General features: G+C 52.2%; 1 protein-coding gene across 1 annotated transcript; it reads left to right on the top strand.

Annotated features, from left to right (window-relative positions):
- The first annotated feature begins 10857 nt into the window (after positions 1–10857).
- On the top strand, positions 10858–44725 carry NOX5 (NADPH oxidase 5). Its single transcript, XM_075896841.1, has 16 exons — positions 10858–11459; positions 12050–12200; positions 16767–16977; positions 19746–19980; positions 23439–23592; positions 25562–25737; positions 28177–28359; positions 29984–30116; positions 31047–31189; positions 32687–32848; positions 35513–35557; positions 37094–37218; positions 38433–38517; positions 42214–42313; positions 42951–43117; positions 44057–44725. Exons 1-16 carry the CDS (start codon positions 11340–11342, stop codon positions 44186–44188), a joined length of 2322 nt encoding a protein of 773 aa, XP_075752956.1. The 5' UTR covers positions 10858–11339; the 3' UTR covers positions 44189–44725.
- Positions 44726–70656: the final 25931 nt, after the last annotated feature.

Genomic DNA, 70656 nt, shown 5'->3' with positions numbered 1-70656 from the left:
TTCTTATCAAGAGGTGGGCACATGTCACCATTACCAAGAGTGACGGTCTACTGGTTGGGTCTGTTGCTTAACTCCAGAAAGTCAACTCTCGTTCCTACACAAAGGGTCGAATTCACCAGGGTAGTGCTCGATAGCACATGCCAGAACAACATTCCTGCCAGAACAACACTTCACAGTGTTGACCGAGATCCTAAAGTCCTTTTCCTCAACTTTCTAGTCATTACGGCCAGAACATGCCTCAAGCTCCTGGATCACATGGAGACGCGGGCAGTTACTTCGGGCTAGTCAATTTCTAAAATGGCAACCGGCTGGGAACAGGCAAATCAAGCGTGGGATATTTAAATCCCGGGCTTGATTTGCAATTTCGGTCACCCTCATTAGCCTCCCTAGATCGATCTAGGGGGCAAGTGTAGACGTACCCGAAGTGTATTACCTACCGGGAGTACAGAACCAGCTGGGGGATCACCTCAGCCACTCTTTTCTCGCGTACGAGCGGTCAGTTTGGCCAGATGTTCTCCACACCGTTTTCTGGAAGTGGGGGTTTCCCCAGCTCAACCTCTTTGCTACCCAGAACAATCGGAAGTGCCCACAATTCCGTTCTGGGGCCTCAATCCAAAATCCCTAGCAGACGCATTCCTGTTTCCGTGCAGACTGGACTGTTGTACACTTTCCCCACATTTCCACTGGTCCACAAGGTGCTCCTCATGCTCCGAAGCATCAGGGTGAACGTTATCTTAAAGCCCATGCCTGGGCCCATCAGCGCTGGTACCCTGCCCTCCTGGAGCTGTTAGTGCAACCACTTATTCCACTTCCCCTGCTCCCAGACCTCATTATACAAGACCATGGCTGTCTTCCCCACCTGCCCCTATGCTCTCTCCATCTCACATAACCCTTTGTTTAGCTTTCACGGGCATTGTCCCATAGAAAGTGTCCACCAGAATAAAATTAAGTTTCTTTTGTGTGGAATTTTGTGCAATAACAGTCAGATGTGGAATTTGTTACTGAAGAGTCATACAATTGATAGTGTATAGTTTGAGTCCTGAAATAGTAGAATGATTTGACTGTGTGCATTTGGGAAACACAATATTCTTTGTTGTTTATCAAGCTATTTAGATGTGTAATCACAAGCCACTCTAAAAGTAATTATGCAATAACAGGATAATTATTAAAATGTCACCACCACATGTTCTGTAATGATTCAGTTGACATCCTTTTATTTGACAGACACAAACCTTTTAGCTGGCAGAGTTAACTTAAACCTCTAAAAGAGACATCTGTATACTTTATTGTAAAATCATTTACAGCTGAATTATTAGAATAAGATCTGAAAAGTAGGATATACCAGCATTGTCCTATACTTCTACCAGGAAAACAAGAATTCTGAAGAATGAAAGGCATATCAAATATATCATTTAAGGTGAGGGCTTTTATCCTATAGAATGAAGTAATGTTTATGACTCAATCTAAAATAAGTGAATTAACAACTATATTAAAATTGCCAGTGATGATAAAAATCTTGAAAGGAAAAACACAGTCATAAATATTTGTTACCATTGTATAGATTTTTAAAAACCTTTGTTATATTTGTTTTATAGGCACATGCTTACAAGTTGGAGTAAAAAAAACCCATTTTAATAATAATATTTTATGCCTCTGTACATATAAATGATATATAATGTTGATCCTTGTATCTATTTTATCTTTAGTGTAAATACTGTGATTATAAATATCAATTCAATTCAATAAGTATTTACTGAAAAAAATCAGAAAGAAAATAAAATAATGGAAATTCTATAATTTGGTATGCAGAAATTGTTGTCATTCTTTTTATACCATCAGAATCCAGCTTGAGTGATTAATGTTTGAATGGTAGTTTGTAATGTGTAGTTATAAAGTAGCAAAAGTATGCTTAATTTCATTCTCATAAAGAAAATCTTTACAGAATTTAATAAATTAGCATTTATACCTATTTTTAGCATGTAAGAAAGAAGCAAAGTTATAGTCAGCTCATGCAGAATTTATTCTTTAAATTGTACTTATTTTCAGTTCTTTAAAAACAATCCCTATTTTGGTCAGTCACAGTAGTTTTTTTTAAAGGGAGCTTTTAGAAAATACTGTCAAAGAGTATTACTTTAAAAAATGGATTTATGCATACTTTATTTCTTCTCTCTTTTTGTCTTTTTCTTTCATCAGTTTCACAGGTTGGTGTAGGTGAGCTGGTTTTTCTTTCCTTTGCTGTTTTTCTTGTTCTGATTGATTTTGCCGGAGACCCATTACTGAGTAAATACACTGATTTGTAATATTTGCCATAAATTCTCCTTTTTGTAAAAGCCATCAAAGTCCACGTTAATTAAAAATTAAGCCAAATGCATTATTGTACAGTTCACATAGCATGTATAACCCTTAAAAGTCATTTTTGCTGTTTCAAGTGCCTTCAAAGAGAGAGTGATAGAAATGTAGCCGTGTTAGTCTGGTGTAGCTGAAACAAAATACAGGACTATGTAGCACTTTAAAGACTAACAAGATGGTTTATTAGATGATGAGCTTTCGTGGGCCAGACCCACTTCCTCAGATCATGGTTGTGACTATTTTCTTCCACTATTTGATCTGAGGAAGTGAGTCTGGCCCACGAAAGCTCATCACCTAATAAACCATCTTGTTAGTCTTTAAAGTGCTACATAGTCCTGTATTTTGTTTCAGAGAGAGAGGATATTTTTCATCTGTGCAAAATACACAGTGCTTCCCAAATTAGATACCTTTAAATAAGTCTTAGGGACATTTGTAGCAATAAGTTCACAATCTGAAAAGGGAATGTATTCAGTATTACCGACCCCAGGCCTTCAAAAACCATAAGTTAAGTCCCCAGAAGCCATGGGATTGGCTTAAAAATCACAAAACTTTTGCCGCCTTGTTTCTGAGACATTCAGGATTTTTCATAGCTTTCCTCTGCAGTTCAGAGGGCTAACACATTTTTTTTTTTTAAAGAAAGCTGAGAGTCTCATGTAATCACATGTCTCCAGGAGTTGAAGCTTTACGAAAAACACCAAATATCATGAGACTTGTGATGAAATTGCAGGAGTTGCCAACACTGCCAGTAATGCATGCTCGTGCATTCAGCCCACCCAGTCAATAGAAGTTCTTCTGGGCTTGCAGGAGCAGGGCTATAAAGATCAAAATGTATCGGGACAGAGAGGGGTTTTTTTTTTTTTTATTGAAAACCTTGATAACATGTGACAAACTGTCAGCATCAATCTTTCCTCACTCACAGCTATGGGTGGTGGCTGGGCTATCAGAATACTTAAAAGCCAAAATATCATGACCCCTCTTTCTACGGTAGTCAGAAATAACCCGGGTCCGTTCTCTGTTCTCTCCAGCACTATGATATTGCGCCTGCCTTTACTTTCAGCAATTGAAATAGGATTCTGACCCTCCTGCATCCATAATCCTCTTAATGTTTGAGCTGTTGCTCCATTTGATTGGAAGTTTTCCTTTGAACAGGTGACTCAGAAAGGCTGGTGACCATTTCAAAGTTGCTACTTGCTTTTCTCATTGCTGAGATGCAAGAAGACTGCTCAGAAGGTGCCTTTATTGTGTCTCAGCGGTATTATTGAGCTTTACTTTTTAGATTCATTACAGCCTCGTATTGATTGAGTAGTCACGATCCATTCCCTTTTGTGTCACTGTATTTGAGCTTTATCTCCTTTTTTTATACTCAGGTGGCTTGCTGACTCAAAAGTCCTTGTTGGGCGTGGGCTCCATTTGTGAATGTGGAACAACAAACAGTTCAGTAAAGTTCAAACCCATGTCTCTAGAGCAGTGTTTCTTAAACTTTTTAAGACCAAGGAACACCAAACAATAATTTTTTTTAATGAGGAACACCAAGGATTTTTTGTTAAGAAGAAGGGGGAAAAAAGGGGGGGAGGGGTTCGGGGGGAAAGTTGAGCAAAAAAAAAAAAGTCGCCTTCCCCTTTAAGGGTGGCCATTTTGAATTCTGTTGTTCTCCGTGGCACACCTCCGGCTGCCTCACGGCACACTGGTGTGCCACGGAACACAGTTTAAGAAACACTGCTCTAGAGCGAATGCACCTTGGATGTCACAGTCCAGGTACTATGAGTCTTTGGAGTATCATTAGCTGAGCATGTGTCATTTTGGAGTCAGCTGTCTAGGGTGGCTAGTTTGCTAGGTTTGGCTTGATGAAAACCAATGCTACAATTATTTGTGGAATTGGGGTTCGATTGTTAAATCCTGGGCCCTATCTAGAGGCCCAGACTTGGCTTTGATGCATTCCTTATTCAGGCAAAACCACCGATGTCAATGGCAGCTTTGGTTGGATAAAGTCCAAGTCATCCCATGGAGGGGCAGAATTCCTCTTCTGTGCATGGTAGAGAACTGAGCCACCTCGTGGTAGGGGTAGAGGGTGCATGTGCAGGAAGGGGGAGACGATCGGGCAGTGTCCGCACGCAGACATACAGGTGTAACTCGACTCAGGTGAGTGGTCCCAGTGGTTGATAATTGAGCTGCGTAAAGCTGCACACCTGAGAGTGGCTTCAGACTTGTCCCTTTTGTTTATAAACTTCCTGGACTACATTTGCATGCACAAATCCCAGCTTGACAGCAAAAATGCTGAGTGTTGCCGGTATGTTTGGAAGGTGAGAAGGAGCATCGCTGCATGCAGAGAAACAGTAGGGGCTTTGCAAATATTTCGACAAGCAGCTTAACAGAGAAGTGCTGAAATAAAACAGACTTGCAAACAGTCTGTGTGCTAGTCCAAAAGTGGTGATGTAACACAGTATCCCACTTCAGGCATCCTTATACGATTGAATGTTAGATCGTGCCCTTTTTGTAGCAGACTGACAACATTTCATGAGGCAGAGTAGCAAAGTTTGAGGCGTACATATAATAGAAATACTATGAGGCATTAAGGGAGGTTTTTTTGCATCAGGACCCAGGGCATATCTGAACACAAGATTTATATCTCATTCACCCTTATCCAAGTAAATACTTGACACAATCCAGCAAGATGACCTTTTAAAATCATGTTTTAATAAACATGTCTTGATTCTGATTTATGTTTTTAGATCTGTTTTTTAAACTTGTGTTAGAGTATCTGTTGGAATCCCACTAAGGAACACCATGAATTAATGTAAAATACATGCAACTGAAAAGAAATACTAATATATTAGGAAATAATAAAAATAAACCCCTTTAAATTGTACTATTTTGCACTGAACTCAGTTATGGTGTGCCTAAAATAGCAGCGTTTCAGCTCTTGCATGCATTAGAACAGATATAGTTATAGTTAATTAGCCATTTTAAAATAGTACAAATGTGCTTCATGAGGATCATTTTAACTTAAATATTAAACACTGACTCATCAGGCAAATTAGCATTTTGTGTCTCATGGCACTTTCATTTGTGCTATTGAGTTAGGAAGAATGGAGCTTGGAACAGTGACGTTGGGAAAAGGAAGAGACTGGACACAGACGTTTCAGGTAATGTGTCCCCCCTATGGCACAAGCGTTGCAGTGTGAAACCTAGTCAGTCATGCGTTTTGTGATTTTAAAGAGAAGTTCAGCATTTTGATCATTTTAACTAGAATGAAGAAAGCCCAGAGTCTCCACGTGGAACGTACAGTTCCAGCACAGAGAGCTCTGAAAGACTTGCATGATCTCAGCTTGCTTTATAAACTATCCAAAGTAAGTTGAAGACTTTCAGAAAAGTATTGTCTTCACTTGGGGAAAAATGCTGCCCATTCAGATATATCCGCTACAACTATACCCACCCAGCAATTCAGACCTTTATTGTGGACAGTCTCATCTCTCAGAAGGATGAATTAGAGGTAGCTCCGTTGCATTTAATGAGAGTTCTGAGACCTCCTTGTACTGTAGCTGGGTGGCACTGTAGGCAAGCTGTGATCCTTTCCCTCCAACTTTCCCTGTACCTCTCTGTTGCACTTGTTAGATGAGTATGAGCCTGATATGTAAATGATGGGAGAAAGCATGCCCAGAATCCCATCTAATAACTGTGCACTGCAAACCTTGCATACTACAAGATTTTGGGACCCGGGGAACTGCTAACGCTTCAGTTCAGTGGTGCCCTGTTTGCATTCAGCCTGGCGTTTTCCTTTCTTGCACGCACCAGAGTGTGTCAGCTTGCCGTCTTACTGAGTTTTTAATAAGTAAACCAAGGGAGCCTTTCAAATGAGATTTGCTGCCTCGACACCAGTGCCGAAGAGAAACTGTTCCCCTTTGCTGCGTGAGCTGCACGTTACTTTCTAAAGTAACTGGCTTACCACCCATGGATCTGAAGTGCCTATTACAGCCGTTCGGAGTAAAGTGCAAGTAGCTTACTCTCTGGTTTCTGGTTCTGACATTCCCATGGCAACCTCCGCCCAATTTAGTCACAGTTCGCTGCCTCTCAAGTAGGATTTGTTCAGAAATGAATACAGGTTGCAGCCTGAAAAAGACACTTCCCCATGTGCTCCTGATGGCCAGTAAATAAGGCCTGAGACACAGTGTGAATATGAGCTTTTACTGTGTTTGGCAGGGCACAGTTTGCAAGGTTAGACTGTTTAATGGAGCCAGCAATATCAAATAAAGGAAACTAAAAGAACAGCAAACAACTGAGATCAGCTACATTTTAAGTACAATGTGGCAACAGGAAGACTAGGCTACCGCTTAGCATATGAAAGAAGAAGTGGACAGGAGTCAGGAAATGTGTGAAATCGTAAAAGACTGTGTGAAGTGTTGGACTTGATAAGGATTTACCATTACAGATTGATAGGATATAAAAACTATGTAGCTGTGTCAAATATTTGATGCCTGCTTTGCGTGTGTGTCTCACACACACATAAACTGGATATAAAAATACCTGAAATATTATTGGAAGATCCTCTGCAAATGAGTGTGAAATTCTCACAATGATCCCTGTTTTGGCTGACTCCTGCAGTGTCATGTGAGGATGGGCTGAGGGCTCTGGCAGGGTGTTAGCGTCATAGAATATGACACATAGGGGATGACTTACAGCAGCATTTCTCAAACTGTGAGTCCCGACCCCGTGGGGGGTCGCGAGCAACTTAGAGGGAGATTGCAAACAACTTAGAGAGGGGTCGCGAGCAGCTGAGATGCAGGTTGCAGCAATGGAGAGGGGGGGTCACAAGCAACGGAGAGGGGGGTTGCGGTATCATAAGTTTGAGAACCCCAACTTACAGTGTTGAAATGACATGTTGAGTACTCTCTGGTTTTTATGAACCGTTTGTCCCAACTCAGTATGGCCATTCTTAGGTTCTTACTGTAAGATTTACCCCGCATTGCTCGGGTCCTTAACGTGTAAGTCTTATTTTTCTTCATTTAAATCATAGCTCTGGGGTGGGGCTGGGGATGAAGAGTTCCGTATGCAGGCTGCCCTGGGGAGAGAGGACAACCCCAGCCCTCTCTCACTGCAGCAGCTTGGGGTCAGGTGAGAAGTGCCTCTCCATGGCTGCTGCAGCAGGCCCAGCTGGGGAGGGGGTGCATGTCCCCCAGCTGGGGCAGACAGACACACAAACAAACACACTTTCTGAAATATATAGTAAAATAGCTGTCCCTTTCTCCACCTCTTCCCCCTGCTGGTCCAGTGGTGTTCTAGCTATCCTGGTCCCCATCTCTAGCCCCTTGCTGCCCCACTGTGGTCAATCTCCAGTATCACAGTCCCTCCTACCATATTCCCCTTTCCATGTTATGAGAAACAATTGAATTCCAAGCACATCCCATTGTCTTGGCACAACAAAACCCTTACCTTGACCAAATTTGGCAGTCCTAGCTCTTTCCATTTAGGAAGAAACAAGTAGTCCTGTGGCACCCTGGAGGCTAACAAAAATATATAGGATCATGAGCTGTCAGGAATAAGACCCACTTCATCAGATGAGTTGGAATCGAAATAACAGAATCTATCTATCTATCTATCTATCTATCTATCTATCTATCTATCTATCTATCTATCTATCTATCTATCTATCTATCTATCTATCTATCTGCAGAAGAAGTACCTTTCAATTATAGGACCCATGTTAATGAAGCTAATTAAGTGGGCTGGATGTGTCCCATTCATAGCTTTTGATGTGGAAATGCGAATGTCAAAGGCAGGAGAAATTGGCTTTGTAATGCACCAACCAGTTAATGTCTTTATTCAAGCACAGGGTAACAGTGTCAAAATTCGAGCTGAATTCCAGTTCAGCAGTCTCCCTCTGTAACTGGGCAGTGAAATTCCTTTGTAGAAGAACAGCTACTTTTAAATCCATGACTGAGTGGCCAGGAACTCAGGTTTCTGTGTGTTCCCGTTTCTGATGTCTGATTTGTGTCCATTTATCCTTTGTTGCAGACTGTCCAGTTTGGCCAATATACGTGGCAGAGGGGCATTGCTGGCACATGATTGCATAGATCACATTAGAGGATGTGCAGCTGCATGAGCCCCTGATGTTGTGGTTTATGTGGTTAGTTCCTGTGATGGTGTCACTTGTATAGATATGCAGACAGAGTTGGGAACAGAACAGCTGTCATCACCTACAGCCTCTAGCGTAAACCCCTCCAACACATCACTGACAATCAACAACCTATCCTGGAAAACGATCTTTCATCGCACAGGGCTTGGGAGACAGGCTAATCCTCACCTACAGACAGCCCCCAAACCTGAAGCCAAACCTTTCCAGCAACATCTCAGATACACTCACTCAGGAACCTACCCCTATAATGAACCCCGTTGCCAACTCTGTCCACAAAGGATAGAAACCCTCCCTTCAACTTTCCTTACGCTTCTCAGTCCAGAGTGATCAGTGATTGATTTAATGGGTCTTCACTAGACCCACTAAATCAAACCCTGAAGATTGATTGTCACAGCGCCAATCCCCCCGTAAGTATAGACATGCCCTGAGCAGGGTTTTGCCTGCAGTTGCTGCTCTTTACTGCTCTGGTACTGGGCACAGGGACGGAACACAGGGAGATGGTCTCTCTTGTGCTCCCTGTGCTGGCAGCCAAGCAGTGTGGAGGAAAAAACCGGTTGACTCAAATTCAGAAGGTAAAACAGGCAAAGGGGCTGCAGAGCAGAGGGTGTAGTGGACAAGGACTGGGGGGAGAGACTACACCTGGGGCCTTGCATAGAAGGAAAAGAAACTGGGTCTGGACACATAGGAGCCTGGGACTGTACCTCCTCTTTTAACAGAGGCCTGGGGGAACACCTATGACAGCAAAATATCGAAATACAATTCCCAAAGCATTATCAAGCCCAACCGGTTCCCTACGGCTGACCCAGTGCTCACTTACCTGGCTTTATTGGTTTCACCCAGTAACAACTAGATGGGTGAAACCAGGCAATTGTCCTCACACCGAGGAACAATGCAAGAGAGAAACACCCCCGGGCAAACACTTCACAAAACAGTTGCTCTGTACAGGGCTTCTGGGGGATTGGGGAGGAGAAAGGTGGTAAAGGACACGATGCACAGGGGCCCAGCATTTCAAAGGAAGCTGGAGCTCCTGGCCACTGCTGCAGCTGGAGCCCCGGGTCCCTTTGAACTGCTGCGGAACTCCACGTAGCTTTGAGGTCTGGGTGGCGGGTCCCGGCGCCATGGTCCAGACGCACAGAGTCAGGCCCCCCTCCCACCTTGCCCTGGGGCCCATGGTGGCTGTCAGCCCCACTGGCTCCTTATCTGACCTCTCAGGCCTCGTTCTCAAAGGAAAGCTGCACAACACAGTCAAACGATGCTCCTGTGAAGTTACATTCATAACTGTGCTAGACACTGGGGCTGTGTCTACATTGGCACCCTTTTCCGGAAAAGGGATGCTAATGAGACAAGTCGGAATTGCAAATGCCGCGGGGGATTTAAATATCCCCCGCGGCATTTGCATGAACACGGCTGCTGCGTTTTTCCGGCTCGGGGCTTTGCCGGAGAAAAGCGCCAGTCTAGATGAGATCTTTTGGAAAATAAAGCCTTTTCCGGAAGATCCCTTATTCCTCTTAAAATCAGGAATAAGGGATCTTCCGGAAAAGGCTTTATTTTCTGAAAGATCCCATCTAGACTGGCGCTTTTCTCTGGCAAAGCCCCAAGCCGGAAAAAAGCGGCAGCCATGTTCATGTAAATGCCGTGGGGGATATTTAAATCCCCCACGGCATTTGCAATTCTGACTTGTCTCATTAGCATCCCTTTTCCGGAAAAGGGTGCCAATATAGACACAGCCTCAGTGTATGTCTACACTGCAATGCTATTTCGGGATACCGGAGGTATAGCTATCCCGCATCTTTTGAACATGCCTGCTATTTCGAAATATAGTGGACGTGCTATTTCGGCATCCCTGTAAACCTCGTTCCGCGAGAAATATGGGATGTCTTGAAATGGCGCTTTATCTCAAAATTTGCCATGGTGTAGGCATGCCGAATTTTGAAATAGCCTATTTTGAAAAAGAATCGAAATAAGATACACAATTTGCATAGCACAAATTGTGTATCTTATTTTGAGATAAAGGTGCAGTGTAAACGCACCTTCCTGGCCTCAATAGAGACACTGGATTTGTGGCTTATTACATAGTTAGGCCTCAGCTGGAGTACTGTGTCCAGTTCTGGGCGCCACATTTCAAGAAAGATGTGGAGAAATTGGAAAGGGTACAGAGAAGAGCTACAAGAATGATTAAAGGTCTAGAGAACATGACCTATGAAGCCAGGCTTCATGAACTGGGCTTCTTTAGTTTGGAAAAAAGAAGATTAAGGGGGGACATGATAGCGGTTTTCAAATATCTTAAAGGGTATCACAAGGAGGAAGGAGAAAATTTGTTCCTCTTGGTTTCTGAGGACAGGACAAGGAGTAATGGGCTTAAAGTGCAGCAAGGGAGGTTTAGATTGGACATTAGGAAAAAATTCCTAACTGTCAGGGTGGTCAAATATTGGAATAAATTGCCAAGGGAGGTGGTGGAATCTCCCTCTCTGGAGATATTTAAGAATAGGTTAGATAGACATCTGTCAGGGATGGTGTAGATGGAGCTTGGTCCTGCCTTGAGGGCGGGGGGCTGGACTCGATGACCTCTCGAGGTCCCTTCCAGTCCTATGATTCTATGATCCGTAACCCACTCACCCTGCTTTTGTGTCCTATGACCGGAGAGTTGTTAACAGGCCCCTTCACCTTGAATGGTCTCTTACAATGTGTGTTAATTACTTATGCTAATAGATCGCTTCCATTTAGTATTTAGCTGTAACACTTTACGCCCCTTTCATAGGTGTGAGGAAGAACTTGATGCATGTAACTGGAAAGCTCATCTCTTTCCCCAGCAGAATTGGATCCAAACTTAACGGTGCCTTTTTTTGGACTTCCTAGCACCATGAGTATAGACAATGATGCTTCATGGCTGGAGTGGGTAACAAAGCAGTTTGAAAGCATCGCGGGGGACGATAAAGAAATTGACTTGGAAGAATTCAAAACTGCTCTGAAAGTGAAAGAGGCAAGTTCTTTCGAGCTTGGGGGACGTTTGGCTCAGATGGTCTGTTTTGCTGTGTAGATAACTGGACATGAGCTCAAATTGTAGAAGTCATATTAGAGTTTGTCAGTATTTGATGCAAAACAATAGTGGCAGATTAAAATGGAAGCTTCAGGGGATAGCCAAGTTAGTCTGTTACAGGAAAAAATAGATCTGGTAGCACTTTACCGTCTACATGTTTTGTTAGTCTATAAAGTGCTACCAGACCATTTGTTGGGTTTTTTTGGAATAAAATGGGTCCATGATCTGTTGTTGCCCTATTTTAAATAGAAGAGTGAAGCTTAAAAAATGGATAGGCGAGGCTAATGAAGAAGTGTTTTAGAGAGAGCTTTGATTAGTCACTGTATATTGTTAGCAGTGTTGGAAACCATGGGTGAAAGACGAGCTAAATCTTGAAGTTAGTCGGTTGGAGGAGTTTTGGGTAAGATTGCTCATTACCATGATATTCAGCCTTTTTCGGGCCATATTTTTCACTGCTGTTAATAGAAGACTTCTGGATGGCTTTATAAGAAGTACTCATCACGTATTGTTGAAAATATTTGTTTCTTCCATAGTCCTTCTTCGCGGAGAGGTTCTTTGCATTGTTTGATTCCGACGGGAGTGGAACTATAAGTTTAGATGAGTTACTCAAAGCCTTGAACCTTCTCATCCACGGAGACGAAACAGACAAGCTACGATTCCTCTTCCAAGTTTACGACGTAGATGGTAAGATTCTGAAGAACAAACAGTAGTCATTTGGCTACCAGTGTTGCTGTCCTCCATGAGCGTTAGCTACTTCTTAAAGATGGATGGAGGGAGAATGCCATTAGCATGTATTTACACTAATCAGATAGCTCAGCTCAAGCCATTGTCTAACATTCTAGCTTGCCAGCCTTGTCCTCCTCCAGGACAACATAGTCTTCTCCCTTAAAAGACAGCAGCTAAACTCGTTCCTATTGTAAGTTCTACCTGGCTATGGTGTTACCCTCGATGCTGGAGAAGAGCCAAACAACTGGGGCTAGATTCACCAAGGAGACTTAGGGTACGTCTAGACTACAGGGTTTTGTCGACAGAAGTTTTGTTGACAGATACTGTCGACAAAACTTCTGTCGACATAGAGTGTCTAGACTACATCCAGTTCTGTCGACAAAGCAAGGTGCTTTGTCGACAAAACCCTGTAGTCTAGACACAATCCTACATGCAATAACACCTTCTGTCAACAGAACTCTGTCGACAGAAGGCGTTATGCCTCGTAAAATGAGGTTTATCAGCGTCGACAAAACTGCTGAGTTCTGTCGACATTATGTCGACAGAACTCAGCGGTAGTGTAGACGCAGGTATAGTTTTGTCGACAAAAGTCCACTTTTGTCGACAAAACTCTGTAGTCTAGACACACCCTTAGGCACTCATTGCCAGGTCAGGCACCGAAGTCCAAAATTTCTATAATCAGTTACTGCTCTTCTGCCGCCCAACTCCCGAGCAGCTTGCGTTTCCACTGCTCACGTCCCCTAGATGCCTCCCTATCTGTCACGGGACATGTGCACAGCCACCTGTCTGCAAGCAGGTCACAATGCAGCCCCAGGGGATTCTCAAACAAAGGCCTACCTCCCTCTATCCCCCTTGAGGGGCATGATCGGGCTAGTGTGCCCAGAGACCCCTTTAGAGGGCATCTAGTAGATCAGAGCCCACCAGAACACAGCCAGGTTGAGTGGTGGTTCCTCTCCCTTTTTACCCAATAGTCCAGAGGGGCAGCAGCACTCGCCAGGATATGAGAGACTCAGGTTCAAATCCTTAGAGGGAGATCTCAAGGTAGCAGATCCCCCCTCCCAGCTGAGCCACCCATAAGCCAGGTGGCTGACCACGGGCTTATGGGTACCTCCCTCCCAGTCTCTCTTCTTGGGGCTGTTGATAATTAAATATGGAGGGGGCTTGTCTGTGCCACCCTCCGAGGCGTGGCAGGGGCGTGCGTAGCCATCCCCGAGCTAGCTTTGCTGGAGAGCCGGGGAACTGCACAGCAGGGACAGGACTCAGGATACGTAATCAGGCAGCAAGCCCCTGCTCTCAGCATCCCTCTCCTTGTCTTTGGAGCAAGCGACAGCAGAGCTGGCTGAGGAATGTCTCCCCACGTTGCGGTCACACCTCTGACCTTGGCGCACGGCCAGAGATTCGTGAATGGATTCATAGAACTGGAAGAGACCTCAGACGGTCATCAAGTCCAGCCCCCTGCTCTAGGCAGGACAAATCCCAACTAAATCAACCAGGCCAGGGCTTTGTCAAGCTGAGACTTAAACACCTCTAGGGATGGAGACTCCACTACTTCCCTAGGAAACCCATTCCAGTGCTTCACCACCCTCCTAGTGAAATAGTTTTTCCTAATATCCAACCTGGACCTCTCCCACCACAACTTGAGACCATTGCTCCTTGTTCTGCCATCTGTCACTACTGAGAACAGCCTCTCTCCATCCTCTTTGGAACCTCCCTTCAGGGAGTTGAAGGCTGCTATCAAATCCCCCCTCACTCTTCTCTTCTGCAGACTAAACAGACCCAAGTCCCTCAGCTTCTCCTCGTAGGTCATATGCTCCAGCCCCCTAATCATTTTGGTTGCCCTCCGCTGGACCCTCTCCAATGCGTCCACATCCTTTTTGTAGTGGGGGGCCCAGAACTGGACACAATACTCCAGCTGTGTCCTCACCAAAGCTGAATAAAAACAAACAAACAAAAACAAACAAAAAAGAACACACACCAACCCTCACTCACAAACACAAGCTCAGCACACAGCAAGAAAGCCCCAAACACAACACACACTTCCCTCAAGAGTCCTGTATCTGCTTCTCCTTTACCTGGAGAACTCCCTCTTTAAACTCCCTGTCAGCACTCACCTGTTCGGATTAATTGCACCGATTTATTTGAACGATTTATACCCGGTGTTTGTACACACCCAGCAAAGAACAAGCACGGTCAGAGACAAGGGAAAGTACTTTGCGGCCCCCAAAAGCTGCATTTGTCACAAATATTATTCCCGGAGTGGTCTGAGCGAGGGATGGAAAAGGGTAACTGGTTAACCGGGAAGCATTGCAGTTAAACGATTTACCGGGGGGAGGGGGAGAGGTGTGTGGAGCAGCCGGCTGTGGTGTGGCTGGTAGGACCTAATTCAGCAAGCCAGAGCAGCCCCCTGCCTATCCGTGGAGGGCTGGGTTGGAGGAGCCCTCCTGCCTAGTAAGCTGGCCAGACCGTAGCTGGTTAACCGGTTAAACAATTGCAATTAATTCATTTAACTCAGTGGTCACCAACCAGTAGATCTCAGAGCCTCTGACAGGTGATGTTGACAGGTTTGGCCAGGAAGCTCTCAAGCGCTGGCACATCAGTTGATCCTGCACTCACTGTCCTGCTGCTCCTGCCGTCTGCCTTGGAGCTGTCCCCCGGGAGCCTCCTGCTTGCTGTGCAGGGTGTGGGAGGGAAAAGGGGGGCGCTGATGTCAGGGTGTCCCTCCTCCCCCCACTCCTGGACCCCATCTCCGCAGAGAGAAGGGGATGGAAGGAACTTGGCAAATCTCTGTCCCTCTCCCAACTGTGTGTGTCATTCTCTCACACACACACACTGCCCCTCATGCTCCTCTCCTGACCCAACACACACACGGGGGGGGGGGGGGGTGTGCTGTTACTTCTGTTCCTGCTGGCAAAGTGGGGTATCTTGGGCGTTTGACTGGTCGGTGCATTTCGTCATTTTCATTTCTCTCTCCTGCTTAAATGGAATTCTTTGAGCAGTGAGTTCTACAGTGCCACGCCTGCCGTGGCTGGAGTCATTATCCTTATGGGAATTACTGTTCCTGGACGTGGCTGGCACGTCCCTGCAGCCCCTGAGAGAGGCAGAGCAGGGGGTCTCCACATGCTGTCCTGGCTTGCAACCGCTCCTGCAGCTCCCATGGATCAATAGCAGGGAACTGTGGCCAGCAGAAACTGTGGGTTCAGTGCCTGTAAATGAGGGGCAGTGCATGGCATCATGCAGCCATTGCTGTAGATACCAGCTGCTTTCGGGAGTGGGGCAGGGCCAGGGCAGGGGTAAGCTGCTTTAACCCCACTGCTCCCCCACCCGGAAGCTGTCTCAGTTAAACAGTGCCCAGCCAGAGTCTGTGTCCTGCTCTTCTGTCTCCTCCTGCCCTCAACCTCCTGCCCCCCTGATCTCAAACTCCTTCCCAGGACTTGCACTCTGAAACCCCTCCTGGACCCCAATCCTCTGCCCTGGGCTATGCCAAGAGCCCCTCCCACACTCCATACTCCTTGGCCAAGACCAGAACCTGCACCCCAGTCCCTACCCTACCCTGGCGAAAGTGCGTGGTGATGGAGAAGAAGAGGGATGGAGTGAACAAAGTGAGGCCTTAGAGAAGGGGCGGAGCAGGGGCGTGGCATCAGAGAAGAGGTGGAGCAGGGGCGTGGCCTCAGAGAAGGGGCGGAGCAGGGGCGGGGCCTCAGAGAAGAGGCAGGAAGGAAGCAGGGCACATTTACCTAGGTTTGGGGTAGATCTTATATTGCACTTCAATTGAGAAAGCGATGTTGTGGTTAAAAAGGTTGGAGACCCCTGATTTAACTGGTTAACTTTTCCCCTGCATATTTACATCCCTAGATTGATCAAAACCACAGGGGCAGGTTTGAACCTAGGGACCTGACTCCAGACAATATTGACCCCTTCTTGAAATGTGCAAAGGTGTTTAGTTTTGAGGGTCGTGCTTTTTTATTTGGGCAAGTATTGAAATGTTGGTGTGTGAGAAATGTGTTTCTTTATAATCAAGGAAAAGCGAAACCTCGGCCAAATAAACCCCCCAGTTCTGCCTTGGTAGTGTTTTCTTTCTGATCTAATCGAGTTGAAAGGATTGGCCACAAAACTAAGAGCCCAATCACCTTCCAAGCTAATTTGTCTTTATGTTTTGTGGCCCGTTAAGCATTATCTGTGTGGATTTCGTCATGGTGAACACTGACCACTAAGACTGGAATCCGTGCTCTCCAAATAGCTGTTTCCCGCAGATCATTCGCTAGTTCCTCTAAATAGAACCATTTTTTCCTAATCTACCAACAGCTAGCCACTGGGGGGGAGGGGGGGCACAGTGTCCCCGTGAAAATCCTGAGGGGCAGGAAGGAAGCCCGTTTCTACGTCAAAGGGAAAGATAAAACTAAAAGCAGCCAGGGTGTCCCTAAACCGGCTCACTAGCTGTTGTACCACCTCGTATGTCTCGGAAACTCAGGAGCCAAAGGGCTATTACTGTACTCTTGGTCAGATGCAAATTCTTGCTCACCGTAGGCAGTGGCTCCATTGACCCTGATGAACTGCGCACGGTCCTGAAATCGTGTCTGAAGGAGAGTGCAATATCTTTGCCGGAGGAGAAGCTGGACGACCTCACCCTGGCTCTTTTTGAGTCAGCCGACAAAGACAAGAGTGGCTCTATCACCTTTGAGGAGCTCAGGGAGGAATTGGAGCGCTTTCCAGAGGTCATGGAGAACCTAACCATCAGGTACTGGCTTTGACTGGCCCCTCTGGGTTCCCAATCAGAGCTATATATTAGACCAGTATTTTCCCTTCTTAGCACCTTGCTCTTTGCCCGTTTCGCAGGCTCCTGCAGTGTCCTTGTTTAAGTCTCCGAGGGGTCACCGTGTTAGTCTGTAATGAAAAAAACTTTAAAAACAACCATTACGATCCTGTTGCACCTTAGGGTGTGTCTAGACTACATGGCTCCGTCGACAGAGCCATGTAAAGTAGTTTACTCAGCATAGTCAAAGAAGCGGGGATTTAAATAATCCCCGCGTCTAAAATAAAAATGGCTGCCGCGCTGTGCCGACAATCAGCTGATCTGGCACAGCTCCATTATGCCTAGTGAAACTTTGGTTTCACTTTGTCGAGGTTTACTTTGTCGAACGCGCCGCATCTAGACTGCCGCGCTGTGCCGGATCAGCTGATTGTCGGCAGAGCGCGGCAGCCATGCATATACAGTGTGGCTGCTTGAACGTTCTCAAGGCAAGATGCCCTCCATACCATACTCCAGCTGCACCGTCGTGGTGTACGTGAGGGGGCTGCCGGCCACTGTCCTATAGCTGGGAACTGGCAGGGTTCGTGACCCTCCGCATGAGAAACCAGACCCTCGTTTCCTTGCTGGTCGAACAGTCAGAGCAGGGCAGTGAGGATGAAACACGAGGGGCCTATGATCCTGAGCGTCTCCTGGGACGTGCTGGGAACGCGTCCTGCTGAAATCAAGAGCACGAGTGCACCTCAGAAATGCTGCTTGTTGGGGGCTTTGAGAAGCTCTTCTGGGGGAGGAGGCCGGGTGGGAGGCTTGCCTTGCGACCCTTCAGCGTGCAAAAGGGAGCAAAATACTCTTGTTCTCTGGACATTGCACGTCACACCTGACTCTGTACCGAATCGTACCCAATTGTTTAAAAGAAACCAAAGGCAGTATTTCTTCATGCAGTGCACAGTTCATCTGTGGAACTCCTGGCCAGAGGATGTTGTGAAGGACCAGGACTTTAACAAGGTTCCAGAAAGAACTAGATAAATTCATGGAGGTTAGGTCCATCAATCCTTATTAGCCAGGATGGGTAGGAATGGTGTCCCTAGCCTGTTTGTTGGAACCAGGAGACAGGAGAAGAATCACTTGGTGATTCCCTGCTCTGTTCACTCCCTCTGGGGCAGCTGGCAGTGGCAGCCAGGACACAGGGCTAGACGGTCTGACCCAGACTGGCTGTTCTTATGTACAATTAAAGGCCCCTCAAGAGCCAAGGGTCAAGGCGTCATTCAGGTTGATTCTCTGTTTGTCAGTGCAGGTGCCTTCCCAATGTGAGGAGGCCTGTGGGATAAGTATCGCTCTGTTTACCAGAGAGCCATTACCCTGAGTCCACCTAATCAGCATCGATTTGGGGACGCTGCCCCTCCTCCAGTGTGGTGTAATGACCTAGGCATATCGTCCACCCACTTGGCTTTCTCCTAGTAGAGGCTTACGGCGGCCGTGGCACTTTGTGTGCTCCGAGAAGTTGGGGTTTCCACGTGCCTCCTTCCGCCCATTGACTGTTGGCTCCCATTTCCCGCCTTCCTGGCCGTGACCGGAAGCAGAGTTTGTGCTCCACTCACTCCATCCAAACCCTCCTCACCAGCCCGGGTTCAAGAGGGCGCTGCACAAGCAGAGCCGCCCAGAGGATATTCCAGACGGTGCATGGGCGCCCGGGCTAAATGTTCCCAGCGGTTACGCTCCCAGTCCATCCAGAGGGTCGCAGAGGTCTGACGTGCTCAGGATGGTGCAAAGTGGCTGTGGTCTTCTTGCAGCCTGTTGGAAAACCCAGCGCCACCATGTGGGGTCCAGCAGTCATCATCACCACCCTGCAAATCCCCCAGGGGCATGGCCTTCTCGCCAATCTAGCACCTCCCGGATCAGTCTCCAGGAGATGCTGCCCCGAGCATCCGTCCCGTCTCTGTCCAGCCCTGCCAAGCTTCCTGCGCCACCGAAGCTTTTGGCGCTGAGCTTCTGCCGTTTGACCAGTGGCAGGAGCCCACGAGAAGTGAACATGCCACTCCAGTGACCTGCCACCCTCCCCTGTGCCCGTTTCATTTCCAGGCAGGAGAATGTGGTAACTTTGCTTCCACGGATCTTCCGCTGGGCAGCAAGCATGAGGTCACCACGTTCCACCAAGGCCACGGCAGGGCCCCAAACATGGCAGCAGCTGCTGCTACGCAAATGTCCGCATCTTACAAACCTCCTTCAGCACCGTCAGGGACGCCACCCAAGTACTTAACAGTGGCTACCTGCTCGATGGCCCTGCCGGACGGGTTGTTAACCATCTGGTTGAAATCTGGAGCGGGGGCTGTTCGATGGTGTGGCCAGGCACGGAGTTTGAGATGGGAGTCCCCTTTGGAGAGCGGGTGCCGGGCCACCTCCCCCACCGTTCCCAGTGCTTTGCTCGCAGCTGCCAAGTGTTGGTGTTGGTTGCTTGGTCACAGACTCAGGCCCGCCAATGAGGGGAGGGAAAAGGGGGCAGTTGCCCTGGGACCCCGGGCACCTGACCACAACCACTGCTACTGTGGCAGCGACCGGAGCTCCAGCCCCCTTTGGCTCGGAGGATGGGGTGGGTCATGTGCTGTGGTCCGGGTGATGCTGAGGGCTGGCTGTCCCAGCCCCGCCCCTCAGCCTGAGGCCACGCCCCTTTCAGAAGTGCAGAGCAGCCCCCCACACCTTGCCCCGTGGCCCGCGGTGGCTGTCAGCCCCACCGAGCAGACTCTTCCCTTCCTTTCCGGCAGTGCCGCTAACTGGCTAAAGCCCCCGAGGACGGACCCGAGGAGCCGCCCGCCGCGCTACTTCACCCCAGCGTACTGGCACAACAACAGGAGCAAGCTGCTCTGCATTGGGGGCTACGGGTGCCTCAACCTCCTCCTCTTCACCTGGGCTGCCCTGCGGCACGCGCCGCTGGGGGGCTGGGTCATGGTGGCGAAGGGCTGCGGGCAGTGCCTGAACTTCAACTGCACCTTCCTGGGGGTGAGTCCTGCGCCTGGTGGGCACGGCCCAGCCCCCCTCCCGGTGCTGGGGCAGGGCCAAGGAGTGAGGGGCCCAGCGGGCGGAGGGCGGGCCAAAAAAACCGAGACCGTCCCTGTCAGGAGTTGTCCAAGTGGGGCTCAGAAAGCTCCAGTCCTGGGGATTCCAGCGCCAGCTCCGGGCAGTGCTGAGGGCTGCCCTGGGGAGGCCCACGCAGCCCTGCCTCTTCTGCCTGAGGCCCCACCTTGCCTAGGGGCCTGGCGAGTCAGGGGGCCCCACTGGCGTCCATGGAGAACACGTCCTCTTTAGAACGTGTTGGCAGACGGTTCCCAGGTCCCCATGCCCAGCTTGCCCAGCTTTCCCCCGTTGTGCAGGTGCACTCTGCTCTCGATCCATTTCGTTGCTTTCGTCTAGACCAGGGGTTCTCACAGCGTGGTCTGCAACCGTCTTGCAGGGGGGCCGCAGGCTCAGGGCTTGTCCCTCCTGGTAGTGGGGAGCCTACGCTGGCTTCCTGCTGCAAGGTGGGAGGGGGGAGCCTCGCTGGCTGGATCTGGCTCACAGGGCAGGAAACCGCTCTGCCTGCTGCCGTTTTCCCGGCCTCCAGCTGGGGGAACAGCAGTACAGGAAACTGCTCGCCTGGAGGCTTTCCCCGCTGCTCCCATTGGCCAGAACCACAGCCAATGGGAGCAGCGGGAGTGGTGGGAGGCACAGATCCAGGTGAGCAGCCCCCCATCCTCCTCATGCCCAGACCCTGCACCCCATATTCCTCACCTATCTCCCTGCCACTGAGACCCCTCACCCTCCCTCCCTCACAACCCCTCCACCCCACTTCTGCGCCCTTCCTCCCACCCAGATTCCCCCCCATTCCTCTATCCTCCCTCCCACCTAGTCCCCACGCTGTCAGCCTGTTCCTGCAGCCTCCTTCCCACCCTGACCACCCACCGTCAGCCTGCACCCTCCCTCCCACCCAGAGCCCCCAACCCTATCCCTTCCTGCGCCCATTTGGTCATCCTGGGTGGCTGGCTGGTAGTCCGCAGAAAGGTCTGCCTTGCACAGGGTGGGCCATGAGCCAAAAAGTTTTTGAGAAGCAATGCCCCAAACGCTCTCCGATTTTCCACACCCTTCCTTGTGTGTGGTGCCCAGAGATGGGTGCAACTGAGGCCTCGCAAGGGCTGAGTAGAGACGAGAACTGCACGTCTCCTTCCCGTGTCTTACACGCAACGCTCCTCTTAATACATCCCAGAACGATGTATGTTTTGCATCTACATCACAGTGCTGACTCCTCCCCAGTGGGTGATCCACTCCCACCCCCCGCTCTGTCCCAGCATGCTACCACCCGGCACCCCGCCTGTGCTCAGGAGCTCTGCGGGAGAGAGGATTCTTGCGGGGATGCATTTTCTCCTGGGACTTGCAGCCATTTCCCTTGGCTTATGCTCAAAAGGGAAACCGTGGGCAGTCACTAAGACCAGTCCTTCGCCCTTCTCAGGGCTGAATTTCACGTGGCTGATTTCAGACCAACTCCCCGATGTGTCAAGGTCTCTTTGAATTCCAATCTTGTCCTCTAAAGTGCTTGCGACCCCTCCGTCGCTCGACATCACCCCCACATTGTATATGCACGCGCTCCCTTCCCTTAGCCAAGTCCCGAGTGAAACTATTGACTAGTGCCAGACTCAGGACCGAGCCCCCGGGACTGTAGTCTCGCTATGCATACAGCACTGCAGTGGGAAGGCGACAGCCTGTCCACATAGCGCCGGAGTAGCATTTCCAGTTTGGGCAGAGCCGTGCTAGCTATCACGGAGCTGCTGTGCTAAACTTAGAGCCTGCGGTACGTAGTCGGTCAGCTGCATGAGTGTCGGGGTAGGTAGCTGCCCCATGTCCGTGCCTAGAGCTGTCCTGCCATCTCTGCAGCTGTGGCCTTGCCACTATTTTAAGCAGGCTAGCTGGACCCAACCCAGCATGGGTTGTCTGGGGATTGCTCCTCTGTAGACATGACCCTAGTCACCACTGAACTCCCTGGGCCACACGGCTCTGGGGGACGGCTGGAAGTGACCGGGCGCCCCAAGGGTCGATTCTGGGGCTGGTTTGGTTCAACATCTTTATGAATGACCTGGAGGAGAGGATGGGTTGAACCCTCGCAAGTTTACGTATGTCATTAAGCTGGGGGAGAGGTAGATATGCTGGAGGGCAGGGATAGGGTCCAGAGTGACCTAGACAGATTAGAGGATTGGTCCAAAAGAAATCTGATGAAGTTTGATAAGGACAAGTGCAGAGTCCTGCCCGTGAGACGGAAGAATCCCAAGTATTGTTACAGGCTGGAGACCAACTGGCTAAGCAGCCGTTCTGCAGAAAAGGACCTGGGGATGACAGTGGATGAGAAGCTGGATATGAGTCAACAGGGCACCCTTGTAGCCAAGAAGGCTAATGACATACTGGGGTGCATTAGGAGGAGCATTGCCAGCACATCTGGAGAAGTGATAATTCCTCTTTATACAGCACTGGTGAGGCCACATCTGGAATATTGCATCCAATTCTGGGCCCCCCACTATAGAAAGGATGTGGACGCATTGGAGAGGGGCCAGCGGAGGGCGACCAAAATGATTAGGGGCTGGAGCATATGACCAACGAGAGGCTGAGGGATTTGGGCTTAGTTAGTCTACAGAAGAGTGAGGGGGGAGTTGAGAGCAGCCTTCAACTCCCTGAAGGGAGGTTCTAAAAAGGATGGAGAGAGGCTGTTCTCAGTGGTGAGAACGAGGAGCAATGGGCTCAAGTTGCAGGGGGGAGGTCTAGGTTGGAGATTAGGAAAAACTCTTTCCCTACGCGGGCGAGGAAGCACTGGGCTGGGTTCCCTAGGGAAGTGGTGGAATCTCCATCCCTAGAGGTGTTTAAGCCCTGGCTGGGTTGATTGAGTTGGGGTTGGTCCTGCGTTGGGCAGGGGGCTGGACTTGATGCCTCCTGAGGTCCCTGCCAGCCCCGGGTTTCTATGAAATGGAACACACGGTTGTGTTGCTCACTGGGGAACGTTTCGGAAAATCTGCCCATTTAAAGACGTTACAGAAGGGCAAAAGGGAAGAAGGCCATGAGCTCGGCGAGAGCAAGGACCAGGACCGTCCTTGCCCCAGAGCCATGCCCCACAGACACCCCTCTGGGCTCCTTTAGCCTTCACTCAATGGGAAGGGGGGGGGGAGAGCCCAGGTCTGGGCCTCAGGAGACCTCAGTTCAAGTCGTGGCTGTGATTCTGGACCAGTCTCTTTACCTCTGGGTCTTAGCGTGCCCCACTGTCCCGTCGGGATGACGTCCCTCACCCATGTTAGCGAAGGGCTTTGGGGCTGGGTGGAGCTCGGGGACTGTGATGCAAGGAGGATCTGGGGGTCCCTTCTGGCCTTCAGCTCTCTGGCTGCCTCCCGAGAGACAGGCCCGTGTAGCAGCAAGGCCTGGTTCTGACTGTCGTCCGGTTCCCCCAGGCGCTCATGCTGCGCCGTTGCCTGACGTGGTTGCGCGCTACCTGGGTGGCGAAAGTTTTCCCGCTGGACCAAAACGTCGTCTTCCACCAGCTCGTGGGGTACGTGGTGGTGGCTCTCTCAGTGGTTCACACGGGAGCACACGTGGTGAACTTTGGTGAGTAGGAAGGCCTCTCCCGGCCCAACCCCCTCGTCCAATCACCGCGCTGATCCCTTCTTTGCAACACACTGTGCTCTTGCACCCGTTTTCCTAACGCTCTCACTTAATGCGCAAGAGGGGAACCAACCGTTACTACCATGGACAACCCAGCCGCTCCTTAACTATCCAGATCAAGGGCTTAAAAAGCCTAGATTCAAATTGACATTAAATACAGACACGATCACGCGGCATTCCCTGAAGTATGGAATGCACCTTGGAGTGGGCGGGGGGCAAACGGGGGCAAGAGGACCAGCCACCAGGGTGCAAAAGACCCTCGTCATTGTTCTCCAGGGGCTGGGCTTTCATTTCCCAAAACCGTGGCCCTGCAGGTGTAGTGGTTGCAAAATCACCCTTGAGCACGTGACCCAGAGGTAACCCCCGGGGGCTGGTCCACCCCGAAGGGAAGAGGGCCGGAGACAATAGCTCTGCTGGGGGGAACTGCCCTGAGGGGAACTGACGCAGGCCTGAGTGTGCAGAGAGCCTAGAGCAAGAGCTCTGCGGTGCGATTTGCCCCTTTCAGTGAGGACGCCGCGAATACGTCTCTAAATTCCAGCGCTGGTAACTGCACGTCGCAGGGCGTAAGGAAGCAAAGGGAGATTTGCAAAGCTTGCTCCGGCAGGTCCTAAAGTGCAGGGAGCTTCTAAGAACTCCCTGGGAGAGGGTAGGGGGAGTATGGAAGATACGTACCAGGAGTGGCCAGACTTCCTGACCCTCCAAGCTGCAGACAATAATCTTCAGAAGCCGTAAGACATGCACAACCGGCCCTGTGGGGCAGAGCCAGCTGGGGTGCGGGTCTTCTTCTCCAATGCCCACCACCCCGCCACAGGGCAGAAGCTCTCAACTGCCCCTGTCCAGTTTTGTGGGGGGCTCTGAGGAGCTGCGCTTTCACTGTAAAAGAGCCGCATGCGGCTCACGAGCCACAGTTTGGCCACCCCTGGTATGTAGATTCAGCAAGAGCAGGCCGTCAGTGAGATACGGTGAGGCTGCAGAGGCAACACGGATTCCATCTTTCTATGGCGGGGGGCGGGGGCGTTTCAACGTTCAAAGTTTGCAGCAGTGGATTTAAGGCAGGTGCCGCTTGTGAGACCAGCCACACTTAACTTTCCCTCTTCCCGTTGCTAAAAATTGTGTACGGTGTCAAGTAAGGGGAGGGGCTCTTTATAATCCACTGGTTCACCGGGCATTGTGCCCCTCCAGGGGTAAGAGCTTTCTACTGCTACCAGCGAATGGCCTTTCTCTTTAGCTCAAGGGCTTGGGTGCAGCCGCTGCGGACAACTCCCATTTGGAGTGAGACGTGGAAAGTGATCCAGCAATCCAGACTTCAGCGCCCACCGAGTCCCGGGGGCGTTTGCGGGGAAGGCGGGGGTGGGCGTTTTGTGCATAAACAGCGCGTTTTATAACTAATGCCTGTAAAGCAAGGAGAACTGACCCTGGAATGCGGGCTCAGGACACAGCAACCAGGGCTAGTGTCACGGGGTCAGAGGACCACGGCTGACCCACAGAAATATCAGTCGGGGGCTACACAAACGAGAAGCAAAAAAACCCCAAACCAAAACTGACGTGGCCCCTGACCGAGAAGGAGAAAGACCCTCCCCACATTCCCCTCACACGCCAGAGCCTAGGGGGGCCCAGGCTGGGAGATTTGGGGGGCCCCCTAGGCTTCCTCCTCCCTGCCAAGCAGAGCCCGTGGGTCAGATCCGGCTCTGGCTTGCCTGGCTCCAGCCCACGAGGCTCAGGGCTCCTCCCCTGCAGCGGGGGGCTGGCGCTGGCACCCCAGCTCCGTGGGGGCTGTGGGGTGGAGTGTCAGCACAGCTCCCAACACTGGTGGGGGGGTGCCCGGACTAGGGATCTGGATCCAGCCCCCAGGCCTGAGGTTCCGAGCCCCGTCAGCTGCCACAGCCCCTCAGGCCCACGTGTCTCTGTTCAGTCAGGCTGGCGCAGCGCCAGGGTCGCCCCGCGCTCTGGGAATATCTCTTCACCACGCGGCCCGGGATTGGCTGGATTCACGGGAGCGCCGCCCTCACTGGGATCGCCCTGCAGCTCCTCCTCTGCCTGATGCTAGCGTGCTCCAGCACCTTCGTTCGGAAGAGCGGCCATTTTGAGGTACTCCCCAGTGGCGCCCCAGTGTTGCCTTCGTTACAGCGCAGTCCTGCAGGCTCCGGGGCCTCCCCCCCCCATCCCGCTGGGGCCATTTTCATGCATTTCCTTCCACAGCGGTTCCCGTCGCAGCAGAGCGGAGAGGGCCTGCGACCCGAATCCCATGCAGCCAAACCGCGGGGTGGAAACTAAAGGCAGACGGAAAAACCTTCTCACAAGGGCCGGGAGTGGGCGGGGAACAACGCACTTCCATGGGGTCGGAAATAAAACCCGGCTAGTCAAACAAACTCAGGGAATTCCACCCCTCCTGCGGCCATGTTGGAAACCCTCATCCAGCAACTTGGGGTGTTCCTCTTTCCTCTTCTTTCGAAAGAACACCCCCTTCCCTGTCCACACGCGCCTTTTTGCGAAAGAGCTCTTTCAGAACAAGAGTTCTTCCTTGTAGAATGAGAATGACCAATGTCAGAAAAACCCCTTGGTTCTTTCGAAAGAACGCAATTGCAGTGTGGACGTAACTCACTCTGTAGTGTAGACATACCCTGAGACTTGACACTGTTGCCAAAAAAGCAAACATGATTCTGGGCGGCATTAACAGGAGTGTTGTGAGCAAGACACAGGAAGTCATTAAGAACATAAGAACAGCCATACTGAGTCAGACCAAAGGTCCATCTAGCCCGGTAGCCTGTCTGCCGACAGTGGCCAGCACCAGGTGCCCCAGAGAGGGTGGACCAAAGACAATGATCAAGCGATTTGTCTCCTGCCATCCCTCTCCAGCCTCTGACAAACAGAGGCCAAGGACACCATTTTATCCCCTGGCTAATAGCCTTTTATGGACCGAACCGCCATGAAATTATCTAGCTTCTCTTTAAACTCTGTTACAGTCCTAGCCCTCACAGCCTCCTCTGGCAAGGAGTTCCACAGGTTGACTATGCGCCGTGTGAAGAAGAACTTTCTTTTATTCGTTTTAAGCCCGCTACCCATTAACTTCTTTTGGTGTCCTCTAGTTCTTCTATTATGGAAACTAATAAATAACTTTTCTTTATCTGCCCTCTCCACACCACTCATGATTTTATAGACCTCTATCATATCCCCCCTCAGTCTCTTCTTTTCTAAACTGAAAAGTCCCAGTCGCTTTAGCCTCTCCTCATATGTGACCCGTTCCAAACCCCTAATCATTTTAGTTGCCCTTTTCTGAACCCTTTCCAAGGCCAAAATATCTTTTTTGAGGTGGGGAGACCACATCTGTACACAGTATTCAAGATGTGGGCATACCATAGTTTTATACAGGGGCAGTAAGATATTCTGGGTCTTATTTTCTATCCCTTTCTTAATAATTCCCAGCATCCTATTTGCCTTTTGGACCGCTGCAGCACACTGTGTGGAAGTTTTCAGGGAACTGTCCACGATAACTCCAAGATCTCTTTCCTGATTTGTCGTAGCCAAATTAGCCTCAGAGTATTGTGTCCAGTTGTGGGCACCGCATTTCAAGAAAGATATGGAGAAACTGGAGATGGTCCAGAGAAGAGCAACAAAAACAATTAGGGGTGCATCTACACGGCGGCATTACTTCAGAATAACGGCTGTTATTCTGAAATAACAAAGCGAGTCTACACAGCAATTCCATTACTTCAAAATAAACTTGAAATAACGGATGGCTTATTCCGACTTCTGTAAACCTCTTTCCACGCGGAGTAACGCCTATTCTGAAATAGCTATTACGAGGAGGAGGGAGAAAAATTCTTCTCCTTGACCTCTGAGGATAGGCCAAGTAGCAATGGGCTTATATTGTAGCAAGGGAGGTTTAGGTTGGATATTAGGAAACTTCCTACCTGTCAGGGTGGTTACACACTGGAATAAATTGCCTAGGGAGGTTGTGTAATCCCCATCTCCGGAGATATTTAGGAGCTGGTTGGACAGACACCTGTCAGGGATGATCTAGACGGTGCTTGGTCCTGCCTTGAGGGCAGGGGACTGGACTTAGTGACCTCTCAAGGTCTCTTCCATGTCTAGTGTGCTCTGATTCTATGAAATTCCGCTCTGTTACTCCTGTGTAAATCCACAGTCACTCCATTCATCTCAGGGACCTCCTGGGGCAGGTTCGGACCTCAGTGACTCTTGTGTGGTCAGGAGAGGCAACTCTGAAGTCACTAGAATTTCCACGTTTACACCAGTAGACCTTTGAGCCGGATCCGGCCCCTTGCTGCTAAGCATGGCTAGTTTTTCCCACCTGTCTGCGGCTTTTGTTGGCTGGGCTGGGAAGCCGCGCTGGAGTTTATTGTACCCGGCGCCTAGAAAGGATGGAAAACAAGTGGTACTTTAGCTGACTTACAGCCCCAGTGGGGCTGTGCCTTTTGCCACCCCTGTACGCTTTAGTCGCGCTGACTGTTCGCTGCTAATGACGAGCGGCCAGAGTCTCCAGTGGTCTGTTCTTCTTGCGACCTGCAGGTCTTCTACTGGACCCATCTGTCCTACATCTCCGTCTGGGCGCTGTTAGTCCTCCACGGTCCGAACTTCTGGAAGTGGTTTGTGGTCCCTGGATGTCTGTTTGTGGCGGAGAAGACGGTCGGCATTGCGGTGTCACGCATGGCCGGGCTCTACATTGTGGAAATCAACCTCCTGCCATCCAAGGTTTGTCCCTGGAGTGATCCAGGGATGTCCGTGGGCTGACCGCCACTGCAGGGCCTGGGACAAAGGGGGGGGGGGCTCAGTGCCCATGGAAGGGGCGGGGCCAAGGGCAGAAGGGGCGGGGCCAAGGGCAGAAGGGGCGGGGCCAAGGGCAGAAGGGGTGGGGCCAAGGGCAGTCAGCCCTTAGCACTGCCCAGGCCACAGCGCTGTCCCCCACAGCTCTCAGAGCCGCATGGCACAGTACTACAGTGTTCCCATGGCAGTTCGAAGGGCCCCAGGCACTGGCCACTGCTGCAGTAGCAGCGGTGGCAGCTGGGAGCTCCAGGCCCCTGTGAACGGCCAGGCCCCGGGGCAATTATCCCCTTTGCCCCCTCCCCATGGGCGGGCCAGATGCTGGGGTGGGACGTGAAATAAAGACTCAGGATTTAAGCTGAATGGAGTCTGTTCCTAGCTCTGTTGCTGACTTGCTGCACGACCTGGGGGAAGTTCGTTACCCTTCCGTGCCTCTCTTTTCTGTTCTCTAAAATGGGTATACAAATCCGCCCCCTGACTCACAGGAGAGCCTTTGGTGTTTGTACACGGGTTGGGGATTCTGGTGAAAAGCCCTGTGCAGAAAGAATCTGTATCGGCGCCAATACGGGTCTCACCCGTGCCGTTGCAGGGCCCGGCTGTAATGCTGCATGCTGGGAAATAGGCCTGCAATCCTTTGCATGCTCCAAACGGCAGGCCCCAAATTGGAGGCTTGTGGAAGAGGCTTGAGCAACACCCAGTCTGCGGCCATTCCTGGTGCGCTGTGCTACCCTCGACATCTGGGGTCTCCAACCTTTTCAAGCACAAGGTCACTTTTTTGAAAGAACTGCAGTGCAGGATCGACTTCAAACCCAAATACCCTTGCGCTGCCTCCTTTGTGTCCCTTCTCCGAGGCACCGCTCTGCTCACGCCATCCCCCCTTCCTCCCTCCCCCGTCCTTCCTCCTTTTCATCAGGCAGGGGCAGAGGGTTGGGGTACAATCTCTGGTCGTGAGCTAAGGGATCTGGAGTGTTCAGAGCAGCTCTGAGCTGAGCTCGGGGTAGAGGTTGGGATGCAGGACAGAGTTTATGATGGGCAGGGATACAGGCTCTATAAGGGAGTTAGAGTCTAGGGGGGCTCAGGGCTAGGGCAGAGGTTTGGGGTGCAGGAGGGGTTCATGACTGGGGCAGGGATTCAGAGCTGGCTCCAGGTGGACACTGCTTATCTCAGGTAGCTTCCGGGAGGTGGTGCAGTGGGGCTAAGGCAGGCTCATTCCTGCCCTGGTCCTGCACCACTCTCAAAAGCAGCCAGCAAACTCCCTCCATCCCAGCCCTGTTGTGCCTCCTCCGTTCTGTGGCGATAGAATACAGGATGAGAGAGGGGCCACCCTGACATCAGCACCCCTTCCTCTTCCCTTCCCTGCGGGAGTCGGGGACAGTTCCAAGGCAAAGGGCAGGAGGTGCATAGCAGTGGGGGGACGGCGGAAGTGCCAGCACTGGAGAGCTTCTTGGCCAAACCAGTCAGGATCCCCTGCCAGAGGCTCCAAGATCGACCAGGAGATCCCGATCGACTGGCTGGTGACCCCTGGCCTACATCTTGGCTTTTCGTTTCAATCCAGGTGACTCATCTGGTGATCAAGAGGCCACCATTTTTCCACTACAAGCCTGGCGACTATATTTACCTGAACATCCCGGCCATTGCGAAGTACGAATGGCACCCGTTCACCATCAGCAGTGCGCCCGAGCAGCAAGGTACGGGGCTCCCCAGGGCGCCAGGGCGGCGCCGCTTTGCTACTTCAGCCGAGTTAAAAGGCGGCTTAAATAAAATCTCAATGAGTCCCTTTGTGGCGGTGCAGGGAGATTTTTGCAGCAAGCAGGTTCCATTTGATGCGACGGGCTCGATAGCCAAGAATGAAGCTCTCCCACCGTGGGCTGCCGAGATGTGGGGGGAGGGGGGCGGCGTTTGAAGCATCACGGGTGAAAGGAAGTTCTTTGCCAGTCTGGGGGCTGGGTCCCCTGTGCTGAGGGACTTGTATTCCACTTCCCCATCCTCGCCCACCGGCGCGCGCCACACGTCTGGAAGCAGAAGCAGACGGGCATTGTGCGTGTCCGCAAGTCCGAACCGTTGGCAGCTGCCCTGGGCCTGCCGGAAGGGAACATTCATTGCCACCTGCCCTTCTGCCTCGTGTGGAATCCTGGGAAATGTCGTTTCTGTGAGCAAAACCCAGTCACGTCTTTCCCTGCACTTAGAGAAACACGCCATGCTCAGAAAGGGGCCAAATGGTCCAATCCCATGTATCCCCGGACACAGCGATCTGGGGAATGCAGCTGGTGTATTGGAAGTGGGTTAAACTCTAGACTGACCTCACTGAAATAGCCGGAGCATTTCTTTGCTTCGCCTCCAGCCCTTCTTACTCCCTCTGGTGTTTTTTAAACGTGGAATTCAGCTTTAATTTAAATGCTGGGCCAAAGTCTGTCCTCTACAAAATCCCTGGGAACTTCCCTGGGCTTTCTAAAAATTCCTCTAGATTTTCCTAGGGGTAGCCAAGACCAGAACTTGGCCAGGTTACTCATTCTGCATCTTGCCTGTACAAAATTGTAGTCCAGTTGCAGGATTCCCTTCATCAGAATGTTTACCCAGGGCTCTTTCTTATTCCAGTGTCATCTGCCTTCATTTCACAGATACCATCTGGCTGCATATCAGATCACTCGGGCAATGGACCAACCGACTCTATGAATATTTCAGACGGCCTGAACCACTCAGCCAGGAGCCTAAACCACTAACGAGAAATCTGCAAAAGCAGCGATTTCACCAATGGGCCCAGGTTTGTAATGCAAGGGGCTGTTTTTATGAATGACTCTCTATGGATTCAAATAGGAGTGTGTTTACTTTGCTTTTCCATGACACGTGAGTATCGTATTGCCTGCTACTGCCACTAGGCAGTTCTATTTAGTGGTGGTGACATGGGGAAAAGGAGCAGCCTGTATTTATCCTGACACATTGCCCTGTGTAGAGGCTGTTCATTTTTTCTTACCCTGCTGCTATAAGGAACCTAAGGCCATGTCTTCACTTAGCGGAAGATCAACATTGCCACGATCAATCTTCTGGAGTTCGATTTAGCGGGTCTAGTTAAGACCTGCTAAATCAAACTCACAGGGATCCCCACCCCCTACTGGCCAGTACTCCTGCTCCTGGGAGGAGTAAGGGAAGCCAATGGGAGCATCAGCTTCTCGCCACGGGGACAGCAGGAAAACTCAACCCCAGGTACATAACTGGCATTGCTGGAGTTGTGTATCTTGATTCAACCTTCCCCTTTAGTGTAGATCTGGAAGGAAAGTCTGTAGCTCGTGAAATCAGAAATGTCTGGGCTTCTCAGGCTGATATCAGACATAGAGAGAGTTCTGCTAGCTCATTAAAACACACCCGAGAGTTCAGTATCTGATGCTTCCCCTTGGACAGTCACTGCTAAGTGTCGGCTTGGCGTTGTGTGACTTCCTCGAGCGTTGTTCCTACTTCCCCTTTCTCAAACAGCATGTGTGCTGTGGGGAGCGACCCGCTGGGCTTCTGGGCACAGATAAGAAGTGTACAGTAGCGGGAGAGGGTTGTGAAGCATTTCAGGGCTGAGGTTGGAGTACCCCACACTGCTCTCTTACGAGCGAGGCTTACCGGTTACCCAGTTACCCATTTACATCCCTACAGCACAGCGGTACTGAAACCAACAGACCAGTCCATTGCCTTAAAGGCCTAATAATAATAATCCCTCACGCTTATACAGCGCTTCTCCATCAGCACTTAGCAAAGTGTATTCCCAAGGAAAGCAAGACCATTCTCCCCATTATACAGAAGGGGAAACCGAGGCACACAGGGGTGAAGTGACTTACCCAAAAGCATCCAGCAGGCCAGTGGCAGAGCGGGGCCTAAAGCTCAGGACTCCAGCCTCCTGGTCCAGGGCTCTAGCCATTTGGCTACACCCCTACTTCTAGGAAAAGTAAGAACATAGGCTAGTGCGAATCTGTGTTGCCCATTGACTAGAATGGAGCTACAGCTTAGGTTCTAGTCCCTTGTCTCATTGCTGTTTGATCCCCATGACGTCCTGCTGCCCACATGGCATCAGACTTGTGCATGTGAGAAAAGCAGGGAGACGTTGGCCCTGTTATCACGGCGGTGAGGAATGAGGCAAGAATGCCCAGTGATTTCATAGCTCAGCCACACGAGACCTTTTCTGCCCGGGGGCCTAAGCAGAGAAGCCCTGGGTTGGTCCAAGTTCCATCTGTCCCAGGTGTCCTGGCTCACAGCGGTTCCTTTTTGGCATTGATTTTAGGAACGTCTGTTCCCTTTGTCTGGCTTGGACGGGTCAGTAGCCACCAGTGAGGACGAAACGGTCGAACTGACGTCTTACAAAGCCACCAGGGGTCCTGGCTGTGGACCTGCTGACATCCCCATCGCCGAAAGGAAGGAAGCGGAGAGCCCCCAAGCCAGAGAGGTAAGGGCCCTTGGTGACACCCCTTACCACCGAGTCTGCGTGTCCAGGGCTCTGCCCCAGCCCCATCTGGCTCTGGATGTTTTGAACGAGCCTTTTCAGGCTAGGGATAGAGGCATAAGAGGAGAGGACCTTGGGGCCTGCATTCAGGAATCAGGCTGGTCAAAAGCTTCCCACCCCACTTCCTGTCTGACAGAAAGTTGGGTTTTTGACGTCACAGATGTTCTGCTAAAAGCGTCTGTTTTGATGGACAATGTTTACTTGTCACCGGAAAGACCGAGCAGCCAGCAAATCTTTTTTTTTTTTGGCCGTTTGCCGGGCAGCCAACAAACCGTTTTTTTTTTTTTTTTTTTTTGGCTCACCCTCTCATGAGCGCCCCTTTGTGGCCGAGGGCATGTCCACAACTTCCCCGCCCAACTGGTTCTGGGAGTGCCGGTGTCCCTGTTGGTTTTCTGATCAGTTGCTTGGAACCAGGCTTCTTCTTATCCCTCTTTTGTAGCTGTTGGCAGGGGTGAGAGGGGGGGACTCAGGCCCGCCCACTCCTCCAGGTCCCAGCCCAGGGACCCTGTAAGTAGGAGTAACAGTAGTTCGGAATAGGAAGCCTAATCCGAACTACCTAGTTCGTGCCGCGTGTAGCAGCGGGCACGGAGTCCGAACTAGCAGGGATTTAAAAATGGCGGCGCCCAGCAAGATGCAAATGAAGCCCGGGAAATTCAAATCCCGGGCTTCATTTGCAACTTCGGTTGCCTACATTGACCACCCTAGTTCAAACTAGGGCGGTAGTGTAGACATACCCTTTCTCCCTGGGCCACTTCCCCAAGAAGCTGCTGCATCCAGCCCTTTGTCTCAGGGCTTTGAGGCCAAGTCCTCAGCGCCCCCATCCCGGGTTCTGCAATTGCTGTTTTCTGTTATGGCCGGGCGTCAGCCGCTGGACCCGGGTTTCAGCCAGGTCTGAAGTCCAGCTCCCACTCAGAGCTGTCTGAGGTGCTGCTGGTCCAGTCAATCCCTGGGTCTGCCGGGTCGAGCTCCCGTGAGGAACTGCCAGGCCCTGACCCGCAACTTCTTTTATATCAGTCTGCTGGGCCCTGATTGGCTGCAGCAGAAGCAGCCACTCTAGTCTGCTTGGAAGACCTATTTTCTGCTCTCTCCCTGGGGCGGGTGCAGCAAGACCTCCAGCAGGGGGCGTCGGGCTGAGTCCACCATGTCCCAGGCCCCCAAAACGAAAAATATTGATGCAGAAATTGCCTCGTGGAAGGTTATAATTGTGTGTCTTGCACCCCCATTCTCTGCTCTGGGCTGGTTTCCCCAGCCAGACTACATCTACCATGATGCACCCTGGTGGAGACTTGTCATGCATCTGATGGCTCAGCAAGAGGGGAAATCATGGTGCATCCTGGATGATGTAGTCCAAATGATAGAGAGTGGCAGGAAAGTCTCGAATCCTGCAACGCCCCCCGTTGAATGTTAAGCATTGGCCTGTTGCTGTTGGCATCAGTGTGACTATTTAAGTGCTTATCATTAAAGCATATACATAAATCGGATCAGGATTAAAACCCTAATCGTGAGGCTCCTTGATGGGTGAACACACACAATTCTCATTGACGTTCACCTTTGGTCCTTGCAGAGAAAATACACGCACAGGCCGAGGGTGCAGCTTGTGCTTTTTATCTGGGTTCACTATTGATTTGCATCATTTGGAAAGTGGCACGCAAGGAAAATGTCTCACGGTGGCTTAGTCATGATATTTTTATGGTGGATTTTAGAGACAATGCCTCTACAAAGCTGAACTGTGTAATAATGCAGTAGTCACTAGTGAGGCAGCTTAGACCGACAAGGAATAGAAATGAAGCCCTTTTAAAATCAGGAAAGGTTCACACACACAGTCTCTCTTTTGAAGGAACAAAAGATAAGTTAGATATAAATCATACTAATGTGAGGAAGTTTGAGAACCACGTCTCCTGGCTTTTATCATCTGATATGAAAAGCTCTCAGGATATTGATTCTGTCACAGCTGAAGGAGCAGTCATTACAGATAAAGAATTTATATGCACCATTTTTAATGAGTTTCTCTCCCTGTTGCTGGTGAACTATTATATTTTCTCTCTGTCGGTAGCAATCCCCTCCCCAGCACTGTCAATCTGATCACAAATCTTGTAAATCTTGTATTCACTCCCATGTCCTACGAATGCATGATTCGTGGGAATTTGAATAATTGCATTTTTGAATCAACCTTTGATTCAATTACAACCTGGATAATTTACACAGACCTTTTGGGTGAGAAAATCTTCCCCCTTAACTAATGACCTTCCCATTTTGGGTACTGGTCATTTGTATTAACGGGGATGTACATGGAAAAACTTGTTTATTATGTTACCCTTCTCTGTAGACAGGCCATGTGGCCACCTCGCTTGAATGTGGCACTTTCTGCGCTGGAAAGTTTTAAGACTAAAATAACACTGGGCTTTGACTTATTCCTGGTGCAGTGGGTAGATCAGGAAAGATTTAACCAGCACAAATGTCCCTGCCAATATGGAAGACCTGGAAAGTTTTCCAGCCTTACCAGCGGCACGTCAGAGTCAGGGGGACTTTAATACTCGCGAGGGAACACCCTCTAGGAATGAGGCCAGCTGCTTGACTCTTGGTACCACGGGTTTCTCTGTGTAACAGGTCTCTGCCAAGCTGAGGGAGAATCACAGAGCTTGTAATATCAAGGTAAGAGTCTCCCTTGCATGGCTGGTTAGATCATCGGACTCGCAGCTGGCTCTGGGCAAACAGACCCTAGTGCCGGTAGCAGGATCATAGAAAGTCCGAAGGGCCCATCATGCATATTGCAGGCCACAGGCCCTCTCCCTGCTGATATAGACCCCTGACCTCTGGCTGAGGTACCTGAAGTCCTCCGATAATGACTCCGAGAAGCCACCATTTATACTAGTTTAAACCTGCACGTGGTCTGTATCCAGTGCTGCAAAGGAAGGCAACCCCCCACCCCGGGGGGAAATTCCTTCCCAACTCCAAATACCCTGATCGGTTAGACCAGTGTTTCTTAAACTTTTTAAGACTGAGGAACACCAAACAATAATTTTTTTAATGAGGAACACCAAGGATTTTTTCTTGAGAGAAAAAAAAAAAGGATCGGGAGGGTAGGGGGAGTTATTGAGAAAAAAAGAGTTGGGGGAAGTTATTAAGCAAAAAAAAAAAAAGGGTAGCCATTTTGAATTCTGTTGTTCTCCACGGCACACCTCCAGTGTGCCATGGAACACAGTTTAAGAAACACTGAGTAGCCCCTGAGCATGTGAGAGAGACCCGCCAGCCAGCCAGGGCAGTGAGACCCCTGTGGCGTGGTCCTTACATGTGCAAGCAGCATCACTCCAGGGCTAAAGTCAACCTCATCCCCTAAGGTCCCCTCCTTGTTCGCCTGCCGATGGGCCCCTCCATTCCCACTAACGCCGCAGTCACGAACCTTTTTGAGGTCAAGGGGCCTCTGACCCACAGAAAAATGAATCGGGAGCTGCACAAAAATAAGATGACCCTCCCCCCAAAAACCAAACCCCTCACTGACGTGGCCCCGACTGAGGAGGAGGACACTCCCCGCATGCCCCTCACGCACCAGAGCCTAGGGGAGCCCACGTTAGTAGATTCTGTGGGGAGAAAGCCTCCAGGCAGCGCTTTACTGCGCCAGCCAGAGGTGGGGGGAGGCGGAGGGGCAGTGCATGGAGCCGTTTCCTCCCCCACCAGATAGAGCCCGTGGATCAGATCTGGCTCTGGCTTGCCTGACTTCGGCCCTCGAGGCTCGGGGCTCCTCCCTCCAGTATTGGCAAGCCAGCTCTGGCACTGCAGCCTTGTGGGGGAAGCTGTGGGGAGAGGGGTCTGGAGCACCTTACGCTAAGGCACCGGAGCACCAAGGCCTTGACTTTTCAGGCGGCTTCGTGCCCCCAGCGAGGCCCGACTGCCAGATCAGTCTCAGCTCCCAGCGCGGCCCCAGATAAATGACCAGCATTTTGAGGCCATGTTGGGGGCTCAGCCCTCGCCTCATAGGTCATAGAGTCATCAACTTTCAGCCCAGGCGGCGCCGCTCCCTGAAGGGGCTGGGTGGGGCGGTGCAAAGGCTGCAGGTGAGCCCCCAGGCTGTGGGTTCTGTCCCTCCGCCGGCGTGGGGCGGGGTTAGAGAAACCCGGCGAGAGCCGTCCCTGTGAGACTGAAGCAGACGTGTCTCGTGTGCCCCCAACTGCAGCCTCTCTTCTCCCTCAGTGTTATATTGACGGCCCCTATGGGACGCCGACGCGGCGGATCTTCGCCTCGGAACATGCCGTGCTGGTCGGCGCGGGCATCGGCATCACTCCCTTTGCCTCCATCTTGCAAAGCATCATGCACAGGTTGGCCATGTACCTCTCCAAGGCGTGGTGTGGTGGCACCCGGGTCCCGCGGTTCCTGGCAGAATGTTAACGCGCCTCAGAGGCTCACGGTGACCTTCCCACTGCCTCCTGTTTCTCCCGCTTAACGAGCCACTCCTGTCACCGGCATGGGGGAAAGCCCTTCCGTGGTCCTAGACTCCCCTTTTCCCTGATGGTGGCCCACCGGGCGTGGGGAGGGTAAGGGGAACCCAGTCCTGCCCACATACTCCAGGTTCTGGCCCAGGGCCCCGGGTAGCAGCCACTAGTGGGGCTCCCGGGGCGGCCCATCCATATAGGCGAACTAGGCGGTAGCCTAGGGTGCCAAGTTAAATGGGGTGCCAAATGGTGGCACAATATCATTGAGGAATTTGGAGGTGGGAGCGCCGATTGCCAAGCAGCCATCTCTGGTGGCCTAGGCAGGGAACAGGATCCCGCTCACCCACCTCCCGTGTACCTGCCCTCCGCTGCCTTTGGCCGGCCACAGGATGTAGCATATAAACTAACCCAGGGGAGTGGAATTCTTCTTCCCTTGCCCATTAAAAACCACACCGTGGCTTAAAGAGTCATGCTGCGGGTTATGTCCAAGGCCAGTTCTCTTCTGCCTGGGCCAGACCTCGCCGCCGTATTGTGGGGCTCAGCAGCGAGTCCTGGTTCTCCCACTCGGCTGTTGGGTGACATTTTCAAAGTCACTTCTGCCACCGTGCCTCACTTGGCCCATCTGTAAAATGGGGACAATACTCCCGCGGTCATTGGGAAAGCGCTTTGAGCTCTGCAGGCAAGCAGTGCGAGGTAAGAGTGAGGTGTTATTAGCTAAGGTGGTCACTGTTATTGAATGGATTTTAACCACCCAAGGGCCCTGCTAGGCTGGGGAACTGCTCTTATGTCCATTTCACAGATGGGAACTGAGGCCCAGCACGGATCAAGTGCTCACTTGAGATCAGACACACACTGTAGACGGACACCTGGACAGAAAGTGTACAAAGAAGCTGGAGAAGGCTGTTTTCTAGATCTGGTCAAGAAAAGGTTGACCCCTTGACAGGAATGGTTGTTATTTTGAATTTTGGGACAGTATGGCCTGGCTCTAGTGACTTTCTCCAGAGAGTTTCACTGCTGCGTGCCGGGGGGGGGGGTGCTATGAAGCTGCCGGGGCTGTGTTTCATACCCCCTCCCCCCTGGGTTGTGTTCCATTCACCTAGGCATCGAATGAGAAAGCAGAAGGACCCCGGCGGCAGCCCCTCCTGGAGCGAGAGCCACAAGGACGAAGAAATGAAGCTTCGGAAGGTGAGCACTTGCTTCTGGCTGCTAGCAGCAAATATTTGCAGGAAGCCCTCTGAACTGCTGCATGCGCTGGGCTCCTGGGCAGAGCGACGAACCGGACCCGGGCCCAGTGGGGTGTGGGAGCTGCTGGCGTGACAGCCAACTTGTCACATGCACAGATAGCTACTCTGTGATAGCAAAACGATAGCGAAGGGCAGGGTAGGGCAATTGTTGACGGGGGCAATGCCAAGCTTTTGGTAAGTGGGCAAGGGTTGCACTTTTCTATGTAGGGGGGCAGGGTCTGGGACGGAGGCTGGGGGCAGAAGGGAGCTCAAGGTAGGGGCCTGGTTTGCAGGAGGTGGGGGATCTGAGAGGGAATTTGGGTGGCGGAGGTGGTGATCTGAGGCAAAGGGTTGAGGTGCAGGGGATATGGTCTGGGGGAAGGGTGTAGGAGGGGTTGTGGGGTCTGGGAGAGAGTTGTGACCTGGGCTGAGGGGCTGCAGAGGGTTTGGGTGGTGACCTGGGGCAGGGAGTTGGGGGGAGGGCAGGAATAGGGGGCACTAGAGGCAGGATCTGGACAGGAGGTGCTTACCTAGGCAACTCCAGGCCAGCAGCCCTTCAAGACCCTGAGGCAGGCTCCCTGCCTGCCACAGCCCCAGACTACTCAAAGCAGCTGGTTGCTCCCTGTGGCTGTCCGAGCAATGGGAGTGGGGAGGAGGCTTGATGTGCTGCTCCCACCCCAGCAAAATCTCTCCGCTTAGAGTGGAGAGATTTTTCTGGGAGATGGGGGAGCACGCAAAACCTCCCCCTCTTGCCGGTGCTCAGAGCAGAGAGCCACAGGGAGCAGCCAGCTGCTTAAAGCGGCGTGGGGCTGCTCTGTGCTTGTCTTAGAGCAAGTCTATGCTAGAAGCGCTGCATTGGCGGGGCTGTCTGGAGAAAATGCACTAGGCCAACAGGCGAGAACTGTCTTGTCCGTATAATAAACCCACCTCTGCGAGGGGCAGTACCTGTGTCATAGCAGTGCGCACTGGCACTTAGGACGTATAACTTGCATTGCTCAGAGGGTGGCTTATTCACACCCTGCGTGATGGAAGTGTGTACCGAAGTAGGTGGTGGTGCAGCCCTGGCTCAGGCTGAGACTCATTATACCCCATTTAGGTCAGGAGGGATAAATGTATCTTTGGAAGAGCTGCCATTGATGATAGAGGGATCCGTTGCTCCTGGGTTGTAACTGTAACAATAATGTGAAAGGGACAAACTCTCCAGCTGTTTTTAGGACTTTGGTTCTTTAAGGCACCTCTGCCAAGAGATCTCCAGGCCTTTGTCCTCCTCTCAGAGACACCCTTACCAAATAATAAATAAACTTAAAAAACAACCAGTGACAACGTGGGTTGTGTCCAGGAAAGCTCACGATCCTGTCTAAAATGCTTTTGTTAGTCTCTAAGGGTATGTCTAGACCACAGGCTTTTGTCGACAGAGGCTTTGTTGACAGACACTGTTGACAAAACTTCTGTCGACAAAGAGCGTCTAGATTACAGCAAGACTCCGCTTTGTTGACAGAGAGTCTAGACGCTCTCTTTTGAAAAAACACAGTGTGGATGCACTAGTGCCTTTTGTCACCAGAACTCTGTTGACAAAAGGAGTTATTCCTTGTAGAATGAGGTTTACCGTCGTCGACTAAACTGCCACGTTCTGTCGACTTACTGTCAACAGAACTCGGCAGTAGTGTAGACACAGGCATCGTTTTGTCGACAAAAGTCCACTTTTGGCGACAAAACCCTGTAGTCTAGACACACCCTAAGGGTACATCTACACAGCATCCTTGCATAGCTTATTTTGAGGTAATATCTAAACAGCTTATTTCAAAATTTGGCACTGTCTATACAGCATCACATTTCATAATAAAGCACTATTCTGAAACGTCCCTTCACCATCATGCAATGAGGTTTATAGGGAGGTTGGAATAGTGAGCCCGTTATATTTCGATATAATGGGTTTGCTCTTAAGACGTGGAATAGCTCTGCAGTGTAGACATAGCCTAAGGTACTACAGGATCACTTGTTTTTTTTGTTTTTTTTTAAGTTTCAGAGGGATAGCCATGTTAGTCTGTGACTTTTAAAACAACATATAGACAGTGTTATCAGCTTTCGTGGGCACATTCCACTTCTTCCAATGAGTGGAGCAAAAGACACAGAACCCCCCAGATTTAAAGCAGAGAAAGAGGGGAGAGGAGGAGGGGAAAAAAACCCTGTCACTTATAGTGTCCATGCTAAACGAGGCTAATAGAGTGCCCAGGCAGGTCCTCATTCTTGGATTTCAAAGTGGACATTCTTTTACAAAGTAATTGCAGAAACCAACTAGTGAGAGTGAGCCTGTGGAACTGGCCTTCGTATGTAAATCTGACGCCATCCCTCAGGAACTGAACAAAGACATGAACTGGATGGGCCATTCTATTCAACACCTAGATGATATCAAAAGCTACCATAAAATCTCGAGTATAATGCGCACTTTTTCCCATTTTTTTTAGCATCAAAGTCGGGGTACGCATTATCTATAATTGACAGGGGGTTTCCCCTTCCCCTCTCTCCTCTTTTTCTGCTTTAAATTTGGGGGTTTCTGTGCCTTTTGCTCCACTCATCTGAAGATGTGGGCTGTGCCCATGAAAGCTCATGCTACCATCTATATATTGTCCAGGACCACTCCTTGTTTTTTAAAGTTACAGATTAACACAGCTCACCCTCTGAGACGTTTAAATAGTAAATGTAAATCAGCAACGCTCCCCTGGAGCCCCCGGAGTGAAAATGCTGGACAGAAGCTGAGAACCAAGCTCCCAGACTTGCCTACGTAATGCTAAGGTGCAGGAGCACAAAGGCCTGGATTTTCAGACAGCTTCACACCCGCATCAAGGCCTGTATGCCACGTCTATAGCTCCCCTAGAGCTATATACACAGCACACGGACAGAGGCACTGGCGTGAAACACAAAATACTCTTTCTGGAAGGGTGCAATGTAACACAACTTCATTTCCTAGACTCCAGAACCTTCACACACAGCTGAGAACCAAAGAGAGAGAAAGAGACCCAGCAGGCTGCTCCCTAAGGGGGAAAGGACAACTCCTCTCCCCTTGCTCTAGGCTGGATGGTTGCAGACACAGTGCTGCTCCCAGGTTGCATGGCTGCTCCCTGTGGCTCCTATTTGCCAGAAACCAGCCAGTGAGAGCTGAGGGAAGTGCTAGCACCTTCTTTCCCCGTGTCAGGCCCTTGTCTACAAGCAGGACCTGGAACACCCCTGAACATTAGTTTGCAATTGTAATGCCGTTTTGAATACACGCCCACCCCCAGCAACGGGTCCGCCCTCAGCCAGCGTGAGTTGGCATTGAGTGAGCTGAAGCGACGTTGATTTGCCCCGGCTGAGCTGGCCCAGTCGATCGGACTCCCAAGCCGCCTGTTAATCGTCCTGCTCCTTCACCAGATCTCCTGGTGAGGAACAGGCGTAAAGGCTCAGGTGGAGACAGAATTAGAACCTGGCTCCGTCCCAGGCCTGCCTGTCCCTGGTCTAGCGTGACCACAACTCCCAGACACTCAGGCTGGGTCAGTTTGCCAGTCCGCAAAGAGCCACGCTGGTGGCTCCAAAAGGAACCAACCCCACCAGTTTGGCGGATCTGTAATTTGCCGTGAAACTGGGGGGCTCAGTAGCCCCACAGCAAAGATCCTGCTTTCAGGTCGACTTCATCTGGATCAACCGAGACCAGAAGTCCTTTGAGTGGTTCGTCAGCCTGCTGACTCAGCTGGAAATGGAGCAGGCCGACGAGGAGCCAGAGGGTGAGTGGAAGCCAGGCGGCTCTGCTAGTGCGAGGCTACGCCTTCCCTCCGTTCCAACGGGCGACTGACCTCGGCCTCCGCCTCTCACCTGGAGGAGTGCAGGCAGATCCGGTAACACGGTAGAAGGTTGGATTGTCCCTCTAGTGGTGCGATAGGCACGTGGCCCATCTGCAAATGCAGGTAAAGAGGCAGCGGGGGTTGGGGTAGGGTTGTGAGCTGCAGCTATTGGTTCCCAATCCTGGCTCTATCAAGGCTCACTGCAGATCCTTTGAAGGGGGCCCTCCTGGGACAGATTAACGTGTGGCCTAGGCACCTGGATCTGACTATCCACCCCCACACTCCTTCCCCAGCGTGGGCTGCCCTCTCCTGGGTGACACCAAATGCTCCTGCTTTGCTATTCTGTGCTCCCAGCTGCTGCTGCTCTTGTGCCGCGTCCCCACCACGTGCTGACTGCACTTCCAGATGGGAAACATTGTCCTGCCTGTTTTCCCCGGGACAGGCGTTCTCCTAGCTGAGTTTTGACCGGTTTGGGGGGGCCATGTGTTTTGAGCCGGCCTTGGTTAGTCGTTCGGTGCTAACATACAGACCTCTGCGTGCTCAGCTGGTTTTCTCTTTGGCTTTTCCCTTCCGTGGACAGACCGTTTTCTAGAGATGCACATGTACATGACGTCCGCGCTGAGTAAGAACGACATGAAGGCAATTGGCCTGCAGATGGCTTTAGATCTGCTGGCGAAAAAGGAACAGAGGGACTCTATCACAGGACTCCGGACCAGAACCCAACCCGGCCGCCCTGACTGGAGCAAGGTAACGGTCCTTGAAACTCAATTAGCAAATGGGCTTTTGCACGCTTCACTCCCCCACAGCCACCTGCTGCCAGGGGATGCTGGAGTATCTCCAGAGTAGTCAGTGGAGGGTGTCTATTCACAACGCTGTCAGTGCGGTCAGGCGGGCATGCCAAGCCTAACCCCTACCACCTCAATCAGGCAAGTTCCTGTCAGAGTCAACGGGAGCTCTGTTTAGGTACGGAACTCAAAACGTTGTACGGAACTCAAAACGCTGTACGGCACTCGAAACACTGTACAGAACTCAAAACGTACGGAACTCATAACGCTGTACGGCACTCAAAACACTGTACAGAACTCAAAATGTTGTACGGCACTCAAAACGCTGTACTGAACTCAAAATGTTGTATGGCACTCAAAATGCCGTACTGAACGCAAAACACTGTACGAACTCAAAACGTACTGAACGCAAAACACTGTACGAACTCAAAACGTACTGAACGCAAAACACTGTATGACACTCAAAACGTTGTACGGCACTCAAAACGCTGTACAGAACACAAAACGTTGTACGGCACTCAAAACGCTATACAGAACTCAAAACGCTGTACGGCACTCAAAACGCTGTACGGCACTCAAAACGCTGTACTGAACTCAAAACGATGCCTGAGGAGGGAGGGTTCTTGGTGGCTCTTCGTGAAGTGGGAATTCTATAGGAGTCTTTGATGGTAGACTCAGGTTTCATGTCTGCTGTTTAAGACTCTGTTAGATTATCCATGCCCAGGAAACAATCCACCCTCCCTAGCAGCTGTTGATGGCCATCGATGAAAAGAACCTGATTGGCGCCCCCTGGCTTAGCTTTGTGGTGGAAGAGAGCTAGTGAACCAAGGACATGAGAACGGTGTTGACACGAGACATTAAAACAGACCCGTCCCTTGTTCTTTTCTTCCCTTCACGCCAGGTGTTCCGCAAGATGGCAGAGGAAAACAAAGGGAAAGTCCAAGTCTTCTTCTGTGGCTCTCCAGCGCTTGCGAAGGTCGTCAAGACGCACTGTGAACAGTTCAACTTCCGGTTTTTCAAAGAGCATTTTTAACAGGCTTCCTGCCCATCGCTGCCTTTGCCAGAGCTCGGCGAGCTGTCTGTAGAACCCTCTTCCTGCCGGGGATTTCAAGTGTCCGTCTTTGCTTCTGTGATTGCTGGCACGTGCGTCAGATTTACAAGGGAGCTTTCTTTGCTTTCCTCTCTGGCTGGATGTAGGGAAGTTTGCACAAAGCATGGCCTGAAAATGCTCCATGAATAAAGCAAGCTCGTGTTCAGCTGAACTTGGTGTGTGGCACCTCCAGCAGAGTCCCCGTGTGAGCAAATCTAGCCACGCTGGCGTCTCTCCTCTGTGTGGTGTGCTACTGGCTTAGGATGGCCTCCTCGTGAAGAATAAACCTCCCACTTCTAGGAATTTACTGCCCCTTGAAAGCTATGGGCAGATCTTCCCAAAGGCCCAGTGACAGGGGCTGCCCTAGTCGGGTAGCCCTCCTCAGGAAGTGGTCAGGCCAGATACTTCAGGGGAAGGTGCAGGAAACCTGCAGCGGAGCGCGTATGGAGTAACCTGCTTCTGGAGCGAGTTTCTTCCTGATCCCGGTCAGTCAGAACTTAGGCGATGCCCCGATCCTTTAGCACAGGGGTGGGAACTTCAGGCTTGCCTGGATCTGGCCACCAAACCTGCGAGACTGCTCCCCCAGGCTCCTGCGTGCACGGGGAAAGTAGGGAGGGTCGTTTCCCTTCTCCGTCAGGAGCGTCTCACTTTGCGTCTCTCTTGTGGGCAGCCCCCAACTGTGGATCAGCGGCCACCCAACCCAAAAAAGAGCTTCCCCTGCCCTGAGTGAGCGTTTGTGTCCCTTCCCCACCAGTCCCTGGGTTAAATGGGTTGTTTTAGTTGACTCCAAGAGGCTGGCTCTGGGGAGTCACAACATTTACCAGAGGCAACCTAGTGCGAGGGACTCACACGCCGACTTACCGCGGAGGCGGGGCGACCCGTGAGATACACACCCGAGTCCAAGGGCCCGCCTTTGGGGATTCTCAGTGCCAGGGGTTTGATTCAGTCTGGGAGCAAAACTGAAATCCTTATCCAGGTTTGGCTTGTGACAGAGCCCATCCAAGATCAGGGGAGTGTGTCCCCCGGGCGCTGGCCTCTCTCTAAATACGGGGAGTTGGCTGCTAAGAAACATGCCAAGAAAATAAACCTACTGGCCAGAGTCTCCGGGGTGGACGGGGTGGCCCCTGGAGGCCTGGTTTAGTCGACTGGCCTGGACACAAGACAGAAATATCCCAGGGAAAAGCTGCCTTATGCAACAGGAGGATCAGACATAGCAGGGCTCCATCCCACCCCCTAGATAAGGGCACCATTTACGGGGAGCTACCGGGGGACAGTTGCCCCTCCCACGTCGGGACTCCTGGATTTCACACTTGAGGTCTGCTCAAAGCGGCATGCCCTGACTCCAGACGCCAGCTCTTAAATGCAACAGCATGTCAGCTGCTTGCAGCTTAGCCTTTGGAGCAGGGAGTTTGTTATCGAAAGAGCCAGGCAGGGTGGTTAACAATAGCAAAAGGCTGGGCAGTCCAGTCCCTGAAGGATCCTTAGCGTGTCATGAAAACATTGCCGGGTACGCCACTTAAAAGATGGGGGTGGGGGGGAAGAGTATGAATGAGTGTTGTGCTGTATTTGGATTTGGACCTCTGCTGTTAAATGTGAACATGTTCTTGAGGAAAGGGTAAACTGGGATTAATCCACAGCTGACTGCAAAGAGCTACAACGGGATCTCACAAAGCTGGGTGATGGGGCAACACTAGGGCAGATGGAATTCAGTGTTAAGTGCAAAGTAATGGAAAAATACAATCCTAACTCGAGAGACAAAAACGATGGGATCTGAAATAGCTCCTAGCACTCAAGAAAGAGATCTGGGAACCATTAGTAACAGAGTAAGAATAGACATTCTGGGTGTGTCTAGACCAGTGGTCCCCAACCATTTGAGGCTGCCGGGCGCCAGGGGGCGTGGCCATTCACCTGCCGGGCACCAGAGGGCGGGGACACTTGCACGCCTGTGGGCGGGGCTCCCCCCATAGCCGCGCCCCCCCAAGTACCGCGCGCCCGGGGCCAGCGCCCCCCCTCCAAGCGCCGCGCACCCGGGGCCGGCGCTCCCCCCATGCGCCGCGCGCCCAGAGCGCGGGTGGCCAATCCGCGGTGCTCCTGGAGCCGGCGCTCACCATGCACCATGCACCCGGGGCCGGCTTCGGCACCGCGCATGTGCCACGTGCCCAGGGCCAGGCCAGCCCCGAGCACTTGGCGGGTGCACACAAATGCCCCCGCGGGTGCCATGGCACTCCGCGGGCACCGTGTTGGGGACCACTGGTCTAGACTACAGGGTTTTGTCGACAAAAGTGGACTTTTGTCGACAAAACTATACCTGCGTTGACCCTACCACTGAGTTCTGTCGACAGTAAGTCGACAGTTTTGTTGATGGCGGTAAACCTCATTCTACGAGGAATAACGCCTTTTTTCGACAGTTATGTCGAAAAAAGGCACTATTGCATCCACACTGTGCTTTTTCGACAGAGAGCATCTAGACTCTCTGTCGAAAAAGTGGCTTGCTTTGTCGACAGAACTGGCTGTAGTCTAGATGCTCTTTTTCAATAGAGGCTTTGTCGACAGTATCTATCGACACAGGCTCTGTCGACAAAAGCCTGTAGTCTAGATATACCCTAACATTTTAAGGCTAACCAGTGTCCCTTAAGTGACTGGCCACTAGATGTCAGACTATGTTAATGTTAGAGCTGAGTGCGGCTAATACTTAGTTATTTTTCTTTCTTTTATATAGGAATTAGATACAGTGCTCCTGTCAGCTAACTGCTAAGTTGTCTGCCAGAAAAGTAGAGTTTTCCAGCGCCTTGGCAGTCCCTGGATAGAGGTGATGTGTGTGTGGGGGGGGGGGGGGGGAAAGGAGGCAGATGGGGTTGGTCCCCCCCCAATTTGATGCTTGGCTTGTACTGAGCATGCTCAGTAACACTGCTGAAGCCTCTGTCCTTAGTCCGCCCCCCCCCCCCATGCTCTCACTCTCTTCTCCCTCCCATAACAGCATGCACAGGTTGCCCCCCGCCCCCAAATCTGAAGTGGCCCCACTGCCCTAGACGGTCTGCAGCCCTCCCCTCCCCCCCATGCAGCAGCCAGCTCAGCCAGATGCCCCTGGGCAGGGGAAATTCTCCGTGGATCATCTCAGGCCGTGCTGAGGCCCCTGTGCCCAGCTTCCATGGCGTGAAGTGGCCTCAGCCGGCAGCCACGGGCGGAGAACAGCCTGGCGCCGAGGGGGGCGCGACTCAGCCTGGGTGGGGAGCAGAGCGAAGCGGCGTCGGTCTCCGGGGCTCATTGTCTGCAGGTTAGGAACGGGTTACGTGCCCGACGGAGGGAATAAGCCTGTTTGTCTGTGTCCAAACCGACATCAAAGCCTGAATGAGCGTTTCTTCCACTCGGCTAGTTTCGAATCCCGTTGCACAAAGCCGGGAAATGCCTGTTCTCGGAGCCCAGACAGGCATGAGCCGACAAGCAGCGAGCTTGCTCCTGAGGCAGCGGGTTGCAATGTTGTCATCACTCAGCTTGTGAGCCTTTTCCGCCAGGCCCTTGATGCTGCTTTACAGTGCCTGCCTGGCTCCGTCCCGGCGACGCCCTGGGCAGACAGCTCGAACAGGGGGAGAGTCCGGCCGCTCCCAGGGAACCCGGGGTGCAAGCAAAGCCAGGAGAAATGGGAGAGAAAAGGGGGAGCCAGATCCAGAAGGGGACGGAGCAGGACGCCGGTGAACAACCCTCCCACGAGCTGAGCGAGGTGGAGGCTGTAACCTTTCCAGCATGAAATTAAACGCTCACAACTCTTTGAGCACAAGGTGCTGGATCATGATCGGTCAGTTTCACTCTGGGGGGGGAGGGGGGTTGCAGACGGTTTGGCAGCTCAAAAGCCTGGAACTTAAGCAACAGCAGAAAGTGGATGTTCCCACATGGTTGTGAAAGTGTCAGAAAGCTGCCACTTCTGGCTTCCCTTCTGAGCGCTTATTTGATGTAATCCCAAGTCTCATTCACTGTTCCCTTTAATGTTTCCATGTGTGTGCGGAATAATTGTATACGCACTGAGGCATGTGTGGATGTGCACCACCAGTAGACACACACAGTGCTGGCTGTGGGTGCTCTGCTAATCAGCTGGGTGGCACCTGACTCTCTTCTGGGTACTGCCCAAGTGCTCAACGTACAGGGCACACCAGTCTCGTCCCCAGTGTCTTCAGAGGTGTTTGCCCACTGGTGAAATTCTGACAGCAGCTCAGGGCTGAGCACACGACCTTGAGATCCTGGGAAACTGAGGAAAGTCCAGGCCCATATTCAGCTCTGAACATGGCAGTCAGAGCCATCTCTGTTTGGTGAAGGTGGGTGGGGAATTATTATTTTATTATTGCTTTCCCCGAAGAAAAATTTGACCAAAGCTGGGTTTTTCCTCATTTCGGTTGTTGTTGTTGTTTTGTGGGGTTTTTTTTGGCTTTTGGTGGAAAAACTGACAACCCAGAACCTAAGACAATCTGGCTTTCACAAACCACAAACCCAGATGTTTTCATTGATTAGGGCTCAGGTGTGTCCATGAAAACACACTTATTTTCTAGAAAAATAGACATTTTTTTTCACAGACTAGTTTGTTTCATCGCACAGCCGTTTTCAGGCCATGCCCTGTCTGGCGGGACAGTCTCAGCCCCCGCTTATGTTTGGATACAAGCCCTGTAGAACTTCAGCTTAGCTCAACCTCAGCTCCGATTCAGACTCTGTCCCCGGATTTCTGATAGGAGCACTGCAGACAGTATAGTACTCGGTGTTCTTACATATTGGCCTGGCTCCCTGCCACCACTATAAATAAAGCGTTGAAATAGGCCCTTTGTGAGGGAAAGCACGTAGTAAAAGATGGGCCCGATTCATGGCATGTAGACCCAGAATCAGAGCCGCATCATAATGCCCTGTGTGTTTCTGATAGGTTTGGTGTAGCCGGTACAGCCTGTTATAGAGGAAATGACCAAATCGTATGTATACCCTGATCCAGCAACGTGTGTGAGCACATGCCAAATGTTAAACACATATGGAGTCCCAGTGATGTCAGTGGAACTCCTCGCCACAGGATGTTGTGAAGGCCGGGACTTTAACAGGGTTCAAAAAAGAGCTAGATAAGTTCATGGAGGTTGGGTCCATCAATGGCTAGTAGCCAGGGTGGGCAGGCATGATGTCCCCGGCCTCGGTTTGTCAGAGGCTGGAAATGGGCGACAGGGGAGGGATCACGTTCTGTTCCCTCCCTCTGGGGCTCCTGGCAGTGGTCGCTGTCGGCAGACAGGCTATGGGGCAGAAGGGCCATTGGTCTGGCCTTGTGTGGCCGGTCTTAGGTCAGTGTGATTAGCATGGGAGTAAACTGAGGCGTGCGGGCTCCAGGCCCAAGCCCCGCTCTGAGGATTCTATTCTGAACCTCCTGAACCTGCCGCCTGGCCCAGCCCTTGCGCGTAGGACCCGTGGCTCTGCCTTGCGCCGCTCCACGAGCCCGGCGACGGTTCTCCAGGCCGAGCGTGGCTGGCCTGAGCCGGGACGCGGGGCGAGGCGAAGTCTGTCGCTCCCCGACAACAGGAGAAAAGCCACTTTGGCAACAGCGAATTCTTCAGCCACCAGAGGGCGCTGCAGACCGGCCGACCAGCCCTGGGAAAGGAAAGGGGAAAGCAAGGCCAGCTGGGGTGATGGTCCCTGCAGCCGGCCCAGGGGCAGAGGGCAGGCCCAGGCCTTGCTGGCCAGGTCTCCAGGAAGCAGATTCCAAAGGAGAATGGCCACTTTTCCCACCAGCCGGCCGTGCCGTTTTGGCGGGGCTACGGCTCTCTGCTTCCCCGCGGGCCAGCAACACACCCCATCTCGGAGGGGCCTGGCGGGTCGGGGAGCCTTTTCTCCGGGTGCAACACAAGCAGGCACCGGTCAGAGCTACAGTGGGCCCCACCCTGCGAGGGGCCCGCCCCTGGGGACTGCTGGGGGAGGCACCCAAAGCTGAGCGGGACGGGAGCACGACCCCATACGCTCCTGGCCAGGCGCTGCGCCTTGAGTGCTCTGGAGCCACAGGGCTGGGCTGGGGTGGGACCGTAGCCAGGGTGGGTGGGAATGGTGTCCCCAGCCTCGGTTTGCCAGGGGCTGGGAATGGGCGACAAGGGAGGGATCACGTGAGGAGTCCCTGTTCTGTTCACTCCTCTGGGGCACCTGGCCACTGTGGGCAGACAGGACACTGGGCTGACGCAGTCTGGCCATTCTTATGTTCTTACGTTCCCTTTCTTCCCCACCCCGTGCCTCAGTTTCCCCTCCCACCCTTTGCCTCGGTTCTCTATTTAGACCAGCGGCTCTTTGGTGCAAGGCCTCTAGCCATGTGTTTATTGTCACTTGGGGCCTCCAGGTGCCCCTCCAGGTGCCTGGCGGAAGGGTGTGCTCAGTGACCAGCCCGCAGCGGAATTTGCTCCCCTTGCTGGCAGGCGTTACCCCGGGAGAAGGCCTGGGATTGGGGGGAAGGGGTGTTATTCCAGGGGCCTTCCTGTTGAACGCCTCTTGCCGGGGTGGCTCTGCTGTGTGGCTGGCGAGCGGGTCACCCGGCCCTGCAGTGTGCAGACAGAGTGCAGCGAGTGGTCAGCGCCCCAAAACGCCCGCCCGGACGCAGGCCCTGAGGAATTCCCTGCAGCATCTGCAGCCCCCACCCCCGCCAGAGGGGAGCCATAGGGGACCCCCGGGCTGGGATCTTCCAGAGCCAGCTGTTCCGAGGGACAAGAACCGGCTGGCCACTGGGAGGTGCTGCAGGGAGGAGAGCGGGTCTGCGAGGCAGCCAGCGCCTCCACGCCGCTCTGAGGGCCCTTAGCATGACCAACGGGACCCTGGTGGGAAGGGTCCCTTGGGCAGACAGCTGCCAGCTGCCCTGGTCGAGTCCAGGCCTTCCCGGAGGTGTCTGCCGGCCGTAGCGGGGTCCTGCCTCTCTCGGCTCACTTTCGGCCCCCCGGTACCTCCGCCTCCACCTCAGAACCGGGACTTGCAGCCTGAGTCCAGGCTCCGTCCTGGGACAGCGACTCCAGCTTTGTCCCCCGGCTTCGGGCTTGGCCCTTGGCTCTGGCTCCCTCCCAGGTCTGGACCTTCAGTGCCGCCCCTGGCCCCTGAGCTGGTGACAAGGAGAAGGGAGACGACCAATCTGAGATTCTGTACCCCAGGCTGGACAGTGGCGGATCCTACAGCCGATTGGTCTTTTGGGGGCACTCCATCCCCCCGCTCCCTCCCCATACTTGTCTTTTCGTTCTCCGGGTCTGTGGGAGCAGCCCTTTGCCGCCCCCTTCCCTATAACCACAATTAGCGTTTTACAGCCGCGGCTGGAGAGCCCCAGACGCCCCATATTATTCCAAGGGTGCGCTGGTTTTTAGTAGCACTAGCCCGTCTCGTTTTTGATGGAAGGCTCCTGCCAGAAGTGCTGAGCATAGAGACCCAAGTAGCCAAACCTTTAGCGCTAGGAAAATACGGGGCTTCTCCTGTCCGATAGATGTTCTCTTCGTAATCAACGGCCCACGAGGGAACAATTGCTGTTCTAAACAAATACTCGGATTAAACTGTATTTCCTGGCAGATTTATCTGCCTTTTTATGACCAGCCGGGCCGAGATGCTGACACCTTCGTTTTAACCAACAAGATGAATTCAGGGCAGACGTTTCTCGGATGGCGAAACTGTGCCCGGGGAAAACGAAACGGCCACAGGAAAGTTCGAGAGAAAGTAGGAGTGCTCTCGAAAGCTGGCGCTGGCCACTGTGGGCAGACAGGCTACTGGGCTAGATGGACCTTTGGTCTGACCCAGTACGGCCGTTCTTATGGTCTTATGTTCTCCTGGCACGGCATGGCAGCCGTCTTGGCCTGCTGGTGGGACCCAGGATGGCTTGCACCATGTGTCAGCTTGGTGGAGTGTCAGCCTGGTGCTGTGTGCGTCCAGGGATCAGAGATGGTTCCTTTCCAAAGGATGGGAGCTTCCTGCTCTGTGGAAACCCCCATGGGGGCCCCTGAGAGAATTTTTTCAGGGGACACAGTTTGGGTCTCTCCAGGGGAAGATCCGGGGCTCTGGTCCCCAGTCTGCTGAGATCTGGGCAGATTTTGCTGAAGACGCATCAGCTCAGGAGCCGTGTGCGGGATCCCTGAAAGCCTTGACCCACTCTGTGACCCCAGCTAGAGAACGGGGCGTGTGAGAACGGGGGGTTGCTAGGGTTACCGATGGCGTCACCGGACACACTTGACATTCCGTCTTGTTTAGAAAATAAGAAAGTTTAGAACATTTAGAAACATTCTATTTTCTCGTTTCTATTGTCTCAATTTGTTTCCGGAACAGAAAGCTCAGATACTGGCCTGTCGGGTTCAAAATCGAACACCTGGCAGCCCTAGGGGTTACTGTCGGGCCTGTGCTCTGCCCAGGGGAGAGCTCACCGGCGCGCCGACGGCCCCACACATGCCAGGGACCAACACAGACCCATAGCCCTGCCCTGAGCCCCTCACCAAAGCATCACGTGGGAGAGGGAGCCAGCTGCGGTGCCCTCAAAGTGCTGGGCCCATCTGGGGCAGGTCACGGAGCCCTCTCCGCACCCAGTGAATGCCCCTGGGAAGTGCGGGCGCTAAGCAGCGTCAGAACTGCCCCCTCCTGGCGGGGATCGCGAGCGTTATCCTGCGCTGAGCCCTCCCCGGGCCGGACTGACAGACAGGTCAAAAGGCTGCTACCTGCTCTCCACCAGAGCCGCGGCCACCGCCTGCTCACCTGGGCCAAGTGCAGACTCGGGGCCGTACGTGTCCCTGAGAACCGAGCCCTTGGTTGGCGGGAAAGGCCGTGATGGTTCTGAGCAATTTGGGCCCCACGGAGTCAACGGGGCTCGGTGGGAAGCCAGATGCAGGGGGCTCGTCTCCTAAAGATTGGCTTTTGGGAACAAGCCCAAACAAACTCTGGATTCTGCAACTGGGGGTCTGAGCTCAAGGGAAGTGGAATTGGGGGAGATGAGAATCGCCCATGCAGAGTGCCCGATATTTGTCCTGCCTCATTCCCTGAGGCATAAAATGTGACTTCCTGCCCCCCGGGCCTTTCAGTCCGACCCCGGAGACACAGCGGATAGGTCGCCTGCTTCCTTGCTGATTTACACCGCCTGGGACTGTAGCCCCGCACTCCACTGCTCTGTTGTATCGGGGATCCGACCTCGTGTGTCTGGGCCTGGCAGAAACGCACTGCAGAAAGAGCCAGGCTTGGTACTTCACTTTCAGGCGTGGGGGCGAGCGGGGGTTGAGAGAGCCGATTGTTTCAGGGGATTGGGAAGGAGGATCTGTGTGTGGCAGGAACCGTGCGACGCATTCACCTAGTACACAGGCTTCCCACGCGTCTCCCAGGGACTTCAGCACTGCCCCGAGCGCACCATGTGCCAGGCAATTTCTTCCTGACTGCGTATGAATGGGACGAGTTCCCTGCCTTTCAAAGTTTGCGGATGATACCAAACTGTTTAGGATAGTCAAGACAGAAGCAGACTGCGAGGGACTCCAAGAAGATCTCACCAATCTGAGTGATTGGGCAACAAAATGGCAAATGAAATTTAATGTGGATAAGTGTAAAGTTATGCACATCGGGGAAAATAACCCCGACTATATGTACAGTATGATGGGGGCTAACTTGGCTACGACAAATCAGGAAAGAGATCTTGGAGTTATCGTGGACAGTTCTCTGAAAACTTCCACACAGTGTGCAGCGGCGGTCAAAAAGGCAAATAGGATGCTAGGAATTATTAGGAAAGGGATAGAAAATAAGACCCAGAATATCTTACTGCCCCTGTATAAAACTATGGTACGCCCACATCTTGAGTACTGTGTACAGATGTGGTCTCCTCATGTCAAAAAAGATATTTTGGCCTTGTAAAGGGTTCAGAAAAGGGCAACTAAAATGATTAGGGGTTTGGAACGGGACCCATATGAGGAGAGGTTAAAGCGACTGAGACTTTTCAGTTTAGAAAAGAGGAGACTGAGGGGGGATATGATAGAGGTCTATAAAATCATGAGTGGTGTGGAGAGAGCCGATAAAGAAAAGTTATTTATTAGTTCCCTAAATAGAAGAACTAGAGGACACCAAATGAAATTAATGGGTAGCAGGTTTAAAACGAATAAAAGAAAGTTCTTCTTCACACAGCGTGTAGTCAACCTGTGGAACTCCTTGCCAGAGGAGGCTGTGAAGGCTAGGACTATAATAGAGTTTAAAGAGAAGCTAGATAATTTCATGGAGGTTAGGTCCATAAAAGGCTAGTAGCCAGGGGATAAAATGGTGTCCTTGGCCTCTGTTTGTCAGAGGCTGGAAAGAGATGGCAGGAGACAAATCACTTGATCATTGTCTTCGGTCCACCCTCTCTGGGGCACCTGGCGCTGGCCACTGTCAGCAGACAGGATACTGGGCTAGAAGGACCTTTGGTCTGACCCAGTACGGCCGTTCTTATGTTCTTATGTTCTTATGTTCATCCACAAAGAACAAAAAAACCCACGTTCGCTTTTCGTGGCTAGAAGCAGCGCAGCCGAGGCGGCCATGGGGAGCAGAATGAAAGGGGTAAGTGACTATGAATCAGAAAAGTGAAATGAATCAGATTCATTTTGCTATGAATCAGAAAATTGAGCCTTTTCCCCCCACGTTATTATTCAGAAACGCACAAATGTCACAGCCGGTGACTGCGGGGGGATGAAGATCCACATTGCAGTAACGTCCCGGGCGCTGTAGATGGCCCCTCCGGGAACCACGCTCCATGACCGGCAGGGTCAGTCTGAATAGGGAGACGGGAAACATTTGTGACACTGGGGCGGTGGCTGCAGGCAGCCTGCGGGGTCTTTGATCTCCGCCTGGAGAGGAAGCGGCAGCAGGGATGTGTTTTTACCGGGCTGCTTGGCTTGTGACGAGGTGGCTCTGGCTGGCGCGGCAGCATCGGGAGGGAGGCGACAGGTGCGGAAGCTGATGAAATCTGCGGCTCTCCAGTCGGGTAGAGAGATGCCCAGAGTCTCGTTGCCTCCTCGGGATGGGGGCCAGGAAAACGCACCGCCCTCCAACGCTGCCGACGGTGGACAGCGGAACAGCCCTGCCTGTCTCCAGTCGTGGGGCTGCTCATCCTTTCACCCACCTGCCAGGAGGCAGATGGCCGGGGTGGATTTACAAGAAAGGGCCCAGTCGGCAGATCGGCCCAGGGGCTCCCGGCTCAAGGCCCGGCCAGGGAGATGTCTGGGACGGAGCGACAGGCAGGAGACATGGACGTGCCTGGCAGGAGCGATCCTGGCTTGATCCGAGTGGGGGTTAGGTCCGACCGGTGGCTGGCGGGGAGGTGGATGGGGAAGAGGGCTAATGGGCCACTCCAGATCCCCAAGGATGGCGGCTGATTGGCCGGGGGCAGGAGGGCAGCCCGTTCTGGGCAGGAGGAACGGGAAGAGGAGACGACCTGGGCCAGTCTCCCCTCTCGTTTCTGTTTGAACAAGACGCAGCGAGGGCTGACTCGGCGCTGTCAATCAGCGTGTGCCGGGCTGTTCCTTCCTCTTAAAGGGGCGGGACAGGAGCGGGGGAGCATCTCAAAAGGCTGCCCCGAGGGGAGGGGGTTGTTGCTCCAACAGATGCAGCAGGGGGCAGCGATTCTGCAAGGAGCGAAGGGGGAAATGCATCGCTGCTGCTAATTGATCTGACGGCCTCAAGGCCACACAAAGACAACCCAGCGGCTGCGTAGCGTGAGCCGGGGCACTGAGAAAAGGCCTTTGTTTGTCGGCTGGGTTTTGCGTGTCAAGCCACAGGGAGAGGCAACGACAGCGCCTTTGGCTGACACGTGAGGATCGTGCGTGTGTTAGCGTGTGCCCTGGGCCGCTGTGTCCGGAGTGTCGCTGGAGCCTGGGAAATGGGTTTTCTTAGCTGCTTGTTTGTAACCTGGTGAAACCAGAGACAGGCCCTGCTTTGTAACAGGCCTTGAGGCCGACCCCCAGAGATACGAGGGCAACCCGTTCTATTAAGACACAAGAAGTCATCCTTCCGCTCTACTCTGCGCTGGTTAGGCCTCAGTTGGAGTATTGTGTGCAGTGCTGGGCACCGCATTTCAAGAAAGATGGGGAGAAATTGGAGAAGGTCCAGAGAAGAGCAACAAAAATGATGAAAGGTCTAGAGAACATGAGGTAGGAGGGGAGGCTGGAGGAATTGGGCTTGTTTAGTTTGGAAAGGAGAAGACTGAGAGGGGAGATGAGAGCACTTTTCAAGTATCTATAAGGGTGTTACAAGGAGGAGGAAGAAGAATTGTTCTCCTTGGCCTCTGAGGACAGGACAAGAAGCAATGGGTTTAAATTGCAGCAAGGGAGGTTGAGGTTGGACATTAGGAAAAACTTCCTGCCTGTCGGGGTGGTGAAACACTGGAATAAATTGCCTGGGGAGGTTGTGGAATCTCCATCCCTGGAGATATTGAAGAGCAGGTTGGACAGACACCTGTCAGGGATGATCTAGACGGTGCTTGGTCCTGCCCGGAGGGCAGGTGACCTCTTGAGGTGACCTCTTGATGACCTCTTGAGGTCCCTCCCAGTTCTAGTGCTCTGTGATTCTAGGATTAGCTGATTTGCAACTAATGACGGGGCGAGCGCGATGGGGCCCTCAAGGAAGTCGTGCCGCGCTGTGTCGAGGAGGAAACCATCCTAGAACCCCCATTGAGGTCTTGCCCTCGACGCTCAGGGACCCAACCCCATGCTCTGGGATCTCTGGGCCTCTCACTGCCCATGGCTGGGGCAGGACAGCAAGGGAGGATCACGTCGTAATCGCCCTGTTCCCTTTGTGCTCTCTGAGGCACCGGGCACTAGCCACTGTTGGAAGGCAGCTACTGCCTAGGGACCGTGCGTCTGACCCTGCCTGGCCCTTCTTGTGTGTGGGATTCAGGGCCGGGGTATGAAGGGGGGAAGGTGCCTGGAGAAGCCCATAGGTGGGATTTCAAACATGCTGGGCACTGAAAATCCCTCTAGACACCTGCCTGCTTCGTCTGGCCCTTTGCCCCCCAACCTCGCCGTTTCGCAGACCCGTAACCTTGCTCCCGTGCATTGACGTTACCCCCGGGCCTGTTTGCGGCTCTGGGCCGGCGAGCCGGATTCAGGGCTCCAGGATGGTTGGAGGGGTCTCTAGACCGTCCCCGTTCAGCCCGCTGCGCTTCCAGCATTGCCTCTTGCGGCCGCTCTCGAGTTCATCCCGATTGCGCCCCAGCGGCAGGTCTGGCGCAGCTGCACTGTCACGAACACATTACTCACTGGCTGTGTCTACATTGGCGCGATCTTGTGCCAAAGCGGCTGCTTTTCCGCAAAAACATGCTGCCTGTCTACACTGGTAGTGTTCTTGCGCAAGAACACTGACGTTCTAATGTGTGAAATCAGGGCTTCTTGTGCAAGAACTATGATGCTCCCGCTCAGGAAGAAGCCCTCTTGCGCAAGAGGCCAGTGTAGACAAGGACCATGAATTTCTTGTGCAAGAAAGCCCGATGGCTAAAATGGCCATCAGAGCTTTCTTGCGCAAGAGAGCATCTACACTGACACGGATGCTCTTGCACAAAAAACACATCTCTCGTGCAAAAGCACATGCCAGTGTAGATGCTCTCTTGCGCAAATACGTTAACGCAAGAACTCTTGCATTAAAGAGTATTTGCGCAAGATCGTGCCAATGTAGACGTAGCCAAAGGGAGTGGAGTCAGTCCTGCAGCTCACATACCAGGTGAGCCGGGCCCTCGTCCATGCCTGCAGCCTGGAGAGCAGCCTTCTGAACCAGCCTTCTGAGCCGGACCGCTGGGTTAGCGCCGGGAAGGAGTGACAGTGTCGCGGCGCTCAGTAGCTGCCTGGGTTTGGAGGCCCGTTCTGGGGGAGGGAATGAGAAACCCGCAGCCTGAACTGGTGCCAGACAAAGGAGCCGGTTCTGACGGCCAGAAAACGATGTGGAACCCAGCTCACCCGGGGAGGCAGCCGGAGCAGTGAAATGTGGCGCGGCCCCAGGCTTTGCTCTGCGCACAGCGGGTGTGGGGAGGGAGGCGTAAAGCTCCCACGGAACATAGGGAGGAATGTTTGAGGGCTGATCCCTTCCTCTTCCCTGGTCCGTCTCATGTGCACGGAGAACTGCAACACCCCAGTCTGGAAATGCAAACAACCCCCCTTCAACTGCCTGAGGGGGCTCCAACAAGGCTGGAGAGAAGCTGGTCTCAGTGGTGACAGAAGGAGGAGCAATGGGCTCAAGTTACAGTGGGGAGGTCTAGATTGGAGATGAGGAAGAAATCTTTCCCTAGGCGGGTGGGGAAACGCTGGGATGGGTTCCCTAGGGAGGGGGGAAACTCTCCATCCCTAGAGGTGTTTAAGTCCCGGCTTGACAAAGCCCTGGCTGGGTTGATTGAGTTGGGGCTGGTCCTGCCTTGGGCAGGGGGCTGGACTCGGTGATTCCTGAGTCTCTTCCTGCCCTGGGATTCTGTGATTCTATTCAACGTTTATTGGGATTGGCTTCCAGCAAGCACGACTCCAGCTTCCTTTTCCCCCACCCACTTCCCGTGTGTCCCTAATGTCTACAGCAGTGTTTCTCAAAGTGTGCTCCACGGAGCCCCACAAGATAGCCCCAGGGGCTCCGCGAGGGTGACAAACTGGAAACACCGATAGGTACAACACGTACAGCCAGTGGCCCGCTGGGGCTCCACGTACATTTTTACGCATGTAAAGGGCTCCGGAGCCCAAGAAGTTTGAGAACGGCTGCTCTATAGCAATAGTTTCAGACGTGCCCGAATCAATCCTTCTGCTGAAACGTGACCAACCCGGCCGAACGTATTACGCCTCTAGCGATGAAACCGAGGGGGCGCTCGCAAGGTCCCTCTAACAAACGCTCTGTAGGGAGGAGGGATTTTCCTACATGGCGGGAGGGAGCCTGGGGGCCAGTGGGCGAGAGGCAGGTGTGGGATTCCAGAGTTCTAGTCCCTGCTCTGCCGCACCCTTGGGGCTGGCCTCTTTGCATCTTTGAGCATCTCTCGCCCTACCCCTCTTAGTGTCAAGCTGCGGCAGGGGCTGCCTCTACTGCTCAGCTCTGTGCGCAGCGGGGTCCTGATCTCGTCCGTAAGCCTCAAAAGAACAGAGAGTCAATCATTAAACTCACATTACAAACGATTTCCAGGGACCATACCCAGCTCTGTCCCACCCTAATCCTGGATGATCTACGGTGACAGTCGTTTTGCAAATCGGACTCCCAGGGTTCATTAGCTCCTCATTTTGCCCGTTATTTACATTTGTTGAATGCTCTGTTTACTCGGAGAAGCCGGCGTGGAGTGGCGAGAGCAGCAGGAAAGCTTTCAGGCCTCCTTCTCCTCTCCAAATGCACGGCTAATCCTTTGATGTCAGAGGCAGTAGGAGTTCAGATCTGAGCCGGGCTGTCTCATTAGCCGCAGCACCATGCATACAGGAAATGGATGTGCTCCCCCCCGCTTTCGGGATGCTTTTATCTCCTGGATGTTTATCAGATCCTCTCCACACTGCCTGGGCCTGCTTTCCTCTCCTCCGCAGCTCAGCAAGGGGAGGCTAAAGGAAGCTCTCCTGCAGAGACTAACAAGGAGAGTGAAAGAGTTAGTTATGCTAGTTTTCAGCTTGGTTACAGAGTCCTGCCTCCCGTTTCCACAGGCACGAGCCCTGCACGCTGGTGGAAAGAGCTGTGCACAGTCAGGCTACGTCCACACTGCAGGGACGAAGAAGACTTCTGCAGAAGAGTTCTTGCGCAAAAACATGTCCGCACCTTGGGCACGGCTTTTGCACAAGAGAGCATCCACGCTGCATGGACGCTCTTGGCAAGAACGCTCTGATGGCCATTCACAGCACGGCCATCAGAGCACCTGGGCTTTTTCTAATAGGCTCTACAGCAGGGTCCGGATTATCTGACCTTCGGTAATCCGACATTCCGCTTTATCCGACGTAGCCGCAGACCGTTGTCAGCTGAGCGCAGTGCGAGTATGTGGCCTCCAAGGCCAGCCACCCTGCGCTGCTATGCCACATGCAGCCTCTCGCGGGTCGGAGCCTCTTGCCAGCGCCGCTTGGTCCCCATCCCTGCCTGGCCCCTTCCCTCCCTGCAGCTCCTGGGCATGGGGCCAGGCAGGCCCCTTCCCTCCCTCCCTGTACTCCCTATTATCTGACATTTTTGGTAATCCAACCACCTGTTGGTCCCGTTTAGGTCGGATAATTGGAACTCTACTGTATTTGCGCAAGAAACCCCTACGGAGCATCCACACTTGCCTTTCTGTGCAAGAGCTGTAGTGCAAAAAGGACGTATGCCTGTAGGAGGAGGTATACCTACGCCTCAAAAAGCCCTCCGTTCTCTCGATTGACTGTAGATTTTCTTGCACCAAACTGTGCTTGAGGTGTGGATGCTCTGTGGGTTTTTGCACAAAAACCCTGTTGTGTAGACGTAGCCTCTGAGAGGACAGGTGGCAGCTGTGCAGTGGCGTGCGGCCCCGGCCAGAGCTCTTGAAAGGTTGCAACAGGACAGCACCTGCCAGGAATTGAAGTTCCTTTCCCCCCTGTGGACGATTCACACGGCAAAGCCACATTTCCCGGTGTGGAGCTGGCGGAGGCAGCTGGAAAGAGGTAGATTTAACATCCCTTTTTTGCTGGGGTGCAGGGACGGAAGCTTTGTGACCCCCCCCCCCCGGCCGGGAGCATCCTGTGGCTACAGTGGGCTGGCAGCATCAATGGCTTGCTATGAAACCACGTTCAGTCGGGGTCCGAACGGAAGGGGGTTTGGTTTATTTCAAAATGTCCTTGAACATTTGTAGAGAGACGATTCCTTTTTGGAAATCTGGAGCTCCCGCCGCATGGCCTACACTACACTTCCATGATCAATCATCCGGAGTTCAATTTAGTGGGTCTAGTTAAGACTCACTAAATCGAACTCAGAGGGTCCCCTCCCCCACCAGCATCCAATGGTCCTGCTTCTGTGAGAAGTAAGGGGAGCCGACAGGAGTGTTTGGGGATGCCGCCAAGCTCGGCTTAAGGTTGAGCCGTCTCCAGCTACGTATTCTGTGTAGCTGCAGTTGTGTGTCTTAAGCCGGGTTGCCAGGTCCATGTAGACCTGGCCAAAGAGATGACTCTGAACCGCATGGCAGGCAGCGATCGCAGCACATCAGTTACTGAACACATTCCCAGCCTTTCTCTTTGCTTGCAATGGGCCACGTGTCATGCCCACCACATTCCCAGTGAAAGGCGGGAGGATTTCTGTGTTTGCATGCGTGTCCGAAGAAGAGGTAACCACGGCCCTGAAATGTCATGGGCCAGTGAAGTGGCAGGGTCAGAAAATCGCCCAGATAGAAGCAGACGATTCTCCACAGACAACCTCTGCCTTCTGGCTGCTCCGTTAAGCCACTGAGCTCCCCACGCACCCGCCAGCTCTTGTTACACAGAGGAAGTCACTGAGGGTATGTCTACACTACCACCCTCGTTCGAACTAGGGTGGTAGGTCAGACATACCCTGATGGTGTTTCTCGCACCAAGGAGCAAGCTAATGGCTGGGGTGAAGTCAGCCCACTCGGAGACAGAACTGGACTCTGATTTCTAGTGACGTCAACTGAATTTTGGAAGAGCGTCCTCGTCATCTCACAGAGAAAATAGAACCGGCTGCCTTTTAAAATCGGGGCTCAAACGTTATTCTCTGTAGAAAATGGCTGGTATGTTCCAAAGTCAACACACCAGACCCTCCCTGCTTAGCAGAACGGGGTTTTTAATGTGTCCCGAGCTGTGTTTTGGTTTTGGCCACTGGCTTATCTCTAGACAGACCACCTGCTCCCATCTTTTAGCTCAGTTCCTCCCGGCCAAGGTGCGAAGAGGCATGTGAAAAGCGTGGGCTCTAAGCCCTCAGCAGGCTCTGTCCTGACATGAGGGTTACATAGTGGGGAGTCCTTTCTTTCCTGTGTATACGGTTTGGCCTAGTCCTACACCCTTCCCAGGTTCCATGAGGGATTGTCTGCATCCACCCAGTCGGGGACGGACAATCCAGGGCCCCGGCCCCTGAGCAAACAGATTAGAGATGTACTGGTAGGACAGTATCTGCAGCAGCCCTCAGCTGGGCCCACTCATCACTCACCGCTGTCGCATCTCATCTATTGCACAAGCAACTGTTTAGTCTCAACTAATTGTCTTCATAGTTCAGAGAAAGGAAAGGGAATAACTCAATACAGCGGCAGCTTAACAACATAAGGACCTGCCAATAGGCTGATAAATAATGTATCTGGGGGGAAGCCCGGAGAGCAGAAAATCAGTTAAGTGTCTCGGCCGCAAGGAGCCTTTCTGCTGCCATCCCAGTCCGGAGTGGGGTTTCTCTCTCAGCAGCCTCATCGTCCAACGGTCTCAAACACAGTGGCCGTTCCTAGCTTAGTCATGACGCGTTGGGTCCCCAGGAATCTGTCCTGCAGGGGCCAACTGTGACCAGTGTCCCCTCGAACATTTTCTAGCCGTGGATGGGTTGAATTTTCTTTTGGGTGGGTTGAAATGTCTTATGTGCACCACCAATACTGAGGTACTGTGTGTTCATGTGTAGATGCGCGTCACCAATACAAACAAAACACACACACGATTTTAAGCAGTCCATATGTGTGGAAGAAAATATATGAAAACAAGGGCTATTTAACACAGGCGAATGCATATGATATTTAATATGAAATTAAATAAAAAAGAAAATGAACACTACCCTGGGAGAGTACATGTATCAACTTTTCTAACAGCTCAAGCTAATACATGCTACATCTGACCCATAAGAGCCAGAATGCTACCAAATAGCAACGATCTGGCCTTAATGCAATACAATGTACCACGTATTAATTAGTAACACCGGGTTTTAAAAAATCATTAAGTTCAGAGTTTTAGAGATCTGCAACACCCCAAAAACATTCTGTGAAAAGAATCTTTTTCTTCCTTATCTGAAGCCATTAGCACCTCTGCAAATGTGGTTTGAAATGCAATCACGTCCTGGCACACACACAGCCCTTGCAGCCTGCTCCGATCCCTTCCAACCCAGACAGACAGAGGACTGCAGCTAGTCAGACCCCCCCCCCCACACACACAGACAAACTGCCCCCCCCGGCCTCCACCTCACAGCCCAGATGCCAGCACCCACCCACCCTCTTTCTCCCTCCTACCCCATGTACTCAGACCCTTATCTCCCCCTTCCCAGGGGGCTGGAGAGTGCTGAGTTTCTGCCTCTCTCTCCTCCTGCAGAGGGACACTCTAAACTCCCCTCCCCTCTGACTCCTCATCAGCCAATTAATTAATTAATTACTCCCTCCCTCCTTCCCCATCCTCCCACCCATTGTCTTCTTATATCCTTTTTTACCTCTCTGAGCTCCTCAACTCAAGCAGGCAGCTGGCTCCATTTACCGAAGAGGTTCACAAACTTTTCGGCATCACGCCCCCCTTTTTGATTTTTGAAAAACCCTCATGCCCCCCCCCCCCGACACACAAATAGCAGCAAAACTTGTTGAGCAAAAAACAAAAGGAAAAAGGAACTGAACAGGGCAGCAAAACTTGGGGGGGGGGGGAGGCTGGGTCACCTCACCCCCCTGGAATTTCTTCATGCCCCCTCTAGGGGGGCATGCTCCCCAGTTTGGGAACCCATGATTTAGCAGCTTGCTCTGTGAGATGCCCCTCCCCCTACAAATCAGCTGAGCTCCCTGCCTATGTGGGACCTTTGAACTTCTGAGCAGAACTCAGAAGTTGGGGACGTGAGTAATTTTTCATCCTACCTGGAAGCAGCAGAGTGACCCCAGTGAGCAGCTTGTGCCGAAATGAGAGTGACTCTTAGGAACACCCACCCACACCCACCCCGGATTATCCAGTAGAATCCTAGAATCCCAGGGCTGGAAGAGACCTCAGGAGTCATCGTGTCCAGCTCCCTGCCCAAAGCAGGACCAATCCCAACTCAACCACAGCCAGGGCTGTGTCAAGCCGGGACTTAAACACCTCTAGGGATGGAGATTCCACCACCTCCCTAGGGAACCCAGCCCAGGGCTTCCCCACCCGCCTAGGGAAATGGGTTTTCCTACTTTCCAACTTAGACCTTCATTGCTTCAAGTTGAAACCATCGCTCCTCGTGCTGCCATCTGCCACCACTGAGAACAGCCTCTCCCCATCCTCTCTAGAACCTCCTTCAGGGAGTTGAAGGCTTCCCTCAGATCCCCCCTCACTCTTCTCTTCTGCAGACTAAACGAACCCAAATCCCTCAGCCTCTCCTCATAGGTCATGTGCTTCAGCCCCCTAATCATTTTGGTCGCCCTACGCTGGACCCTCTCCAATGCGTCCACATCCTTTCTGTAGTGGGGGGCCCAGAACTGGACACAGTACTCCAGATGTGGCCTCACCAGTGCCTAATAAAGGGGAATAATCATTGCTCAAGACCTGCTGGCAATGCTCCTCCTAATGCAGCCTAATATGCCGTTAGCCTCCTTGGCTACATGGGCGCCCTGTGGACTCATATCCAGCTTCTCAGCCACTGTTATTTGAGACTTGAGCTTTTTCTTGACCATTCACATGCTCTTGGGGCCTCGCTCTCATAGTTCCGGAGCCTACGCTGAGCAAAGAGAAAGGGCCTGTGACAGCTGGTGATCGCTGGGTATTTCCACCCAGACAAAAACGTGCTCGGCTACAAGTCAGACGGGCTGGGGAAGGGGAGGACGGTCTATATCTGCCAACTTCCATCTCCCCCAGTAGGCCCCTCTGGGATGTGTATGGGGTGGGGAGATTTGAGGACATTAAAGCCTCAGTAAATGCAGAATATTCAGGGGGTAGCCGAGTTAGTCTGTTACGGGAAAAAACAACAAATGGTCTGGTAGCACTTTATAGACTAACAAAACATGTTGATTGGATCATGAAGCAGTAAATGCAGAGAGTGCCATTAAGAAGTGAAGGAGCCAAACAGTTTAAAGCTGAGCTATTTGAAGTATTGTTAAAAGTAGACACACTGCGAGCCGTGAACTTTACCTTGGCTTTTAATTAGCTTAATTTCCAGTCATTTCCACATGGTTTTGTTTTACAGCCTGTTCTCAGGTTAACTGGGAGACACGCAATCAGATACATTATACCGTACATTACATTGCCATTGTGACAGACCTGCGCCTATTATTCTGAAGAAATGACCCTCAAGAAAGTCTTTGTGGAAATACAGGTTCCTTTAATCGCCCTTGAGTGGGAATAGTCTTCTGACCATCTTGTCAACACAGCCGAAGGCTGGAAGATGAAAGGACACGCTTTGTGGTCTGAATCCTCTTCTGCAGAAAATCGACAGCTCCCAGTTCTCCAGGCCCAAGAGTCAAGGAAGTTTTGGTTACTCTAAGTAGGTCTTTAATTGGGGCCATTGGAAATTGTATTTTCCCCAAATGTGCCATCCTTTGGCTGTGGGGATACGTCTAGACTACAGGCTTCTGTCGACAAAGAGCGTCTAGACTACATCCAGTTCTGTCGACAAAGCAAGCCGCTTTGTCAACATGACAGTGTAGACGCAAAGGACAGTGTAGATGCAATAACGCCTTCTGTCGACAGAACTCTGTTGATAAAAGACGTTATTCCTCGCAGAATGAGGTTTACCACCATTGACAAAACTGCCACTTCATTTCCCTTTTTCAAATAAACTAATCTACATGCCTCCGTCGACGGAGGCATGTAGTTTAGACGTACCCTAAGGGTCATATGGGACCACAAGCTAAATATGAGTCAACAGTTGCAAAAAAGCCAACATGATTCTGGGAGGCATCGACAGGAGTGTTGTGAGCAAGACACGAGGAGTCATTCTTCTGCTCTACTCTGCGCTGGTTAGGCCTCAGTCAGAGACTTGTATCCAGTTCTGGGCACCACATTTCAGGAAAGATGGGGAGAAATTGGAGACAGTCCAGAGAAGAGCAACAAAAATGATAAAAGGTCCAGAAAACATGAGGGGAGTCTGCGTATTTCAGTGGGCGTGTGACGGGGTGGACTCCCCCCGCACTGAGCGGGAGGGGGTTAACCCAGCCCTGAGAGCAGAGGAGGCCACGCCCCTTGTACTTTACTGGGCATGCTCTGGCTGCAGTATTATAAAAGGGAGCAGCTCAGCTCAGTTGTGGCTGGCAGCCGGAGGGAGAGGACATGCTGAGCCGGCTCCCTGCAAGTCCCAGCAACTACCTAAAGACAGGGACGCAGACAGCCAGGCTGGAGACCAGACGCCTCTAGAGACCTCGCTGGACTTGGGAAATAAGAGGAAATAGCCAGAACGCAGAGAGGCGGCAAAACAGAGACTCACCAGTGGTCTGGGGAAGCGGGAAGCAGCCCAGGAGCAGCAACAGCTACCCGGGTGAGTGAGCCGCTATCGAGGAGTCATCGTGTTGCGGTTCGGATTTTTTCCGACTCAGTGGCGGGAGAAAGCCACTACCACAACCCTGGGCTGCGGTCCAGTGGAGTGGGGGGGCCTGGACCCCATTACAGGGGGATGTAAACCTTTCCCCTATCTACTCCCACATAAATAGACTCTGATCCTTCAGACTATTGGACGGTACTGCCCTGTCAATAGCGGCAAATTCTAGACTGTGACTATTGAGTCACGTAGTGACTATTGAACAGTACTACTCTGTGAATTCTAGACTGTGACTATTGGGTCACGTAGTGACTATTGAACAGTACGACACTGTGAATTCTAGACTGTGACTATTGGGTCACGTAGTGACTATTGAACAGTACGACACTGTGAATTCTAGACTGTGACTATTGGGTCACGTAGTGACTATTGAACAGTACTACTCTGTGAATTCTAGACTGTGACTATTGGGTCACGTAGTGACTATTGAACAGTATGACTCTGTGAATTCTAGACTGTGACTATTGAGTCACGTAGTGACTATTGAACAGTACTACTCTGTGAATTCTAGACTGTGACTATTGAGTCGCGTAGTGACTATTGAACAGTACGACTCTGTGAATTCTAGACTGTGACTATTGGGTCACGTAGTGACTATTGAACAGTCCGACTCTGTGAATTCTAGACTGTGACTATTGGGTCGCGTAGTGACTATTGAACAGTACTACTCTGTGAATTCTAGACTGTGACTATTGGGTCATGTAGTGACTATTGAACAGTCCGACTCTGTGAATTCTAGACTGTGACTATTGAGTCACGTAGTGACTATTGAACAGTCCGACTCTGTGAATTCTAGACTGTGACTATTGAGTCACGTAGTGACTATTGAACAGTACGACTCTGTGAACTCTAGACTGTGACTATTGAGTCACGTAGTGACTATTGAACAGTACGACTCTGTGAATTCTAGACTGTGACTATTGAGTCACGTAGTGACTATTGAACAGTACGACTCTGTGAACTCTAGACTATGACTATTGAGTCACGTAGTGACTATTGAACAGTACGACTCTGTGAACTCTAGACTATGACTATTGAGTCACGTAGTGACTATTGAACAGTACGACTCTGTGAATTCTAGACTGTGACTATTGAGTCACGTAGTGACTATTGAACAGTACGACTCTGTGAACTCTAGACTGTGACTATTGGGTCACGTAGTGACTATTGAACAGTATGACTCTGTGAATTCTAGACTGTGACTATTGGGTCACACAGTGATTGTTGAACTATGTTGCTCTGCCTATAAGATTCCTATGAGGAGACTAGAGGGAAGGAGCAGACAGACCCTGGGGGCGAGAACAGAGGCACCCACTGGGGAGAAGTGCGATAGGCCGAGGCGGACCACCCACTCCACCTGGGACAGGGAGCTTTTTCCCGCTGACTCAGGGGTGAGAGCTGTGAGGGGAGACTGAAAGAACTGGGCTTGTGTAGTCTGGAAAAGAGAAGACTGAGAGGGGACAAGGAGGAGGGAGAAAATTGTTCCCCTTGGCTTCTGAGGACAGGACAAGAAGCAATGGGCTTAAACTGCAGCAAGGGAGGTTTAGGTTGGACATTAGGAAAAACTTCCTGCCTGCCAGGTGGTCAAACACTGGAATAAATTGCCTGGGGAGGTTGGGGAATCTCTATCGCTGGCGATTTTAAGAGCAGGTGTGATGGGCTGCACTGACCCCGCACTGGGCAGGAGGGGGTTAACCCAGCTCTGAGCGCTGAGAAAGCCACACCCCCTTCACCTTACTGGGCACGCTCGAGTGGCCCCGCTATAAAAGGGAGAAGCTGAGCTCAGTTGGAGCTGGCGGCCGGAGGGAGAGGACGTGTATTGCCTGCTCCAGGGAAGCTGCAGTGACGACCCAGGCGCCGAGGTGCTACCACGCAGGCTGGAGGCCAGGCACCCCCCGAGACCTCACGGGATCCAGGGGCAAACAAGAGCAGACAGACCCCAGACCAGGGAGGGGAGATGGAGACTGGTACCCAAGCTGGGGTGACCGCAGCAGGCAGAGCCCAGGGGAAGGCGATGGCTGCCTGGGGAGTGAGCCGACACCGGGGAGTCAGCGCGTGTGGTTTGGAGCTTTTCCCTGCTGACTCAGTGACTGGAGCTACAGCCACTAGCAGGGTGCTGGGCCGGGCTCCAGTGGAGAGGGAGGGGCCGGTCCCCCTTTTTGAGGGATGTCACCCTCTCCCCTATCTCCTGTCCCCGACTCTTGCCATTGAACCGCACTGCCCTGTGAATAGGGGCAAGTTATGTACTATAGCCATTGGGCCACGCTACCCTGCAAATAGGGGCAAATGACTGATTCTTGTTACTGAGCCGCACTACTCTGTGGATCGGGGGAGTCACTGGCTATAACCATTGGGCCACCCTGCCCCATGGACCGGGGGGGGGGGATTCACTGAGTCTTAAAACTGTGGGCGGAGCTATAGGCACAGACTAGGGGAGAAAAAGCTGAGAAGTACATGGGAGCACCACACCTCCGCACTGAGCAGGTTTGTCCCCATCCACATCCCAGCAGGTCAGACACCTGTCAGGGGTGATGTCGATGGTCCTGCCGTGAGTTTAGGGCACGTGACTTGAAGACCTCTCAAGGTCCCTTCCAGTCCTGGCTGGCTCCCAGCCAGAGGTGGCCGCATTTCCGTGGTGCGGTACGTCTGTGTGTTGCACCAAGCATCGCGGGGCTCGCAGCCCTGTGGCAATGCCAAGAGCTTACTCACGTCTCTCGCCGTGGGCTGCTGGCGTGTCAGATCTGCCACGTTCGAACGACACGGCTGTTTGAGTTCTCCGAGAGTTGTGTTGGTTTGAATGTCGCCGGTGTTTGCGGACACAAAGCTCTCTAGAGCACACGCTATAGAACTGGCGCGGTTCCTGCAAACAAACGCACATGCCTTTTGCAGCTTTACATATGTCTGCGCCGAGCGAGTCTGAGTGCTGTGCAAACATGCTCCTTGTGGGCGGGGAGTTGTGGGAGCCGGGAGTGAAGGCTGCAGAATACAATCGGGCCCGCTTCTGTTAGATCGCAGGGTCAGGGGCAGCCGTCGTCCATATCTAAACCAGGCTTAGTGCAGCATCTTGTAGGGGTAGAGATCTGGGTATGGGTCACCAAATGAAATGAATAGGTAGCAGGTTTAAAACAAATCAAAGGAAGTTTTTCTTCATGCAGCGCACAGTCAACTTGTGGAACTCCTTGCCAAAGGAGGTTGTGAAGACTTTAACAAGGTTCAAAAAACCCTAGGTAAACTGATGGAGGTTAGGTCCACCAAACTTACCATTACTGCCCATTCTGGCTAGTGTCCCTAGCTTCTGTTTGTCAGGGGCTGGAAATGGATGAGAGAAGAAGGATTACTTGATGGTTCCCTGTTATGTTCACTCCCCCTGGGGCACCTGGCATTGGCCACTGTGGGCAGACAGGACACTGGGCTAGATAGACCTTTGGTCTGACCCAGTCTGGCTGTTCTTATGTCAGCCCTGTAAGGTCTGATAATTTCCCCCTCCGAAAAAGGACAGTGTGAGGCTCCTTGATACTTTCATCGGGATCCATCGGGGTAGTTGTTCTGTATGAAACGCTAAAGGGCCTGGGTTGTCAGTAGGTGGAATCGAACCTGCGACCTTGCGGGCTAAATCCATGAGCCTGTATCCCAGGAGCTAAAAGCCAGCGGGCCCTTAGCAAAGGCGGTAGAGCAGACTTCTGTCTCCGGGCGGGTCTCAGTGCCCCCGAGTGCACGTATACATGCCTGTTGGCAAATTCTGTGCTTGCCACTTCATCTTCCCTGCCCCTAAATTCCACCAGCACATGGCTCGGGCTGCCTCGTGCCTCGCCAGGCCTGCGCGCGCGCATGCTGACAAGGAGGTGAGCCTTGTGCATCGACGAATAGGAACCAGAGGGCGGGAAAGAGCTCTCCAAGGGGGGATGGAAGCCGCCTCAAGGTCATTGCTGACATGACGAATACGGCGCGGTGCACGTCTCAGCCCCAGCAATGAAAAATTAATGAATGTCTTCCTCTCCGTCTCCGCACGCTCAATCAGCTGCCATTCTCCACCTCCTCCGCCCATCCGGCCTTTCCGACGGATGGAGGAATAA

Source organism: Pelodiscus sinensis, chromosome 14 (assembly GCF_049634645.1).
Source record: "Pelodiscus sinensis isolate JC-2024 chromosome 14, ASM4963464v1, whole genome shotgun sequence".
Lineage (NCBI taxonomy): Eukaryota > Metazoa > Chordata > Testudines > Trionychidae > Pelodiscus > Pelodiscus sinensis.
Note: the sequence above shows the minus strand (reverse complement) of the source record. Positions and strands in the feature narration are given on the sequence as shown.

Bases quoted from the DNA above. Each gene is read 5' to 3' on its own strand.
- NOX5 (XM_075896841.1), top strand. From the start codon at position 11,340: ATGAGTATAGACAATGATGCTTCATGGCTGGAGTGGGTAACAAAGCAG. The intron at 11,460-12,049 runs GCAAGTTCTTTC...TTTCTTCCATAG, and splicing joins CTGCTCTGAAAGTGAAAGAG to TCCTTCTTCGCGGAGAGGTT. The intron at 37,219-38,432 runs GTTGGCCATGTA...CCATTCACCTAG, and splicing joins TTGCAAAGCATCATGCACAG to GCATCGAATGAGAAAGCAGA.